Source organism: Temnothorax nylanderi, unplaced genomic scaffold (assembly GCF_030848795.1).
Source record: "Temnothorax nylanderi isolate EJ_2023f unplaced genomic scaffold, tnyl_v1.0 TNYL_tig0851_pilon, whole genome shotgun sequence".
Classification (NCBI taxonomy): domain Eukaryota; kingdom Metazoa; phylum Arthropoda; class Insecta; order Hymenoptera; family Formicidae; genus Temnothorax; species Temnothorax nylanderi.
The window spans coordinates 1-60,523 of NW_027249913.1; the positions used below are offsets into that span (position 1 = coordinate 1).

The 60,523-nt window shown below is 33.8% G+C and overlaps 5 protein-coding genes and 2 long non-coding RNA genes across 21 annotated transcripts; 4 read left to right on the forward strand and 3 right to left on the reverse strand.

Annotated features, from left to right (window-relative positions):
* Window positions 1-10,622: 10,622 nt before the first annotated feature.
* Window positions 10,623-14,834, forward strand: Hlc (putative ATP-dependent RNA helicase DDX56). Of its 4 annotated transcripts, none has more exons than XM_071724811.1 (7): window positions 10,623-10,955; window positions 11,335-11,458; window positions 12,369-12,812; window positions 12,903-13,162; window positions 13,288-13,480; window positions 13,548-13,852; window positions 14,036-14,834. In XM_071724811.1, the coding sequence occupies exons 3-7, from the start codon at window positions 12,375-12,377 to the stop codon at window positions 14,394-14,396; spliced, it is 1,557 nt and encodes a 518-aa protein (XP_071580912.1). In that variant the 5' UTR covers window positions 10,623-10,955; window positions 11,335-11,458; window positions 12,369-12,374; the 3' UTR covers window positions 14,397-14,834. The 4 variants fall into 4 exon arrangements, with proteins under 4 accessions (XP_071580912.1, XP_071580909.1, XP_071580911.1 ...); XM_071724810.1 differs by having other exon boundaries at window positions 10,624-10,955; window positions 12,180-12,812; XM_071724808.1 differs by lacking the exon at window positions 11,335-11,458.
* Window positions 14,835-15,036: 202 nt separating this feature from the next.
* LOC139785633 (pyruvate dehydrogenase phosphatase regulatory subunit, mitochondrial-like) lies at window positions 15,037-22,270 on the reverse strand. Of its 3 annotated transcripts, XR_011722015.1 has the most exons (13): window positions 21,969-22,270; window positions 20,810-21,041; window positions 20,271-20,534; window positions 20,024-20,186; window positions 19,609-19,893; window positions 19,211-19,513; window positions 18,982-19,121; window positions 18,508-18,713; window positions 18,101-18,242; window positions 17,743-18,012; window positions 17,318-17,490; window positions 15,561-17,207; window positions 15,037-15,500 (listed from the first exon to the last, which is right to left on the reverse strand). XR_011722015.1 is itself a non-coding variant. In XM_071724806.1 (12 exons), the coding sequence occupies exons 1-12, from the start codon at window positions 22,268-22,270 to the stop codon at window positions 16,955-16,957; spliced, it is 2,733 nt and encodes a 910-aa protein (XP_071580907.1). In that variant the 3' UTR covers window positions 15,037-16,954. The 3 variants fall into 3 exon arrangements, 2 of the variants coding, with proteins under 2 accessions (XP_071580907.1, XP_071580908.1); XM_071724806.1 differs by having other exon boundaries at window positions 15,037-17,207; XM_071724807.1 differs by lacking the exon at window positions 20,810-21,041 and having other exon boundaries at window positions 15,037-17,207; window positions 21,969-22,146.
* A 47-nt stretch (window positions 22,271-22,317) lies between these two features.
* Window positions 22,318-26,661, forward strand: LOC139785637 (probable ATP-dependent RNA helicase DHX37). Of its 6 annotated transcripts, none has more exons than XR_011722020.1 (8): window positions 22,318-22,445; window positions 23,415-23,671; window positions 23,856-24,794; window positions 24,845-24,960; window positions 25,037-25,239; window positions 25,335-25,546; window positions 25,790-25,890; window positions 26,424-26,661. XR_011722020.1 is itself a non-coding variant. In XM_071724815.1 (6 exons), the coding sequence occupies exons 4-6, from the start codon at window positions 25,395-25,397 to the stop codon at window positions 26,498-26,500; spliced, it is 318 nt and encodes a 105-aa protein (XP_071580916.1). In that variant the 5' UTR covers window positions 24,401-24,790; window positions 24,845-24,960; window positions 25,037-25,239; window positions 25,335-25,394; the 3' UTR covers window positions 26,501-26,661. The 6 variants fall into 6 exon arrangements, 2 of the variants coding, with proteins under 2 accessions (XP_071580916.1, XP_071580915.1); XR_011722018.1 differs by having other exon boundaries at window positions 23,856-24,790; window positions 24,845-24,965; XR_011722019.1 differs by having other exon boundaries at window positions 23,856-24,790; window positions 24,845-24,955.
* Window positions 26,662-26,879: 218 nt separating this feature from the next.
* Window positions 26,880-29,028, forward strand: LOC139785638 (uncharacterized). The gene is made up of 2 exons (XR_011722021.1): window positions 26,880-27,871; window positions 27,969-29,028. It is a non-coding gene; the product is annotated as an uncharacterized lncRNA (long non-coding RNA).
* A 3,472-nt stretch (window positions 29,029-32,500) lies between these two features.
* LOC139785632 (uncharacterized) lies at window positions 32,501-37,470 on the reverse strand. 4 transcript variants are annotated; one of them, XM_071724803.1, is made up of 7 exons: window positions 36,682-37,319; window positions 36,390-36,595; window positions 36,107-36,227; window positions 35,893-36,031; window positions 35,326-35,664; window positions 34,836-35,016; window positions 32,501-34,190 (listed from the first exon to the last, which is right to left on the reverse strand). In XM_071724803.1, exons 3-7 carry the CDS (start codon window positions 36,145-36,147, stop codon window positions 32,764-32,766), a joined length of 2,127 nt encoding a protein of 708 aa, XP_071580904.1. In that variant the 5' UTR covers window positions 36,148-36,227; window positions 36,390-36,595; window positions 36,682-37,319; the 3' UTR covers window positions 32,501-32,763. The 4 variants fall into 4 exon arrangements, with proteins under 4 accessions (XP_071580904.1, XP_071580905.1, XP_071580903.1 ...); XM_071724804.1 differs by having other exon boundaries at window positions 32,501-34,091; window positions 36,682-37,316; XM_071724805.1 differs by lacking the exon at window positions 32,501-34,190 and adding an exon at window positions 34,605-34,735 and having other exon boundaries at window positions 36,682-37,321.
* Window positions 37,471-43,532: 6,062 nt separating this feature from the next.
* LOC139785639 (uncharacterized) lies at window positions 43,533-46,345 on the reverse strand. Its single transcript, XR_011722022.1, has 2 exons — window positions 46,133-46,345; window positions 43,533-43,939 (listed from the first exon to the last, which is right to left on the reverse strand). It is a non-coding gene; the product is annotated as an uncharacterized lncRNA (long non-coding RNA).
* A 190-nt stretch (window positions 46,346-46,535) lies between these two features.
* On the forward strand, window positions 46,536-50,805 carry LOC139785636 (uncharacterized). Of its 2 annotated transcripts, XR_011722016.1 has the most exons (10): window positions 46,536-47,465; window positions 47,552-47,759; window positions 47,922-48,046; window positions 48,122-48,328; window positions 48,415-48,619; window positions 48,690-48,818; window positions 48,889-48,972; window positions 49,274-49,391; window positions 49,635-49,848; window positions 50,156-50,805. XR_011722016.1 is itself a non-coding variant. In XM_071724813.1 (9 exons), the coding sequence occupies exons 2-8, from the start codon at window positions 47,555-47,557 to the stop codon at window positions 49,348-49,350; spliced, it is 1,032 nt and encodes a 343-aa protein (XP_071580914.1). In that variant the 5' UTR covers window positions 46,536-47,465; window positions 47,552-47,554; the 3' UTR covers window positions 49,351-49,391; window positions 50,156-50,805. The 2 variants fall into 2 exon arrangements, 1 of the variants encoding a protein (XP_071580914.1); XM_071724813.1 differs by lacking the exon at window positions 49,635-49,848.
* The last annotated feature ends 9,718 nt before the right edge of the window (window positions 50,806-60,523 follow it).

The following is a 60,523-nucleotide window of genomic DNA, read 5'->3' on the forward strand; positions in this document are numbered from 1 at the left end:
AATATATTCTACTACTAAGCTACTTATCATATTAGAGGTATCTGGTATATTCTAATTCATTAGAATTTTTATTATACCACCTATTAGAGGGAATCCTCTCACCTTTAGGATATTGTACTTGGCGCTTATTTTAGTGGGAAATACTCTGTAGTTTATCGATTATTCTATAATGGAGAATATGATTTTTTCGGTGTGAATATTTACGAGATTTAAAAATAGCGTGTGCATTGACATTGATTCTACAATCAGGGAATGGAATCTTCTTCACAGCGCAAATGTTGAAAACCAATGTAGAGCACCGAAAGCTATTGGGCCGAGGTGTATGAAAATCAGAAATGCCAGTGGAGAGAGGCGGTTTGGAAATATTTCCGAACTCGTTCTTGCTTTATTAAGTTTACCATTTTCAAATGCCTCGGTCGAACGGTCTTTTTCTATATTAAATAGGTTAAGGATAAATTACGCAAACAAAATATCAATTGCAATGTTTCGGCGATAATGCACATTCGACTCACGCTTGGCGTTGATTGGTTCCAATTTCAAACCTACAGCTTGTATGTTGAAACGGTTTAACTCCGAAAATATTTATAATAATGTCAATGATAACGACGTTGAAACCCTCGATAGTTTTCCTGACAATTAGGAGGAGCGACTATAAAGTAAAAAGTAATTAATATCGTCAGGGTGCGATTGAAACGGGAGCAGCGTCGACATGAAACGTCATAATTTAGGAACAAAACATTCGATAAGATCGCTAACATGGTTGCATGATGATTAAAATATTTATGACATTTCAAAATGTCGAGTGCCGTGAAAGTTTCACCCGTGAGAATTTGCTGATGAGGAATTAGAAAAGAATCTAACCCCAGTGAGAAATACCTCATCAAAACGATATCAAATTGACGTCAAATAGATGAAAAGCCCGTATGATTTTAAGTCTACGAATTGATTGCTCTTTTCGACAATTGAGATAGTACAGCATTTAAATTCATCGCGGCACTCGGTGTATTATTTTGCGAAAATCATAATTCAATTTTTTTTAAATTTAATTATTATTTAAATAGTACAGTTACATTGTTAGTACGAACGCTTTTTATACGAATTTTAGTTTTTTAAACGTCGATCTTACGATCGTCAAAATCTGCGAGTTTATTATATTCATTATTGCAATTATTGAAGCCAAAGAACCAATTAAACTTATAGTATAATTGCCTAATAAGAGAGTACAAAATACGGACGGGGACGGAAATGCCTTTACACATGAGTTGGTCGCATTCAGAGTTTATCCTTCTCCTTTTACTGCCTTTCATATTAAAAAGAAAGAGATAAACTCTGAAGCGGCCAACTTCATGGGTAAAAGCATTTTTGTTCCTATAATCTGTACATATATTATACTGCAGGTTGTATTTGCATTTATTTTCAGATGTATCTCCTCAAATATATAAAATCGTTTAAATTGCCTATTTTGGTTTCTTTGTAAAATCATCGTCACGGTGTACCAGTCATATCCGTAATTGATCACCTTTATGATTACCTGTTCAAAATCGCGGTAATTTAAACCGTTTTTTAAGCATATTTTGCATAATTTGTAACTCAAGCATAAATCATAAATTCATAATTCTATTTGATCTAAGTTAAACTCAATGTCCCGCGGAAAACAGTTAAATATGAACTTTATATGGACCTTAATAAAATCTCCATTTAAATTTATTTGATTTAAATTAATGCTGAATAACTGCATTAATATGGCTCTATATTTGTTCTATATATAAAACTTAATAAGAATATAAGAAGAATGCCGATATACATTTCGATTAAAAATCTCGAACATATGAATACATGTCGTATATTCTTATCGATGTGTATACTCGTACGTATGTTTCGTAGTATACAAAGTATATAACGTACTTCTTACAGTATCATTTCATCATCAAAATATTCGTATTTAATTTGGCTTAATAAGGATTTATTAGCTAATATATTCAATTTAAATATTAATCTTATTGAAACCATATATGAAATTATAAGTTGTACATTTTATTCAAATTTCATTAAATTCAAATAAAACTTTTATATGTTCTTAATATGTTGAATTCAAATAAGACCTTATATATTCTAATAAGTTCTAAATCTAATTTAAATTAATTAAATTCAATAAGACCTTATACGTTCTTAATGAGGCTTTTAAGGCACAGCGCGCGCGCACCTGGGGCTGGATCCTTGAATTTATTCGCAAGAAAAACGTATGCGGAAATTCTGCTCTTATAAAAAGTTGCAAATTGATTAACTAAAAGCCATGCGATCAACTTGCAACTTTTCTGTAAGAGTAGAATTTGCGCATACCTTTCTCTTGCAAATAAATTCAAAAATCCAGCCCCTGTTGTAGCTTGCCGAAATTTGCGGTTCAATCAACAGGCAATGTTTTTCAAACGTTTGTAATATGTGTTTAAAACTGATTTTTCAAATATTTTTCAAACGTTTAAAAAACATTGTCTGCTAATTAGGATAATAATGGGATTAGAGAATATGGTATCAACAGAGAATGAGTTACAAGATAAAAAAAACGTTTATAAATTACAATTATTGTGTTTATATTGGTTTGCTTTAAATCCAGTGGTACAAAAAGAAGATAAGTAAACTTCTGATAAAATTAACGAAATGCGCAACACTTGCGCAGTAATCGAATACATAAAAACAAATATTAATCGCTAGCAACAAAAGATTGATGCAGTTGCACAAAATATTAATCACCATAAAAACCAAGAACACAATTTGCTAGCTCAAAGAATAAAATAGAGACATTTTTTATATACTTAATCAAACTGAACCCTTATGGAAAAACACTCAACTTTTGGTGTTACCCGTTAAAAAACACCATAGAAAAACTATTACAGTGGGTGTGATTTCGGACCAATTGAAGGTTAACCATCATTTGAAGGTTAATCTTCAATTGGCGGTCCGAAATCACACCCAACTTTAAGAGTTTTTCTTCGGATGATGGTTAACCTTCAAGTGATAGTTAACCTTCAATTAATGATTAATCCTTAAAAAATGACGATAAACCCTAAAAAAAATATGAACCCTCAAATGAAAAGTAAATATGGCGTTCCCATGAGAATCTCTTAAGGAGGGTGGTTAGTCAAATCAATTTGATAAGAATTAGTTCAATGGAGAATATTCGTCTATGGGAATCTGTCGTCCATATATGCCAAAGTTGAAGATAATCGTCTGCATGGTTGTCGAGTAATTAATTATTGAAGTTATACTCTTGTCTCTCTCTTATACACGGGCGACACAGCAAAATGTTACCTAACCACACAGAACACAACCTCCAATGGACGTCCAATGAACATCCATAGCTCTACCAGACATCTCCTCCATGGTGGATATAATATGGACGTCCATTAGACGTCTTTTATAAACATATAATGGAGCTCTTCGATGGACACTTTTTGGAGCTTATATGGATGTTTCTTGGAATTTTTGTGGACATTACATGGAGTTTTTTATGACTGTACACTAGAAGTCTATTTAAGATGTCCAGTGGACGTCCATGCTGGATGTTATATGTAGTGGAGGTAAATTAGGTTTTTATCTCGGAACCGGTTTAAACTATTCGGATTTGAACGTTTTTTTAAATGTAGGTAATTAAAAACACTACAATGTTTATGGGTTAAAAATTGACGCTTCTTTTATAATTAAAATAAACCTGAAAATTTATTAAATAAACAATTAGCGTCAATTTTTAACCCATAAACATTGTAGTGTTTCCAATTACCTACATTTAAAAAAAAACGTTCAAATCCGAGTAGTTTTAACCGGTTCCGAGATAACGCACTTTTTTGGTCTAATTAGTGGAGGCAAATTAGGTTTTTATCTCGGAACCGGTTAAAACTACTCGGATTTAAACGTTTTTTTTTTAAATGTAGGTAATTAAAAACACTACAATGTTTATGGGTTAAAATTTACGCTAATTGTTTATTTAATAAATTTTCAGGTTTATTTTAATTAAAAAAAAGCGTCAATTTTTAACCCATAACATTGTAGTGTTTTTAAATACCTACATTTAAAAAAAAAATATAGAACAGATCCAGAATTACCTGCACTATATTGGCTGAAACCGGAACAAACTTCCGATGGAAAACATCCCCTAATAATAGCTAACAGCAAGCTTACATATGCCAGAGGTATATTTCCATGTCAAGATACACCATCAAATAGAATCACAAATGGATCTCTCACCTGGAGATCCACATTCTCACTCGAGACTAGACCTTGCTGTGACTCATACTCGCTTAGAATTATCCGTGGATTTTACGTCATGTTCTTGAGGGCAAGGCAATATTAACAATAAGAAGAAAATGCCGACGTGTAACGAATTAGTTTTAGATAATTATAAACTTAAAATAGATAGTGTAAGAGACTTAGCTACCAAAAAGAATTAACTAAAACTATTGTAAATCATGATAATATTTTTGGTAGTAAATTCGCCATTACTCTACCAAACGTTGATCATAAAATAAATGAATATAAAATTTAAATTAAATATAGAACAGATCCAGAATCACCTGCACTATATTGGCTGAAACCGGAACAAACTTCCGATGGAAAACATCCCCTAATAATAGCTAACAGCAAGCTTACATATGCCAGAAGTATATTTCCATGTCAAGATACACCATCAAATAGAATCACTAGTGGAGGCAAATTAGGTTTTTATCTCGGAACCGGTTAAAACTACTCGGATTTGAACGTTTTTTTTAAATGTAGGTAATTAAAAACACTACAATGTTTATGGGTTAAAAATTTACGCTAATTGTTTATTTAATAAATTTTCAGGTTTATTTTAATTATAAAAAAAAGCGTCAATTTTTAACCCATAAAACATTGTAGTGGTTTTTAATTACCTACATTAAAAAAAAAACGTTTAAATCCGAGTAGTTTTAACCGGTTCCGAGATAACGCACTTTTTTGGTCTAATTTGCCTCTATTAATGGATGGATATAATATGGACGTCCATTAGACGTCCTTTTATAAACATACTAGCTGGTTACCCGGGCTTCGCCCCGGAGGACATATGTAATAAGACACGCAAATAGTCTCTCTCTCTCTCTCTCTCTCTCTCTCTCTCTCTCTCTCTCTCTCTCTCTCGATTATTCCATATAATGGAGCTCTTCGATGGACACTTTTTGGAGCTCATATGGATGTTTCTTGGAATTTTTGTGGACATTACATGGAGTTTTTATGACTGTACACTAGAAGTCTATTTAAGATGTCCAGTGGACGTCCATGCTGGATGTTATATGGATAGATATAATATGGACGTCCATTAGACGTCTTTTATAAACATATAACCGCGAGCGTTAGTAACCCGCACTGCCGCGACGCGGCTACCATGCGCGAGTACTTTCTCGTAATAAAAAACATCACGCGCTAGTATAAGAGGCGAGCCTGTGAGAGGCCTGACTGCGATAATTCTTTGCTGCAGATCATCTGAAGTGATATCTCTGGTATCATATAACAGGGGTCTTCGAAGCAATTTTTGATAATTTGTTGGATACAACTTATAAATAATTATCTAATTTGTTGTAAGCTTTATAAGCAAGGTGGTATATCCATAAAGAATCTATAAAACGTTTAGTTAACATATTTTAATTATCATCGAAGCTCCATGAAACATCTATGGTTGATCTATATGACGTCTAAAAAGATCTATCAATACGTCTAATGGAGATCTAATGGAGGTACTACAAGCGGACATTTCGAGTATTAGTGGAAATTGTGTGGATGTTACATGGACGTCCATTAAAGGTTTTGAATCTCCATGATGGATGTCTAATGGACGTCTAATGGATGTTTTGCTCCGTGTGGGATCTAACCATCCTGAGTTCAAATTTATTTGTATTTGAAACAAATAAAATTTTAATTAACACCCAAATTAAATTTTTATTTAATTGAAAGTGTTCCCATTGACCCATCATATATTCATATTTAATCAAAAATTGTGATTCATAAGATTTTAATAAACCTGCGAGTTATGTTAGTCTTGCGTTGTAGTCTGTTAGGTTATAGGTTTATTATTGAATTTTGTCATTATCAACCACAAATCTGCATGTTTAATTATGTTAATTATTTTATACTGTCTACATCGTACATATATTTTATAATTTCAGTTTTAGTTATGTATAAGGTCATTGGCTTCCCACATAGCATGCATATCAAAAAGACGTCCAGAAGATATCCCGAAGATATATTTAGGAGATAGGATATCTTCTCGGGATATCTTCGGGACGTCTTTTTGATATGCATGCTATGTGGGTTTTTAATCATTTTAAATATATATGTATCGAAAAACAGGCAAATTATGTATTTTCTGTTAAGACATGGATATTTCATCATTTCGATATCGATTCAAAGCTATTTTGATTTGCCTGTCAAATATATAATAACATTGCCATTATATAGAATGCAATATGAATAAAAAATTATATTGTATTGGCAGACATGGATAATGTAAATATTTTATAATTTGAGCATTATAATAATTGCGTTACAATATTAATTTTTTTAGGCTTCCATTTCCATTAAATAGTTACTTTATAACTGTAAAAGTCACAACAAAATTCCTGTTTGTAATTTGACAATTTTGAAAATTAAAATATTATATAATAGGTACATTTTCAGTACTACATCCGCTCATTTATTAAACAAGAAGTTAAATTAAGCAACTAATTAAATTATTAATATTAAATATTAATACAATAAGATATTTGTATTTACATTTATCAAAATAAAAAATAAGTTCAATTATGAAAATAAATATTAATAATTGGACTTATTAAAAATTAAATAATTTGTTCAGATATTGCGCTCGAATTCTTTTCGCGTTTTACAACGCCCGATCGTTTCACATTAGATGGCGCGACGCGCGAGTCGCCACTCTCAAAGAGCCCCCGCCTCCTTCCTCACTCGTTAGGTATCATGGCCGCACTTGCTTGCGTTTCTTCGAACGTGTCGGAGTCCGTTATTTCTTTCTTGACGGATTGATCGTTGCGGCGCGTGTTCTGGAGACTAACCGAGCGAGAGTCGGATCACCAGGGAGAGCTCACCGCCAGGAAAGGGAGAGCTGTGGCAGCTAGCGTCCGAGAGGGAGGATCGAGGCGAGGAATCCGGTTCAGCGAGCGGAGTCCTTAAGGAGGTTGGTTAGTTCTCGGTGCGAGGCAGGCGGCGCGGTAGAGGGAAAGCATATAGGTTAGATTTTCGTCGCGTGAAATAAACGAATTTTAGCAAATAAATATGTGGAATGCATTTAATTGCTGTTTCTTAAGGTTTAAAAAGAGTTGTTTGTACAATTGAAACCCAAATACGTTATTATCCACATTGAAATGTGGAAATAATAAATGTGGTCCTGTTTTTTTTATTTTTACAATTTCTTGATAACTATAAAGACGAATCATTTCAGTCTTCGCGAAAGTTTTTTCTAAATATGTAAAGAGTTATTTGCACCTATTTTCACTAAATTATTATCATTTTTAATGTGCTTTCGAGAGTTACATTACAGGTTCCCACACGGAGCAAACATCCATTAGACGTCCATTAGACATCCATCATGGAGATTCAAAACCTTTAATGGACGTCCATGTAACATCCACACAATTTCCACTAATACTCGAAATGTCCGCTTGTAGTACCTCCATTAGATCTCCATTAGACGTATTGATAGATCTTTTTTAGACGTCATATAGATCAACCATAGATGTTTCATGGAGCTTCGATGGATAATTAAAATATGTTAACTAAACGTTTTATAGATTCTTTATGGATATACCACCTTGCTTATAAAGCTTACAACAAATTAGATAATTATTTATAAGTTGTATCCAACAAATTATCAAAAATTGCTTCGAAGACCCCTGTTATATGATACCAGAGATATCACTTCAGATGATCTGCAGCAAAGAATTATCGCAGTCAGGCCTCTCACAGGCTCGCCTCTTATACTAGCGCGTGATGTTTTTTTATTACGAGAAAGTACTCGCGCATGGTAGCCGCGTCGCGGCAGTGCGGGTTACTAACGCTCGCGGTTATATGTTTATAAAAGACGTCTAATGGACGTCCATATTATATCTATCCATATAACATCCAGCATGGACGTCCACTGGACATCTTAAATAGACTTCTAGTGTACAGTCATAAAAACTCCATGTAATGTCCACAAAAATTCCAAGAAACATCCATATGAGCTCCAAAAAGTGTCCATCGAAGAGCTCCATTATATGGAATAATCGAGAGAGAGAGAGAGAGAGAGAGAGAGAGAGAGAGAGAGAGACTATTTGCGTGTCTTATTACATATGTCCTCCGGGGCGAAGCCCGGGTAACCAGCTAGTATGTTTATAAAAGACGTCTAATGGACGTCCATATTATATCCATCCATTAATAGAGGCAAATTAGACCAAAAAAGTGCGTTATCTCGGAACCGGTTAAAACTACTCGGATTTAAACGTTTTTTTTTAATGTAGGTAATTAAAAACACTACAATGTTTATGGGTTAAAAATTGACGCTTTTTTTTATAATTAAAATAAACCTGAAAATTTATTAAATAAACAATTAGCGTAAATTTTAACCCATAAACATTGTAGTGTTTTTAATTACCTACATTTAAAAAAAACGTTCAAATCCGAGTAGTTTTAACCGGTTTCCGAGATAAAAACCTAATTTGCCTCCACTAGTGATTCTATTTGATGGTGTATCTTGACATGGAAATATACTTCTGGCATATGTAAGCTTGCTGTTAGCTATTATTAGGGGATGTTTTCCATCGGAAGTTTGTTCCGGTTTCAGCCAATATAGTGCAGGTGATTCTGGATCTGTTCTATATTTAATTTAAATTTTATATTCATTTATTTTATGATCAACGTTTGGTAGAGTAATGGCGAATTTACTACCAAAAATATTATCATGATTTACAATAGTTTTAGTTAATTCTTTTCTGGTAGCTAAGTCTCTTACACTATCTATTTTAAGTTTATAATTATCTAAAACTAATTCGTTACACGTCGGCATTTTCTTCTCTATTGTTAATATTGCCTTGCCCTCAAGAACATGACGTTTAAAATCCACGGATAATTCTAAGCGAGTATGAGTCACAGCAACGTGGTCTAGTCTCGAGTGAGAATGTGGATCTCCAGGTGAGAGATCCATTTGTGATTCTATTTGATGGTGTATCTTGACATGGAAATATACCTCTGGCATATGTAAGCTTGCTGTTAGCTATTATTAGGGGATGTTTTCCATCGGAAGTTTGTTCCGGTTTCAGCCAATATAGTGCAGGTAATTCTGGATCTGTTCTATATTTTTTTTTTAAATGTAGGTATTTAAAAACACTACAATGTTTATGGGTTAAAAATTGACGCTTTTTTTATAATTAAAATAAACCTGAAAATTTATTAAATAAACAATTAGCGTAAATTTTTAACCCATAAACATTGTAGTGTTTTTAATTACCTACATTTAAAAAAAAACGTTTAAATCCGAGTAGTTTTAACCGGTTCCGAGATAAAAACCTAATTTGCCTCCACTAATTAGACCAAAAAAGTGCGTTATCTCGGAACCGGTTAAAACTACTCGGATTTGAACGTTTTTTTTTTTAAATGTAGGTAATTGGAAACACTACAATGTTTATGGGTTAAAAATTGACGCTAATTGTTTATTTAATAAATTTTCAGGTTTATTTTAATTATAAAAGAAGCGTCAATTTTTAACCCATAAACATTGTAGTGTTTTTAATTACCTACATTTAAAAAAAAAACGTTCAAATCCGAATAGTTTTAACCGGTTCCGAGATAAAAACCTAATTTACCTCCACTACATATAACATCCAGCATGGACGTCCACTGGACATCTTAAATAGACTTCTAGTGTACAGTCATAAAAACTCCATGTAATGTCCACAAAAATTCCAAGAAACATCCATATAAGCTCCAAAAAGTGTCCATCGAAGAGCTCCATTATATGTTTATAAAAGACGTCTAATGGACGTCCATATTATATCCACCATGGAGGTAGATGTCTGGTAGAGCTATGGATGTTCATTGGACGTCCATTGGAGGTTGTGTTCTGTGTGGGATGCTTATTAAATATTAATATGATCCATATATGCGCCTGGACAAGTTGAATCCAATAGCAAGATCTTATTTAAATTTAATTTCGATCCAAATTTGGAACATATTTAAATTTAATTACTTTTATATTCAATATTTGGTTTTTATTTGAGTTTAATTTCGTTCATATAAATGACTAATATAAACCATATTTAAAACATATTTAACTCTTTTCCGCGGGACGTGTTTAGTATGTATAGTAGTAAGTTCTAATTATTAGAGAATGACTCAATTAATTTTATTTGGTATAAACTATAAACTTTGGTAAAGCCTTGTGTACACGATACTAGAAATCGGTCCGAGTTTCGGTTTAAGCCAATGAAACTGCTGCTTTTCTGTAAGAGCTGCAAATTGATTGGCTTAAACCGAAACTTGGACCGATTTCTAGTATCGTGTACACAAGGCTTAACATCGATCGACTGATTACATGAGTTAGGGGATTTTTAGGGGGAATCAGAAATTGTCTAGGGAAAGGCTGCAAGAATCATCTGGTAACACTGGTCTATGGCTGCTGCTGCATTTCACAGCCCATGGCCCATGAAAACCTAACTTTATACTGTGCTGTGACTGTTTGCGCACGTGTTACGTGTTAAGAATTGATAAACTGTACGTTTAATAAAGTAATAAGGTTTAAAGTTTGAGAATAAAATGTAATTATGCCTACAAACAGGATGGAATTAAATGAAAAAACTAAACCAAAATCGAAAATGTCTACAAGCAAGATGGAATTAAATGAAGAAATTGAACCAAAGTCGAAAAATTTTCACGAATTAGAACTAGACGACAGAATACTAAAGGTAAAATCGATTTGATAGATTATAATGAAGCATGATGTCTTATGTATCTAGTTTAGACGTATTTTATTACGCAATATTATTTTCTTGAACAATAAGAAAGTTTAATCAGGTGCATTCAAGCCGGCAAAGGAGCTAGCTTGCTTACCAAGCAAATGCAACTAACAAAGTAGTACTATTTTATAACTTTTAATAGTTTTAATGACAGTGTCGGTATTATTATATTGTGGTTGCGCGCAGAGTATAATATATGGTAAAAAAGCTGTGGGACAACAATATAACAATAATGATACTGTCCTTAAGAATTATAGAATAGGATTATCATTTGTACATCATTAAGCACATATTCTTTTATAATAACAAACTATAATTTTTGTTGTAGAGATTATATGTTAGAAATTATTATTACTATACTAAAAAGTAATCAGTACGTTCTCATTAACCACATGGATCTTTCCATCTTCTAATAACATCATATTTTGTACTTTTGAAGATATTACCGTTATGTAAGTGAAAACTAGTAAAATGTAAGCAATATTATTAAATTTATAGCATAAATTAATCAATAGAGAACATAATATGCTATATAGCTAAGTTGCTGCAATAAAGTAGCTAGCAATTTTTCAATACATTTGTTCTAGCTGCTTTACTTGCTGGCTTGAACATGCCTAATAAAACATTTTTTTCCTACTACAAGTATATATGTATAATTATTTTTGAGTGCTAAGAAGTGCAATCATGTTTCTCCTGTTTTATATCAGCAAATTGCACTCCTTTTCCATATTAAAGAATTGTCAATTCTGTTGTTTTCTTCTATTATTATTGTTGGATATTGTTACTTTATATTGCAGAATAGTTAGATTTAGTAATGATTAATTGAATTTTGACAATAACTATAGAAATTGAGTGTACTGAGAAAATGAATCTATTATGGGGCTTGCTTGGTATTTTTTGCACAAATTCTCTCATCAATCACTTTTGACACTCAAATGGTTAATCCTTGCCACCCATCTCTAGGATTTCATATAATCTACCTGAGTTGTTTTTAACTTTAACTTATAATTATTCATTTTATATTGAAAAAAGTTTTTAACATACAAATAAAAAATTTTTCATATATAAACATTTTTATTATAATTAAAAGTAAAAGAAAGTATAAATATTGCTATAAAAATAACTATTCAAAATCATTATCTTCAGTAAAACAGAAAATATCGCTATTTTTAGGTGCATGGGGTCTAAAAAGACCTCAAGTGGGTGGTGAGGGTTAAGCAATGACAAAGATAAGTTTATAGTTGTCAAATGGAAACATTGAGATAACATAATAGCATTATTTCGTAAATATTACTTCTAAAATGTGCAAGGCGATAAGTATAAGAATAATCTGAAAAATATATTAAAAAATAAATGTTATAGGCTATCATGAAACTAGGCTGGATGGAGCCTACATTAATACAAGAAAAAGCGATACCTCTGTTATTGGAAGGGAAGGATCTCTTAATTAGGGCTCGTACAGGTTCAGGCAAAACTGCTGCCTTTGCAGTACCGCTTATTCAGAAAATATTAGTAAAAAAACGAACACAAGAGAGACAGGAGATTAAAGGTCTGATCGTTGCACCTAGCAAGGAATTATGCAAGCAAATTCATGATGTTATCATGAACCTAACGATAAAGTGCTGTAGGGAAGTCAGAGTGATTGATCTTAGTCTACAAATGGATTTGAATTCGCAAAAACTTTTACTAAGCGAAATGCCAGATATTGTTGTGGTTACCCCAGGTCGATTATTGCAGCATTTAAAAGCAAAAAATTTGATGCTGAAACATAGTCTTGATACATTAATAATCGACGAAGCTGATTTAGTATGTACTTATGTCATAGAGTTTGTAAGCATTGCAAAGTGAATTTAATCAGATCATACCATTTAATATATAATTATATTATTGATACAGCTATTTTCATTTGGATATGAAAAGGACATAAAAGCTGTGTTAGCTTACTTACCAACGGCATATCAAGCAGTTTTGGCGTCTGCCACATTGTCTGAGGATGTTCAAACTTTGAAGAAATTAATTCTGCACAACCCTGCAATTTTAAAACTAGAAGAGCCACCGTTAGCTCCTCCTACACAATTGGCTCATTATACGTTGGCTGCAGAGGAAAATGATAAAGCTGCCATTTTATATGCCTTATTAAAATTATATTTAATTAGGTAATTTTACACACACACACATGCACACGCACACGCACGTTTAGTAGAGTATATAATATCTTCTAATAGAAAATTATTTTTGCCAATTACTGCAAATATATTATGCTCTTTTAATTTTTTATTAGGGGAAAATCTATAATCTTTGTACACACTGTAGATAGATGCTACAAGTTGAAGCTATTCTTAGAGCAGTTTGGTATTCCAACGTGTGTTTTAAATTCCGAGTTACCAGCAACCTCAAGATGTAGAGCGGTTTCGCAATTCAACAATGGCGCTTACGACATTATAATAGCATCGGATGAGAAAGTCTTAGAAGAGGTAGAAATATGCACATAATAAGGAATTGTACTTTATATCATTTTGTTCATATACATATCTCTTGTAGCCACACGTGATAAAACCGAAAAGAAGCAAACGAAAGAAAGACAAGGAATCAGGTGTAGCACGCGGTATCGATTTCCAATTCGTGTCCAATGTAATCAACTTTGACTTCCCATTGGATTTGAATTCTTACATACACAGAGCGGGACGTACCGCACGCGGGAAGAATCAGGGAACTGCTCTTAGCTTTGTAGCTATTAGAGAGAGACCATTGATGGAAGAAGTTGAACAGGAATTGAAGCACACTTACAACTGTGAAAGTCTATTTAAAACCTATCAGTTTAAATTGGAAGAAGTAGAGGGTTTTCGGTACGACTCAATTTTTCTGATTTTATTGTAACATATAATAAAATTTTGAAATTATAGTTAGATTTTTGTAGAAGAATATAGGTACCTTCTTTATCTTTTTTTAGTTATATTTTCTTTTTAATTTTGTATAGAATTATTTTCGACGCTGATCTGTTTTATTTTGCGAAATTATGATAATTTCAGATATCGTGCGAAAGATGCTTGGAAAGCTGTTACAAGGATTGCCGTTCGAGAAGCGCGATTGAAAGAAATTAAACAGGAAGTTATGAATTGTGAGAAACTAAAAAGTTACTTCGAGGATAACCCGCGAGACTTGAAGTCATTGCGCCAGGACAAGACGTTGCATACTGTGAAATTGCAACCGCATTTAAAAGATGTGCCTGAATATATAGTACCACCCACTTTGAAGAAAGTCATGGGAATGGGAAGAAGGAAAAGAAAATTTGACAGGGATGCTGCATCATCGGGAGCAACGAGTGCTAAGTCGAGACATCTAGCTCGCACTTCAAATCCACTGATAAGTTTACAGATACCAAATAAATAAATCTTTGTAGATTAATTTAATTCATGAGACCGTCAAGATTATAGTATGTGATCAATTGTACAATCACACATACCTATATGCAAAAATTCCACTAAAAGGAATTTGTTTTTTCATTTTTAATTCTGACTTCTACTACGCATATTTATAGAATTAAAATAATTAGTAAACATATAAACAAATATCTGTACATGATTGTATGCATACAAATTTCTTGCGCATCGACATTTTCTGTGCATTTGCCATTGAAATGCCATTGACTGGAGTATAGAGATAAGAAAATTAATGGAGAGTATAAGATCCCATTTTAGGAAAAAAGACCTTATTCGCAATTGGAAATAATGGCTATATAATGATCAGTTACGTTGAAATTAATTTTTCAAGTAAACCACGATTTGTTTTCATTGTTGGAATATTTTTAAATAAAATATTTATATATTACATTGCTTTTTGATTCTTCATATCAGAAGAACTGCAACAAAAGATTTTAAATCATAGATTATATGATAATAGATATGATCCTTATGTAAATATTTCCTATTAAGTTTGTTCAAGATAGTTTGTGTGGATTTTTTCTAGTTATTTCTTATCTATATATAAAAAAAGCAAGATGGAATATAAATAAATGTGTGAGAAGCAAATATTAAAATAATTAATTTTTTTTACTAGATAGAAGTTTATTATTTTTCTAAGAGTTATACAAACACCACTTACAGTTTTTTAAATTATCTAAAAGATATTCTAAACTTGATTTAATCTAATTTAATTTAATTTTTTTTACAACGAACGAGTGACTGCACTACTGAAGCCTCGAAACTTTTTGCATTACTTCAGGATTATAATTATCCAGTCTTATTACGAGCCCAGTCCGGTGGAGATTGAAGCCTTACCATCCTTTACAATTTCCTCTTTTTTGAACGAATTTAGAGGAGTTCATGGAGCTGCAAGTATTATGTTTGTGACATTTTTGGGCTCATCATCCTTTTTCGCGCGCACGCGCCCTCACTCTTCATCTCGCGAGTATCGCATTTTCGTCCAGTCTGCGATCCTGCCGGAACAAAACTCTGTATCCAAGAATTCAAATCCGATGTGTCTTCTCTTTTGTGTCTAAAATTGTTCCATTTTATACATTCTAGTTTTCTCCCAGTTCTCTTTATAATGCGTTACCTTCTTAATAAAGGTGATCACATTCTACTTGATGTCACTGTTCAACATTAGAAGAATAGTGGCATTATGTTTTCGGCAATTATCCAATTCTACTGATGTTATGACCTGCTCCCATGTGATACAATGAAATAAAATGTTATTCCATCTTCGCGTTGTTCTTCGTGAGGCAGAAGACACGTCTCTTGCTGACCATCTTACTAATCCTTTTGAGGTATGCCATCAAGCAATAACTATTATATGATAGACTATTATCGGGCACAGTTATTTCTCTATTTATTTCTCCATATTCGTAAGAATTCAGAGATTTCGGAAGATTATAGATCGTATTGTTCCTTAGGAACATTTCAATGATGTATCGACACTTAGTAAATAGTATATTCGTCGTATTTTTTGCATTTAATATTAAAAAAGTCGTAATTGAAGCTATTTTTATGGTAAAGGAATTGAGTAGAAATGAAAATAAATGATTTGAGAAGGGTGATTTTGACTTAAGTTCAACAATCAAGAAGATATTACTGTGCATCTAGTGGGACATGAAAGAAATTATGTGTTATGAGTTACTAAATCCAGGAAAAATAGTAATTGCTAAGCGCTACCAACTTGTCGAAATGCCATTTACTGATGAGCAATCGTAAGGTCATTTTGCTCCATGACTTCACACGCAGTAAAAACGACAAAAAGTGTCATCTTGGGCTGGAAGTTCTCTCTTACGTAGTTTTTATTTGCCAGACAATGGCTCCTTCAGATTACCACTTGTTTAAGTCATAATGTCATTTGGCAAATACATATTTCACGACAGATGACAATGTCCGAAAATGTCTCGATATTCTATCGCCTCAAAGCCGTCAAGTTCCTATCACAATGGTATAAAATCATCTCGATAATAATCGAGAATATTTCGACAATTGAGCCTTTTTTAGTCTTTTTTAAATAAAATTTTGATTTTACCCAAAAACTGGAAGAAATTTATCTCTACAACCAATATTATAAATATAACGAAAATGTTACATTCAACATTATGAATAATCTATCAATACAGATTTGCAGCAATTTACACTGTAAAATAAGAGTCATTTCAGAAGATTATATATATTGCTTAATAAATAAAACATTTTATTAAAGTTATTAATAAATAAAATTAATATTAATTAATAATATTAAAATTAAATTTAATTATATATTAAATTTAATAATTAATAATATTAAAATTAAATTTAATTATATAATAATATTAAATTTAATAATATTAAAAGAAAGTTACTAATAAATTATTTTTATAACATATATTTTACGCGCGCGATAACATATAAGTTATAAATTATTATGCAGAACTACGAATAATATATTACTCATTAAATTCCGAGTTGATAATAAAAATGATTAAAATATTTTTTTTAACATGAGACGTCACTTTGGTATGAGATAACCGGAGTAGGAATATATTTTTTGTTTAATTTACTGCTTATTGGTATGGGCAATGGATGGATATGTGGTTTAGCAGGAAATTTAGTCCCAGCGATATCAATTTCATAACATGTCGTTGGATCCATTATAAAGTCTGTTGTAACTGTGTTTGTCTGTTGTCTTTCTGCTCTAGGAAGACTAATAAATCCAAGACAAACGAGTTTCTCTGTTACAAAACCATAGCTAAAAAAGTGATTATAATATAATAATGCTAATGATGATGCTATATACATATAATACAGATAAATAACAACATATAAAATGTATGTTCAATAAATGCAACACATATTTACCCGGCCGATGTAACAGTACCAACAAATTCACCATTCCGATATAACGGTTCACCACCCCACGCCCACACATCCTTGTTCAAGTCCATGCCGTCAAGAACAAATAGAACCAATCTTCTTGTCACTCCTTGCATCTTCTGCTGTTGTAAAGCAGATTTGCCAATAAAATAGCCCTTCTGTAATAAAATTATAAAATATTTATTAAATTACATCGGATCTGACCCATTTTTGACTGTATATGTGTTTGTAACTGCTCTTAACATTTTTAAATCTTTCAATTTTATTTTTTAATAAATTTGCAAAACACAAACGATAACACAAAAAGTTCTATACTTTATTAAAAAAAAAAAAAAAAAAAAAAAAAAATTTAAATGTAGAAACATGTGTGCAGAATACAAATAGAATAGGATTAATGCGGCGATATTAACATCTAACTTTACGCTGTAGCCGCTTCCAGCTTCGTACGGCGTGACATACGGTGTCAATTCTTCAGCCCAAAACGGAATAAATCTTTCTATTCTCATGAAACGTTGTGTGAGTACACCAACATCTCGTGCACCGTAGTCTTTGCCTACAGCCATTAATGTTGAATAAACGTGCAGCGCATATTCCGAAGGTATGTAGAGACAATAACCAGATTCACCCGTATGTGTGAATGCCATCACCATAACGTCCGAAGCATATGCAACGTTTACCGTCTACCATTTTGAATAAAGGATCAATTTGAGATATCTGTACTAAAATAAAAGAAATGATCAATGTGACGATTACGAAAAGTACTCTGACCTTATAAGTGAAGGGTGAAAGATTGATGTCAGAGTTGGATAACTCGGAAAGCAGATCAGTAGCTTTCGGACCTACTACATTGATCACTGTATATTTTGAAGTCACGTCATTAAGACCTACCGAATGGTCTGTCGGCAAATGTCTATTTTGTTAAATAAGGAAAAATTTATAAAAATTATATTAATAATAGTAATAATGCTTATATATTAACAGAAAGTAAAGAATAATTTATAATAGTAGCTTTGGAATTCAAATGAGAAAATCAATTCTTAGTAAAAGAATTTCTTTTTAAGAATAAAAAATATCTAATACATTTATTATTGTATTTTTTAATTTAAAATTGAATTTCTCTTTGATTCCAAACTAATATCTGTTTGTTTTATTATAACCTGTAGAATAGCACTTACCTAGACATCCACTGATAAATACGTGTCTGCTGTGACGTAGGCGAGACCATAAAATAGCTGTTTTGTCCTTGTCGTACCAACATACAGTCATTTTCATAACCACCTTTCTCATTTTGCATTCCTGTATGAACTATTCCGCCAACTGATATATTAGCATCATTAGAACACAACTGTTGCAGGTAGTCTACTACCTCTCCATGACTAGACTACAAGAAAATTAATTATTAAAAAGATAAGATAATAAAACAGGGATATAATTAAATCTGTAACATTAGAAACCGTATGTTTGATCAAATTTTGATTAATTGGACTTATGTTATTATTGCATACTTTTAATATACCTCAAAAAGTAAATTTTGATCATAAATAAATTTTAAAAAAGATTTTGATTTTTGCAGAAAAGAGAGCGAGGAAAGGAGGAAAATATTTAACATATATTTCGCATTCATTGATTTCGTTATATTAATCACTTACTTTGATTTCGATTTTCGAAAATGAGCTCATATCTATTATTCCGACACCTTCTCTGCACGCTTGAAATTCATCCTTTATGAAATCAAAGAATTTTGGTTTATAAAAGCTACCTTTGGGCATAGTCGGCTTTTTCTGTCCTCCTATCAAATATAAATAAAAATAACATAAGTTTTATAATATTTCAACGATATGCTTTGTTTCAGAAGATTTAATATTTTAAGGAACCCACGTCTATAAGTAGGGTCAAAGTAAAGTGGACGTTCGTAGGCCATTTTTACACCAAAAATTGCACCGCGTTCTTCCAGAACGGAATATAAGGGTGAACAACGCAATTTACGAGCGTATTTATATTCAGATTGATGAGGATATAATATAGCATAATTTCGGCCAACTACTTCCTTCATTCGCTGCTGCAGGTATTGTTTATTGTTGTGTAAATCTAGAAATCTTTGCACATTAAACGGGAGCACCTCCTGCGTCGATTCACCATTTATTAAAGATTCAGCGATTTCTTTACCAATTCCACCAGCACCTTTTAAAAAAATATATAGTGATATCTCAAATTTATTCATATGAGAAGTGAGAATGGATCAAGGAACTAAGAGACGTTTTCAAAATCTTGCTTACCTTGCAATGAATTGCCATTCATCCCAACGGCAACAAAATAGTTCTTTACTTCAGGACTTTCTCCTAATATCCATCTACCATCTGGTGTAAAATTGTCAGGGCAATTATATATATTTGGATGTTTTATTTCTTTTAAGATCGGTAATCTATGTATAACTTTTTCCCATAATGGCTGCCAATGAGCTAGATCACTTTTTACGTGTTTTGTCCAATCTTTTGAAGGAACTCGACCGCTGCCAAACGCTGGTTTTGCATCAGGCTCAAACCAGCCAAGTAAAAATCCACCTGCGGAATTATCAATTGCAGTTTTATTATTATAAATAACGTATGTGCATCATAAATATAACATATACCTTCATATCTTTAATTCATCAAAAACATTTAATACTATATAGAAAATATGGAAAAGACATACCTTCCCATTCTCTCATATATGAGTATGAGTCAAAATCTCGTATATATGGCAAAGATGTACTGATTTCTGACGACAAAGGAGATACGATTGCATATAAATGTTCCGCAGGATATGCAGGAATTCGAACAGGTGGTGTACATTTTAATCCTAACTCACGGGCCCACTATGGAGTTAACGAACAAATATATTAGATTAATCATATTGTAAATGCTATAATTGCATTTAGGATTTTTGCAAATATACCTACCATCCCAGCACAATTAATGAAATACTGGCAGAAAACAGTACCATATTCAGTCTTGACACTTTTAACAGCACCTTTTTCAGTCTTTACTTCTTCTACACGACAATGCTCGACATATCGTGCTCCTCCTTGCTTCGCTAATTTTGCTAAGACTTCACAAATTGCAGTTAGATTAGCAACAGCATCTTCTGGTACCCAAATTGCTCCTTCTATATCCTCAACGTGTAAGTAAGGATGTAATCTTTTCAGTTCTTCTTTACCCAAGATCTATAATGTATTAATATAATTTTATAACTAGGTAATTCTCAACAATTACTACATGCTATATGTTATGCTTTACATTATAATTTAGAATATTACAAAGTATAAATAATATTATACAGTAGAAAGTGTTTACTAATTTCATAAAATTGATTTTTTCTCGCAATATTGTCTTTTCATAGAGATTCATACAATTTGTAGTCAATTTATTCAAGCGTGAAGTTAAATTATATTAAATTAGTATCAAATCAATTGTGATCAATAATAAAAAAAATATTTACTTCACAATGCAATCCAGTTGGTACATTATAAGCCATTCTCCTTTTAAGGGCTACCATTCTATCCTTAGACTGAGCCAAATTTATACTGCCATATTGCCTCAATCCTATGTCATAGCCCATTTCCTGTAGCTGCTGATATAACTTGATGCTGTATGCAATTAAGTTCCTGCGAGAAATTGGCTTGAAGAGCCCAAGTGTACCAGAGCCAAAGTGTGAGGATCCACTGCCAATTCTATAATCAAGTGATTGTCTTATCATTTAATGGCTATAACTCAGATAGCTAATTTGCTAGCTATTTCTGACAGAATTTGCTGCCAGTACTGCTGCTGACATACTGTGGACAGCTTGCTTATTGGGTTTGCAACCATTTAAATGATTACAAAGCAGCAGAGTCTGTAAGTTCTGTTAGCAAAACTCAGATAGCCAAATTTGTCAAAAACAGATTTTGAAAGTGTCTACTATAAGCTTTGTTGAGATTGCCAGCAACAGAATCTGCTAACAGAATATAATGACAGATTGATTACAGAAATTGAGCACAATATGCTGTTTTATAATCATTTAATTAATGTATTTTATTTAAATGTTTATAAAATAATAGATAAAATAGATTCTATTTAATTTATGCCAACAATCTACTGTCAGATTATGTCGGCAGGCTCTATGGATAAAACATGAATTTAATACTGATACCATCGACATATAGTATGGACTACGCAATCCCTATATGAAAGCCTTCAAAAAGTGTTCGGTAGAGTTGACCTCTACCTCGTACCCTCTTCATCTGTACGCACTGGATAGAAAAAGACAGCTTGACCTCTACCAGTCGCTATCTCTTTTTTTCCACTGGTGTGAGTCACCGGTCATATTTTTCTATACCTAGGCACAGTCCATACTATATGTCGATGACTGATACAGATGATACCGGATCTGTAATAACTGAGCAAAATCTAGGTATTGCAAATCTGTTGTCATACTATAGTCAATTTGCTTATTGAGTTAATGTGGACACAGTTGATATCAATTTAACATAATATTCTGCTCGAATCTATTGGCAATCTGCTGATATATCATTAATATTTTTTAGTTTACTAGAAAAGTAATTTTGCGAGTTACGATTTAAATTCCAAACATATAAACTACAAATTAGGCATAGATTTACGTGTTTTGCTCCAAGACGAGGACATCGTTCCATCCGTTCAGTACTAAATGATAGGCGACCGAATTAGCGACAGTTCCAGCACCGGCGATGACGATTTGCGATTGCGATGGTAGGTATGGTGGATCTTCAGACGAGTGACCTTTCTCACTGGACAATGAATTACGACTGGCGTCCGTCGATTGGCATCGCAGGCAACTCTCATCGTTGTAGGTTATGTAACGCACACTGATTACCGAGCTCTTCGCTCTTAAACTATTTTTTCCGAACAAACACGCGCGTCTCGAACAGAGTAGCCTCAACATTAAACGCCGCTGAGCGATTCGATAGCAGCGCGAAACACGCGTGATTCGTTTATAACTTGTGAGTTCAAAGTTATCAGTCCGATTGATGTTTCCCGTTGAAAAGAAAATCGACTCAGACTACTCCGAGTAGTCCGAGTCTGAGCCGAATCGATTGGATAAAGTTAAACGAAAGATGGTATGTATACATGCGACAAACTTTGGAAAGGACTCCTGCATTTTATGCCTCGTGATTAAGACTTTAAATTATAGAATACACATTAATAAGATTTTAAAAACACGAGACTTTAGTTTGCTTTAGTTTAGTTGTCTATTTATTTTTATCGTATTTTGAATATATGTATATATAAACACTATGGCTGCATTCCGATATTCACTGTCAGCAACTTTCAGTACTGAAAATCTATAGTATACGTGACGTAAAATATAGACGTTCACTATAATACTGACAGTGAATATCGGAATGCAGCCTATATATAGGGGCTGCGCGCGCACAATGAAAGGAATAGAGAACAGGGAATAGGGAACAGTTCAATATTAATATATGAAATTTATTAATATATCCTATGTACTTTATTATCACAGAATAGACGAAGGAATAGCGCTAAGGAACAGTGATGAAATTTTATTCTATATTCTGCCATGTGCACAATGCATATGTTAAATATTAAACTGTTCTCTATTCTGTTTCCTGTTCGTTATTCCATTCATTGTGCGTAGCCCCTAAAGGACCAACGTACAGTTGGCAAACTATAATTAAAAATTATTTATAATTATCTTTTCCAATTGTTTGGAAATTATTGGCAGAATTTTAGAAAAAGCTCCAGAATCATTTGGATAAAGTGTCAAAATATATTTTATTATTTATTATACTATACTCGATTGCAAACGATTGCTACAAACGATTGCTCCTTAATTGCTCCTTCAGAATCAAGAATTGCTCCCCTTTTAAAATTAATATATTTTTTAAATATTTACAAAAAACGTAAAATTTATTATTATCACTTAAAAACATATTTCTAATAACTTTGTGCAACTAAATCCAGCATAAAATGATTGCTCCTTGATTGCTCTTTATTGCTCCATTATTACTTTAATAATTTATTGCATTTTTATTGAAAAATTAACAAATTAATTATTTCACAAGTGAGGACGCAGCCACTATCAGCTGCCTATTGTGGCTGTGTTCCGAAATTCACTGTCAGTACCTAAAATCTATAATGTGCGTGACATAAACTATAGATTTGCAGTACTGGCAGTGAATATCGGAACACAGCCTGTATTAACTATATATGGCTCGGCAGCCAACGGCGGAAATATTCGAACGTAATATAACAACTCTATGGTCGGTATTCATATAGCCGCTGTGAGTTTGCTGTCATGTTGCCAACAATCGTTGATGCGGTAATTATGCATATTAAGACCCCACTCGCCAATAACCTTGACCTTGAAAAAAGTGGCGGTCACGATCCGTTCAAAAGTTACGAAGCATTAAAGTTTTTGCTTTACAAAATTAGTTGTATATCGCCACAAATATTCACACAGATGATCGACTAACTTATCTTGTTTAATACCACTTCTACTTAAGGAGGTTCGATGGCTTCATCGGGGGGAGTAGTGGGACGCGGGGGTTCTGGTAACAGCGCACTAGCGTTTGAAGTAGTGGGAGTGAAGGGGATTGCTCTGATTGGTCGCCGCGTGTATAGTGCGTGTTGCTGTTCACGTCGTTCACGACCGTGGCAGTCTAGCAGACGAAAAATCAAGCAATGTATGCTTTAATAATTAATTTTTCTACGAAATGTGCGGTAACCTTCCCCTTTCTTTCGCTCATTTATTTGTAAATTATTAAGTTACATATGCATATTTTTTTTCCTTATTATTTGCATTTTTTCTTGCACTTATTTCATTCTGAAGGTATGCAATATGTCATTACCCATAAGAACCTATGTTAAAAATACAGCCAGTTTCATGTTTTAATATGTTGTTCTGGAATGCAAAATAGAATTATGTGAATTTTTTGGGAATTTTTCACCGTCCCGTTTTGAAAAAAATCTACTCCAAAAATTGTACTTTTTAAACCAAATTTTAAACCAAATCAAATCCCTAAGAGCACAGTTGACGGAAAGTCGACGGCAAGTCGACTTTTATAAGTCGACTTCTAGTCGACTTCTAAAAATGGCGGAAAGTCGACTAAAAGTCGACTTCTAAATAGTCGACTTATAAAAATGGCGGAAAGTCGACTAAAAGTCGACTTCTAAATAGTCGACTTATAAAAAGACGGAAAACAGTCAAGCGGCGCGTCTTGCATCATCAATATGGCGGCGAATCTCGAGGAGGCTGGAGCAGCAGAGCTTACGCGAGTGCGAGGAATACGTGCCGCGAGACAGGACACGATAAGACGTCGTAAAGCGCCGCGCTATCAACCACCGCCACGAAACGTCGTCGTCGTCGTCATTCACAGTCCTCGTCATCATTGTCTTCCCGTTGACTTCCTCGATTAGATCAGAATACTGGAATTTGACTGTATGTACGTTGCAATATGTTTGAGATGGTTATCTACAACAAAAATTGTTACAGAATGCCGTTACCAACCGACATGGAAGCGAAATTGCTGCGCCAGATAGTTCTTGCAGGTATGGCGGATCTAAAAGAGGATCAGGATAAGGCCAAGTGGAAACATGCTTACAGGTTAGGTATGGTGTGTTATTAATTATCATCGATAATTAAGACCTATTGAATGCGACCTCTCCATTCTGAACCATCTTTCAGAACACCAGAAATGGAGGAACTTGTGTTCATGCATTCTTTGTGTGTTCTACGGAAAATCAGTCCGGAATAGGTAGTTTATAAAGAGGTGTACGAAACGAATAAGATGTACATGCGAGGTGTCACGGCGATAGAACCCGAATGATTGCCGAAATTCGCTCCCATGCTATGCATCTTAGTGAACCATTGGTTGATCCACCGCCAAGGTATTTTTATCACAATTGTTGCTTTATAATGTTTTTCCTACTTATTTATAAAGATATTAATCTTTATTATAATCGAATATTATTCTCATTTATAGATATAATCAAGGAACCGGGAAGATTATTTGCCGCGTGTCTGGTACATTCGGAAAGGCCGGATGGGCACTACCATCGATGGATATAGAGCATCCGTGGACGGTGTCAAGTGGTTCGCGTATTTCTTCTTGGAGGGTCAAGTGTGCCCTAAGCTGAAACGATTTGTCCCGTCGCTGCTGACGACACCTGGGAGCATCACCAAGTCATGGGCCAGGTAAATCGTTAAGGCTCAGACACAATGACAAAAATAAGGAATAAGATAAAGGAATAAGGAATAAGGGAATGTCGCATCTCACTTCAGTACACGTACATTAAAGTGAGATGCAACATGCCTTATTCCTTATTCCTTTATCTTATTCCTTATTCCACTCATTGTGACTGAGCCTTTATTCTATCTCCTTTCGATTTCACGTTGATTCATCGAATAGATTACATCAATTCAATACGATTTTTTCAGGTTGATACCACGCACTCAAGCAATAGTAGTACAAACGCTGCAGTCGCAGGGAGTCGTGTCCAAAGACAAACTGCTAGAAATCTGGGGTTCGGATAAAAAATGTGAGATTTTAATTTATAAAATAATATTTAGATATTATCATAGACTTCTATACAATACTAGACCGCTGACAGGCATCTCGGCCGTGATGCTTGCCGCCATGTTGATTTTAGTCAAGATATGCTATAGGTACTACAGATTCTATACAAGTGGTTTTATACAAGATTTCTATACAATAGTCTGGCATATACAGATAGTCCAAAAGAAAGGGTTTAATACTACAGGAGTAGTGGTTCGATTTCGGCATCCAAGTACGCTACTCGTCGAAGACATGACTTACAAACTTATTGATAACATGTACCAATATTTAACACAAAAACATTCGCCTGCTTCGTTATGTACTGTAATAACGAATGCAGATAAACGCACATCATGAGCAACTGAACATCCGATAGTGACTTATTGTTAATTCAATATGGCCGCACCCTTCACTAACACTTGCACCTCGCACTCGCATCAGCTTTTCGGCAGTGCGTCCATAGATGTTAGTGGTCTAGTATAAAAGTCTGTGGATGTTATATATTTATAATTTTAGTTCTGTTGTCAGCTTACCAGAAGTGGCTGCCGGAATCCGCGCACGCAGAAGTGGCACAGATATGGCCGCCTTTGTAATTAAGAATAAAACATTAGGATTGTAATTATACAGTTTTTTAGATAATTAAATTATTTTATATATGAAAAAAATCGAAATGCATCAGTTTTAGCCCTCCAGCAAGGGGTCGATTGTGTATCTTGAAATAATGAGGTAAAAATTACAAAAGTGAAAAAATTCATTAGCGTATCTACGATTTTATTTATCAAAATCTAATAAAATCTGTTAACTTTTGTCATTTTCACCTCGTTTCAAGGTACACAACCGACCTCCAGACGTACGCGGCGGCTTATTTTATCGACTTTAAAAGTTGGCGGGAAGTCGACTTTTCGTCATGACGGGAAGTCGACTTTTCATCATGACGGGAAGTCGACTTTAATTCGGTGGTTTTTGCGACATTCGCCGACTTCAAGTCGACTTCAAGTCGACTTTCGTCCTTAAAAAAGTCGACTTCTCTGCCAAGTCAGTTTCGGTAGAAGTCGACTTCAAGTCGACTTAAAGTCGACTTTTTGCTCTTAGGGAAGTTAAAAGACGATTAAGAATCAAATTTAAAAAAGAAACATAAACCTAAAGAAATCTTTCTCTCTGTGTATGTAATGCAAATATAGGGGAGACCGGGGCACCATGAGCCACGGGGTACCATGGGTCATTGGCCTAGTTTACATCGATCACTTGATACGCGTATTAAATAGTAAATAACTAGTAAATTAGTTTAATTATTGGCTGATCAGTTCAAATATACTATTTGATACGCGTATCAAGAGATCGGTGTAAACTAGGCCATTGACTGTTTAGGTTAATCTAGAATGTTTAGGTTGGTATAACTAGTATCATGTGACAGTTAAGCCCCTTGCACAATGCCAGGCAACAGGCAATAGGAACGGAATAGAAATCAGAAATCATGTATAAATGCAGAATAAACAGTGACACAGGCAATAGACACAGAGTTTCCATCACGTTGGAAATTCTGTGCCTATTGCCTGTTGCCAACCAATCATAGTATTCGAATTTTTTAGGTTGTAATTAACGATTTTTTGGTTATTTCCTGTTCCTATTGCCTGTTGCCTGGCATTGTGCAAGGGGCTTTACTTCATTGCCCATACTTCGTATCTATCGGTGGTAGTGATCAAAGGCCTAGTTTACACCGATCTCTTGATACGCGTATCAAATAGTATATTTGAGCTAATTAGCCAATAATCAAACTAATTTACTAGTTATTTACTATTTAATACGCGTATCAAGTGATTGGTGTAAACTAGGCCAAAGTCCGTTGTCTCGAGACGCACGTGACATAAATGATTTTCGTGATACGTATAAGTAACCTTTTAACTGATTAAAAAAGTTTTAATATTGGTTTTGTAGTAGAATTATATACATGTACTGAAACTCAGGTACAACTTTCTAGCTTTCTTTTGTGATTTTATAACACTATAGATAATCATGTATCATTAATTTTTTTAATTACGTTTTACCGTTTTCTATATTAAGTGCATTCGGGGCACCATGGGTCACACATTAACTTATGCACGCCATCGAGGATATTGATAGATAAAGATTTACAGTCAACGGTACAGGAAAAAGAAGTAGCTGATGAGGTCCCAAGCCAGTTTAAAAGTCCCGCAGAAATTAGAGGTTATCCAAAGGCAATACATCAGAGTATGGAACTAGAAAACGTAGACAGCAGGGTAGCAGCAAAATTTTGACTGATTCTCCGGAGAAAAAAAGTTTAGTAGAAAAAAAGAAAAAACAAGAAGAAAAGGAAAATAAGACACGAAAGAAAAAACCAAAAAAGTAAAAAGACATCCTTACAGTTATTAATAAAGAGAGTTATTAATGAATTAGATAAAGAAAAGAGTATAAACGTTTATGTTTTTTGTTTGTAAAAGAGTATGAACATTTGTTTTGTTTGTAAAAAAATGAACATTTATGTCTTTTGTTTGTAAAATGTTATTTTTGAACAAAGAAAACATGTCAGAAATAAATTTTTCTTCCAGAAAATAATATTTCAATAGTGGGTAGTTCGGATATCTTGTCTGTCCTGTAAAATCCTAAACAGTGTGATAAAAAATGTATAAAATAAAATATATTTTTAACTTTTGTAACATTTCGTTACTTCTTGAATGAATAAATCTAGTTTTCGTGTGTGACCCATAGTGCCCCAGTGACAGACTCATGGTGCCCCGGGTATGGGGCACCTTGGGTCATTTCTCAAAAAATGTGTTTTAATTTTTTTCTCAAAAACTAATCAATATTTATCAAATATGCTAAATAAACTTTAAAATATACATTGTGCTTTAACTATTAAAAAAAATGAGACAAAAAATCTTATATTTAAGGGTACTTTTCAGAGTTTGAATTTTTGTGACTCATGGTGCCCCGGTCTCCCCTAGATGGCTTAATGTCTGTTTAATAGCATGCAACTTTTGTTTGAAATAATTTTTCATAAAACAAACAGTTTACAGTAATTTGGAGCGATCAAGTTAAATGATTTACCCTATAAATAATATTGTATATATGTATGATTATTAAATTTTTATATTATTATATATATGACTAACTTTTCCTCATTTCATAAAACTTTACTTTTTAAATAAAAAAGGCAATATCAAAATTATCCTTTCAATTATTTTTTAATTCTTTTTATTATTTTTTCTGCATATATATATATATATAATCTCTATTATATAATTTCTATATAAAATAGAATGTATGTATGTCTGTTCTTTATACACTCTTAAACTATTCGACTGAATTTTTATCAAAAGTATATAAAATAGGAGTAGAATTTTCCGGGGAGTGCTATAGAGTGTATAGTTTTTCGTTACCGATATTTTTGGGAACCGGTATTCGAAATTTTTCCAATTTTTCGGGAAATAATTGACCGAATTTTAAAGAATTGTATATAAAACAGGGGTAGAATTTCCTGGGGAGTGCCATAAAGTGTATAATTTTTCGTTACCGATCTTTTTGGAAATCGGTTACAAAATTTTTCCAATTTTTAAGCAAATAATTGAGTGAATTTCAAAGAATTGTATACGACGGAATTGAACTTCAGTCGATAAAAAAGTGATATTTTTCAATTTATATAGCATTTTTGTGGATTGGTGTGTATGTATGTTTGTTTAACTACTTATTCGTTAGTGGACCAAATTTTAAAGTGGTATATATAAAATAGGGGTAGAACTTTCCGGGGAGTGCCATCATGTGTATAGTTTTTTGTTACCGATTTTCTGGAAACCGATTTTTCTAATTTTTCTAATTTTTCGGGAAATAATTGACCGAATCTTAAAGAATTATATATGAAACAAGGGTAGAATTTTCCGGGGAATGCTTTTACATTAATCTACCGATTTATCGATTTAGTTAAAACCGATTCATTAATTTTTCGAGGATGGGTTTAATTGCCACGATGTGTATTATTTTTTGATAACAATTTATTTTTTTATGTAGGATAAGTTGCTGGTTTCACATATTATATGTCAACAGTTACTTCAATTCGTGTCTGTCGTGAGCGATTATATGTCAATTTGAAAATCAGTCAACAGGAGTAGAACGTTATAAATATATACAAGAACGAAATGGACAGAATGGATGAAATGGAAGAAGTTAGAAATAGTAATTAAAAACATTACTTAATTATTAGATTTATAAATAAATTTTTTGATTTAATTTATGATTAGTATTATAATTACAAAATTTTAGTGTTAGAAGACGGGTTTGATGAATGATTAATAAATGCGGTATTAGAATTTGAAAGAATGCAAGAGGAAAATGAAGGGCGTAACTGTGATGTCGTGGAGTTATTAAAAATAGTAAAAAGGATGATAAACAAGAAAATTGTAATGTGGTTGTGGAGGCTAATAATAAATTAAAGCGTAGAAAGGATGAAAATCATGACGAGAATAAAAAGAAGAATAAGATGAATAAATTGTAAAAAAGAAAAAATGTAAAGAAAATTGTAAAGTTAAATGTCTATTATTAATAATTTTTATTTTATAATAATTGTACAATTATTTAATATAATTATATTGAATAAAAAATATATTGTGCAATTTTAAATAGGGGAGACCGGGGTCTAACCGTCGCCGGGGTTGAACCGTCAAATCAAATATCTCGGAACCTGTATATTGTGCGAACTCGCTATTAACATTGTAAACGCTGCTTATGGTACCCATGTGACCAACGGAGTTTCGGCAGGTTACCTGCCGTGTTATGATTTTTACGAGGGCAAACGTGTTTTCGGAAGGTGAAAGTAACATTTTCTGCGCGTGGAAATTTTGTAATATCTGCAATAATATTTGCTCTCCAAATCTCGAGGTACGTGATTATAAAGAGTAATGCATGCTGAACACGAATCCAGTGTAGTTTTTTCATTATCGTTGATGTCTAATATTTCGTGGGCGATCAAACCTGAAACTTGTGTTTGGGGTTAATCCGTCAGTAAGCAATCCGGGTGCATTTCCAATGCATTTCCGGGCATTTCCAGGCTCACTGCATATGGAATATGGATGAGACGGGAATTACAACCGTTCAGACACCGAATAGAGTCATCGGACGTCGAGGAGTGAAACAAGTCGGGCGAGTGACTTCTGCGGAAAGAGGAACCCTCGTAACTATTTTTTAATAATGTTTCGCATAAAAATTTTAAATAAATTTTTATATTTTTCTCTTAAAAAACAATTATTAAGATGTATCATATCATTTTTCAGGATTAGATGTACGTATATGTATTGAAAATGCAGTGTGACGGTTAAACCCCGGCATTTTTGAGATTTCAATTTTTCCACCGTTGTCGTTTTTGCTCTATACCGGTTAAACAAAGCGACGTAGATAAAAATTTCCTATATAAATTTTGTAGCTAAAGGTTCACTCTTTACAGTGGTATACCACATTTAACTAAAATTATTTATTTTCTTGTTAAAAATCGGCACCGAAAAAAAACTGACGGTTAGGCCCCGGTCTCCCCTATTATAATTTAATTAATAATAAATAAATATAATAAAAGGTAATTCTTCAGTTTAGCTACCTCAGCACAGAAATCGATGAAATTAGGCTTATTCGATCAGAATAGGAAGAAGAATACAGTATCCTAAATGGCATCTTAGTATGTCAAATATTTCCAATAGTTTGAATAATGAAACCACACAATCGAACAACGAAATATTTTGTTGTGTCGCAACTGATAAAGATTTTTCTAATGTTCAATCAGCATATAATTCCGAGCGTTCTAAAAATGCAATAAATTCGTCTTGTGATCATTCTGAATCATTCAATTGTACGACTCAATACAATAGTACAAATAAACAAATAGAGAAATTTGTTTCTTTTAAACCGGGCAAGTATTGGGCTAGATCTTTGTCAATATTAAACAATATAAACAATGGATCCGATTTAGACAAGTTAAGTATTGGAAAAGGGAAAAAATGGAGGCACAGCGTTAGAAATATATTGGATATGCAGAAACGAGGAATTTTCCAAAGTTGCTTGAAAAAAGGCAAAAACACTTAAATACTTTTAAAGCGCGTCACTAACCTACATAGGTTAGTTGACGCGCTTTATACACATGTGTATAATAGTACACGTGTATAAACAGTACATAAATAGGCGGGGGAGGGGCTCCGCCGCAGCATATAATAAAACTAAACAAAACTCTCAGCGTGATACCTAACTGCTTGAATGAAGACGCTTGATTATTCTGCATGATTGACCAGTCATCCCTACTAAAAATTATCGCGGGAGAATACGTATGACAACATATATGTGATCCTGCATGTAATCTCATATGAATGCTCTGATGAATTCGCGCACAGTTTCATGTATGCGATCTCACATGACATTTCGTACCAAAATCTCATTTCAACTTCACATGATATCTTTTATGAGACCTCATATATATATGACCCTCATATGAGATCTCTTATGTGATCTCATTAATCATTTTATATAAAAAAAAATTTTATTTTATTCAATTAATGAAAACATTGCCAAGTGTAATTATATTAAATTAGAGAATACTTAAATTTTTTTAAAAAGTTAATTTTTTATTAAAGGAAAAACATAAAAATTACAATTTATATTTAAATCATAATATATAATACAATTCTTATAATATAATACAATATAATACCTAATGGGAAACAAAACCATTTTTAAAGTAGAAACTAGCCAGTGTAGTATAAATAGGTAGATAATTGCTAGTTTCCAGCGATAAAATGGCTATATTTGACCTCAAACTATTAAAAATGGTTTAATTTTTACAAGAAAAAGAAAATATAAAAAGAACTTAATAATGATAAATATTAGGCAGCGTTGCTATATAACATTCTTCAAGTATTTCAATAAAAACACAAACTTGTACAATTTGTTTAGTTTGTATAGCTATGGTTTCATTTCCAATATTACGTACCATACTTAGAAAGTTACAGATTCTATTTGAAGTATTAACAATATTACAGAGTGTGATTTCTTTATTATTTTCATTGTCAACTAAAAAATCAAGTATGCGAATAAAGGTATTATCAGTTAATATTGCAAAGCTGTTGTCAGAGCGCTTATTGTTTTGTTTCGATGACACAAGACAACCATCTATAATAGCTCTCTGATAAGCTAATGTACATTTTGCAGACATTCCAAAATTTTGTGCAATATTTTCATCTATAAATTTTCCACCTCCCAGGTAAGTTATGGATGATACTTTACAACTTTTCTTAATTCTTTTCACTGTTAGCTGTTCACAATAATTTATCACTAACGGAGATGCATGTGGATATATGCGATGACGCAAAGTGTGTAAAGTTTGTTGCATATGGACATAGCGAACAATCTGTAGATTTACACCTTTTGCACAATGGATAGCTTGTAGTATATCCTTATTCGCGGATTCGAATGGAAAAGTTGAATGAGACCAAAGTGGCCCCCAATTTAATACGCTTTCAGAAATGTGAATAAGCTGATGTATATTGAACGTCATAGCTTTCTTTGAAAATAATTCTTGTGTTAAAAATACGAACTTGTGTAAGTCTTCATCTGCTTTATTAAGTTCATCAAGACTTATGTCACATTTCAAAAGCGTGTACAAGCTTTCAACAAATAAACTCCAGTACTTCACAAAGCGTTGCGGTAAAGCGTATCGGAATAAAGGCAAACTGTAATATAAAATAAAGTTCTCCCACTCTTTAGCTTTCCAGTCACTGATATCGGCAAAGGATCTACTTAATCGGCCTAGTTGGTGAGGAACCTTTACATTTAGTAAAATTTTATTTAGTTCTTCTATTTTTGATGTTGGCAACAATTCTAAAAATTTATTTGTTATCTGCTTTCCAACACCAGCAAGACAGCAGTGCATATAATCTGGCACGAATCCTTTACAAACATCAAAATAAGGTAAGTTTATGAGAGGAGAAATAGACTTTAATCCATATACATCGGCACATTCTTTATCAGCAATTTCCATCATAAATTTTATCATATTCTTCATATTTCTCTCTTCTACAGTATGTTCAAGAATAGGATACCTATTACTTCCTTCGTACCACTCGCCTGGGTGTAAGCACCAGTTGCAACCGTACTTCCCATTGAATAATGTAACTCCTTGCATGGGAGCCCTTGCAACTGAATCCACACAACAAATTAGAGAGTATACTTTAATCAAACGTTCTTCATTGTTTATTCTACATGTTATGCCTTGATTTGCTAATTTAGTCATCATTTCTGTAAATGGATGTAAAAAAGCGGTCATTTCGGGTTTATTTCGTCCGAACCATATACCACAGGTGATTATCCTATTCAATTTTGTTTGAATAGGTATTTCATTTAGCTGTAAATATATGGGCCAAATCGAGTAATTCGAACTCTCAAATCTCGGTGCCCCGTCGGTATTAAATATGGTTGTGACGTAATTATGTTTATCACTTTCAGGTAATTTTTTTATAAATGACTTGTACATATTTCCATCAAAAATGTTTCTTATTTTTCCATTGAATGTCCTTAATTTAATAACGTTGTCATAATATTCAGCGTTTTCTTCCAATAGAATTTTAATATTTTCCGTAGGATCAATCATTACAAAAATATTTGATGACGATGGATTTTCTAAATTAATGGTTTCGGAACATACATCACAAATTACGCAAGAATCTACATCATTTATTTTGCCAATATATTTACAGCAGTTGGGACAAATTCCATGAAATTCTATTTTATCTTTCGGATTTAAAATATTATCGACTATCCATCGTGCATCGGGTAATATTAATCTTGAAAAGATAAGATTGATCTGTTGCAGCATACTTATAATTTCATTTAATGATAATTTATATTTTAAACTGTATTCGATAATCATTAAAAATATTTCACCTCGTGATTTGTTTACAGGTATTTCAATATCACTCAGAAATTCTTCATGTGACATAAACTCTTGTAAAGTGCGTGTTCGACATATATCATGTTGATGGTCATTTTTGTCGTCTGTTAAATCATTAAATATAACCAATAAATCCGAATCCCATTCTGAAACTTGATCTCCTGTATAAATCATCTGCAATATTTAATGGAAAAGTTAATAAATTATTTCACAAATTATAATGTAAAATAACATGCACAAATGAATGTAATATATATTAAATTAAGTACCATCGGTACTTAATCCTTATATAAATATTTTAAAACATTATTATCTTGGTATATATTATCAAAAAGTATTAGTAGCATTAAGCAAAATTAATATGTCCAAAATGAACATAAAATAAATAAATCTAACAATTATCAGTTTAATAAAATACAAAACTGAAGGATAGTAAACACTTTATGAGTATTTATCGGCGACTATTTGGAACTGCAATATTACCTTGTTCTCAGGATCGCTGGCGACGTTTATATCATTCCCCTTTATATTTTCTACGTTTAACACGTCATCGAAATCAATTGCGTCCTGCTGTATATTATTTGTATCCTCTGTTATTAATTTTTCGCAAATTTTGAATGCTTCAGCTTCTATTGTTCCAGCACCTCTTTCCGTGCAAACATTTTGCGCTTCATTAACGTCGATTGAAGTATCCGCTATTTCATTCATGTTTTCCATAATAGCCTCTTGCATTGTAACAGTATCTTCATGTGATTTGTTAATGTTACCCATATCCATATTTTCAGCAACGTATTGAACGTCCTCGATACTATCTTTACAAGTCTAAAAAATATAAGAATAGTGTATACATAAACACACTTACAGATCCAATCACATTATTATTATTTATCTAACCTATATTAATTTTCATTATCAAATATTTATTGTAAGTTTATATTTAAAAAAAAATGATTAAAAGTGACTTGTCTTACAATGTATAGTCCAAATATTGCATAAACTGCATGCATAAATTATTTGAAATAAAAATTCTTTAAAATATAAGATACTTACAAGTCTATTTGGCCGTACTTTAGGTTTAAAATTCAATCTTCTCATGATTCTGGGACTTACATCTTCAACTCTGCACGACCGCAAATAATATTTATAACTTCGTGGAAATCTTTTTGCCATTGTGCGATTTCTTTGTAATCTGTAAAATATTACGTGTGAGAATACAACATATGTAATATTTTTAATACATCCAATTTGCACTATACACTTTTACCTTGGTTTTTCGTTTTGGTGTTCCATTTCTATTTGCTTCATTTGCAACTGTTGCAATGCATCACTGCGACGAATTTTCAAAAATTTGTAGCGTCCTTCTTTATTTAATAAATCTTCTTTACCTTAAAAAAGTAAATGTTTACTACTAATTAATCAAAATACATTGTTAGTAATTTTTTTGCTTTGTTAAAGTATATCAAAAATATCTTTCTGAAATGTTCAAATTTTAAGTTGTATAATTACTTAACATATTTTATCAATAGTAAATAAATGCGAATACTTACTTCCAACACATAAGACTTCACCTGGTGATAAGGGGGAATTATGTTCATCGTCATTACTGTGTTTATGTATTATATGGTTGGTTGGTACAGTTTTCACAATCAAAATGTTCAATGTCACTAATAGGCACAATTAATACTTTTCTCCTTTCATCAGAATAGAAACGTACCGCAGCATGGAGCGTTTCAATTGTATTTGAAGACACAATCTGTTAATGAAAAATGTTAGCATTTTTTTTTAAATTTCTATAGCACACAATATGCAAAAACCCTATAGGTTAGGTTATATACTTACGGATTTAATGTATTTTCTGAATTTTCGTTCCGAACTATCGGCGCGCGATCGGCGCGAAGTTGTCGCCGCGGGCGGTGCACTCGCGCCAAAATTCGAGGTCGCCAGGTGTCCCGGGGAACTCGGGACACACACACGCACAGGAGGGGGCGGAGGGGACGCGCGAATCACGACGCGGCCTATCTCTTCGCCGGCTTCCCTCGCGAGGACGATTCTCCGCTCCTCGTGGAATATCTGTCGCGCCGCGAGCCCGCGGACCGTCGTTCGAAATTGAGGATCGCGGGGGGCAGCGGGCGGGCGTCGGCGACGACAACGACGACGACGTTGGTGCGCGCCAACGGCGTGACGGGCGGCCCCGGGTACACTCCCGACACGGCCGACGATGACCCAAATGAGACACTACACACTCGCGGAGACGACGGCGATGACCGTGGAGACGTCGCGCGTTGCGTGCGCCGCCGTTCACCACCGTTCGCTTACGCAATTAAGGCCAGAACACGCAAGAGTGTGAGGACTGATGCGCGTGACTGCGCGAGAATACGCCCGCACTGAGCAACCGGCACTGACCAGCACCAGCCGGGATGCGCCGCCGGCAAGGCTGCGCAGCCGCAAGGGCTTAAGCTGGCCACACACACTTTTTCGTAACAGTTAACAGTAGGATTTCGACCAATTGCGTTGCTCGATTTGGGAACGTACGGCCGTACGTGCCACGTGGCATTAGTGTGCGTGGCTATGGCCCCGGACACACACTTTTTCGTAACAGTAACAGTAGGATTTCGACCAATTGCGTTGCTTGATTCGGGAACGTACGGCCGTACGTTCCCAAATCGAGCGACGCAATTGGTCGAAATCCTACTGTTAACTGTTACGAAAAAGTGTGTGTGGCCAGCTTAAGCCCTTGCGGCTGCGCAGCCTTGCCGGCGGCGCATCCCGGCTGGTGCTGGTCAGCAGTGATGTGATACCGGCCCGGTTTTTGGCGCATGCGCCCCCCTCCACTACGCACACAGAGTGACGCTCGGTCTATCGGTGTGTCGGCAGCGCTCGGCAGTGCCGAGCGAGAGGGAGAATATTACTCCCTCCTTGTCGCTCTCACTTAGCTCGCGCGCTCGACTGTCTACAATACGACCGTTGGGCGCAAAAGTCTCGGGTCTTGGCGCGAAAGTGACGGGTTCGTCGAAGGAGGTTAGAGACCAACAATACCTACACAAGGTAAGTTAATAAGTATAACACTTATTTATATATTTGTGCAAGCTGCATGATGGATTCTGTTAGTCAAGGAGCTATTAAGAAACGTAGAAGTAGAGAATTTCAAAATGCCTGGCTAGATGAAGATATCTTTAAAGGATGGTTAGCTCCTCATCCTGCAGAAAATAAAGCATTTTGTATTGCATGCAATAAAACTATCAGATGTTGCAGAACAAATTTAGTTGAACATTCACAAACGGTCAGACATATCGATAACATAAAATCTTGTAATTATAAGACTGCTGATAATATTGATACCGAAAATAGTTTGTCACATAAAGATAACGTTAAACGCACAGAAATTAAATTATCAACTTTTTTTGCCGAGCATAATATAGCCTTTCAACTCGCGGATCATTTATCACCTTTGATAAAAGATACTTGTAAAGATCCCAAAGTTGTGCAAGATTTTTCACTAGGTCGAAATAAGTGCGCAAGTATTGTTAAAAATGTCACTGCAAAACGGGAAATTGAGACAATAGTAAAATATTTAAAAACTTGTAAATTTTCTATTCTAATAGATGAGAGTACGGATATCTCAGATACTAAATTAATGTGCCTTCTTGTTAGATATGTATCACCTTCGAATAAAAAAATTACAACTCAATTATTAGAATTATTATCTTTAGATGCAAGAGATTGTTCCGCGAATAAAATTTTTGAAATATTTAAAAATGCTTAGAAGAAAAACATATTCCTATAAAAAATATTGTTGGAATGGCATCCGATAATGCGTCAGTTATGATTGGACGTAAAAATTCTTTTATGAGTCGTCTTAAAGTAGAAGTTCCAAATTTAGTAACACTGAATTGTATTTGCCATTCATCCGCGATTGTAGCCAGTAAAGCTTGCAAAAAGTTACCTTCTTCTTGCGAAGATTTGATTAGAGGAGTTGCCACTTACATTTCGGGCAGTGCGAAGAGATGTGCAATATTGGGTGAATTCCAAGATTTTTTTGAAATTGAACGAAAAAAAATATTAAAATTGTCAGAAACTAGATGGCTTTGTTTACAAAAGTGCGTTGTTAGACTCTTAGAAAATTGGGAAGTCTTGAAAAATTATTTTTTGTTAGCAACAGTAGAAGATAAATTAAAATCCGCGGAAAATATATTACAATATTTAAATGATAATTCCATTAAAGCATATTTGTTGTTTCTCAAATACGCATTAAATTATTTTAATAATTTTAACGCACTATTTCAATCGCGTAACATTTTAATCCATAAATTATACGAAAGCAGTCAACAAGTAATTCGTCAATTAGCCGACAATTTTTTAAAGTACGATAATGTCGAAAATATTTCAATTTCAGAGTTAGATAATAATGTACAACATATAGATAACATACGTATAGGACCGGAATGTGACAGTTTTTTAGAAACATTATCTTTGGAATGCGCGCAAGAAATTAAATTGAAATGTTTGGACTTCTATGTTACGGCAGTTCGAGAAATGTTAAAGCGTCTACCTTATAACGATGAATTTTTTAAACAGTTAAGTTTTCTAGATCCTAAAATTGCTCTTTATAAAGAAGGTAGAAATAAAATTAAATATCTAACTCATATTGCTAAGCAAGTAGAACATGTTAACATATCAGATTTAGCTTTCGAGTGGGACATATTACCATCAAGTTTTGACGAACAACAAAAAATACAGTTAGCTTCTTTACAAATAGATGAAATGTGGAATAATATATTACAATGTAAAAATTTTGACGGGAAAAAGTTGTTTCCAAATTTAGAATTATTAATTGAAGTAGTCCTTTGTTATCCTCATTCCAATGCCGAGGCTGAAAGAATATTTTCTATCGTTACAGATGTAAAAAGTAAGAAAAGAAATCGATTGTGTAATAATACTCTTTCTTCAATTTGTGTAATTCGATCAAGTTTTCAAGCTAATAACTTTAATTGTATTAACTTTCAACCTGACGCGAGGCATTTTGAACTGCATAATGCGCAAAATTTATATAACAATCAATGCACATCTGATAATGCTTAATATTTTTTGTATTATTTTGCATAATACTTTTGAATTTTTACATCTAGCCCATCTAGCCTATATTTTCTTTCTGCATGCTGCACATTATTATTAATTTTTATTTTATTTTTCAGCGTTTAATTACTATATACATATTAAATGTTTATTTTGTTTTTCAGAGTTTATTTTTCATATATTATCTATATATTTTTAATAAAATATGTGATAAAAATGTGATATAAAATAGTAATAAGTATGTGATTAAAAGCCAAAGATGCAATATTGTGTTTTGTAAATTATTCTTTATTTCTGTTATTAAACATGTTTTAAAAATTTATTGTAACATGTTGATTACAAATAATTTTTATTTTATTACTAAATGTGCTATTTCTCTGTATTAATTTGCAAATTTTTCTACTTATATTAATTTATGACAATATTTATAAAATATGTTTATTTTGTACTTTAAAAATGTATTTTTTTTTTAATGAAAACTGGTAAGGTTTTTGGCAGTTTTCCTTACCCTTGCAACGAATGTTGGTTTTCTTTAATAATTCTGCCAAATAAAATATCCTATTTTGAGTCATTATTTGTTTTCTTTAAATTATTTCAGCTCCCTTTCCCTTCCTTCAGCGTATCTTTAAGTCTATTATTATTCAATATACATTATAATTTATAATAAAATATAAGTTGCAAATATATTAAACTTTTTGCTTTCGTGAAAAAAATTTGTTTTCAGGTATCTTTGGCAAAGTGTTTAGAATGTTCTAATCTAAAACGTCGAAAAATCACTTATGTACAAAATGTTCGTGTGTATGTATGTGTGTGTGTGTGTGTGTGTGTGTGTGTGTGTGTGTGTGTGTGTGTGACGCTTTTGTTGTCCGTTTAGGCTCTAACTTTCGTAATTTTTTAGATATCGGGATGCATTTTTTTTAATCGATAGAGTATCATGTAAGGAAGGTTGGGATTGAATTTGGCGATGATTGGTAAAACTTTTCTTTTCTAATAAAATTTAGAATTTTTGTTGAAATGTTTGTGGTTGCTCTAACTTCCGCAAATTTTAAGATATTGGGCTGTTTCTAATTTTATTATATTCTTCAGTCTTTTCTACCTCTATTTTATATACAATTTAAGATTTATATCAATTAGAAACAAAGCCATGCGATCCAAGCCTAGGTTTTTTTGGCAGCCTTATATTAGTTTGTGTATACATATATACTATATACTATATATATATACACATAAATTTTCCAAACTACTGCGCGCCGATTAAATTTTTGGACTTAAAACACAGTAATTGTTAGAATTAAAAACCCTTCCCATATAAAATTAAATATTTGCAAGATATTAATTAACTTAAAAGTAACAGTTACCGACAAATGCAATTACTAGACTCTAGTAAGTACCCACATATAAAAATAAGTGAATGTGTTAACAAATAACGATCATTATAAATTCAAATCAAAACTTAAGCAACGATTTTTTCTGCAAGCACCTTACATTGTAAACTAAACAGTCTTGGTAACTCTTAACACACAGTTATCGTTATACCTATTGTCTATGAATTACAAAAACAACTTTAAAATTTTATCAGTCTCCAAAATTCAATCAGTTTCAAAATTTCAACTTTGGGCGCGAAATTATCAAACTCAATCATTTCACTTTACAACCTTAAAATATATAGAAAAGAAACGTGTGTTTCTAAAATCATTTTGCAATCTAATTTTATAGTGTTTTAGCCTATCAAATGCGTCAAATTTAATTATGTAATGTAAATATTATATTACTCACCTCTTATCGAAACTACCAGCAAAATTACAGTGAATAAGCAGAAAATCTTGCAGAGCGCAGTGTCTTCACATGGATGGCCGGAACGAACTAACAGCGCATTCGCGGGGGGTATTTCTAATTTTATTATATTCTTCAGTCTTTTTTACCCCTATTTCATATATAATTCCTTAAGATTTGGTTGATTAGAAATAATTGCAAAAAATTCGTCAAATTTGGTTTATTCCGGAATAAAATTAATATAAACGAAAAAATATAATTAAAAAAAGTTAAGGAAGGACAGGGGCAGATAGACTTACAGGAAGACAGCAAGAAGAAGATGCAGCCTGTAAACTTTATGAAAAACTTTAAAAAAGAAATTGTGCAAATTAGAAATTTGCACTTTGCTTCCTCAACAAATTGAGGTGTGCGATTTGGAAATTTGCACATAGCAAAGTCACAATTTTGAAGTGAGAGAGTAGGAAATTAGCAAATTGAATCCACAACGTATTGTTACGCGCAAAAAGGTTCCTCTATGAGGAAGCCAAACTAAAAATTATGCATCTAATAAAATACAAGGTTCCTCAGAAAGAAGCTTTAAACGCGTAACAATACATTGAATTCAATTTGCTAATTTCCTATTCTCTCACTTCAAAATTGTGACTTTGCTATGTGCAAATTTCCAAATCGCACACTTCAATTTGTTGAAGAAGCAAAGTGCAAATTTCTAATTAGCACAATTTCTTTTTCATTTTAAATTTAACCTTTTTATGAATTGAAAAAAGGTCAGCTTAGTAGCACAAGTGGAATTTAACAATTGACGCAATGTTAAATCGATATTAACTTTGGGAGTTCAGGATACATGGTCCATATATGGACTTTTGCATATGGACCTTTTTGATCGCGTATAAAACTGAATCTAATCAACTAAATCTTAAATTATAATAAGAAAAATAGGATCTTAACGATAATATCAATTAGAAATAAAGCCATGCGATCCAAGCCTAGGTCTTTTTGGCAGCCTTATATTAGTTTGTGAATACATATAGACTATATATATACACATATAAATTTTCCAAACTACTGCGCGCCGATTAATTAAATCGAGTCGATTTAATTCCGGGGAGGGAAGGGTTTTTAATTCTAACAATTACTGTGTTTTAAGTCCAAAAATTTAATCGGCGCGCAGTAGTTTGGAAAATTTATGTGTATATATATATAGTATATAGTATATATGTATACACAAACTAATATAAGGCTGCCAAAAAAACCTAGGCTTGGATCGCATGGCTTTGTTTCTAATTGATATAAATCTTAAATTGTATATAAAATAGAGGTAGAAAAGACTGAAGAATATAATAAAATTAGAAACAGCCCAATATCTTAAAATTTGCGGAAGTTAGAGCAACCACAAACATTTCAACAAAAATTCTAAATTTTATTAGAAAAGAAAAGTTTTACCAATCATCGCCAAATTCAATCCCAACCTTCCTTACATGATACTCTATCGATTAAAAAAAATGCATCCCGATATCTAAAAAATTACGAAAGTTAGAGCCTAAACGGACAACAAAAGCGTCACACACACACACACACACACACACACACACACACACACACACACACACACATACATACACACGAACATTTTGTACATAAGTGATTTTTCGACGTTTTAGATTAGAACATTCTAAACACTTTGCCAAAGATACCTGAAAACAAATTTTTTTCACGAAAGCAAAAAGTTTAATATATTTGCAACTTATATTTTATTATAAATTATAATGTATATTGAATAATAATAGACTTAAAGATACGCTGAAGGAAGGGAAAGGGAGCTGAAATAATTTAAAGAAAACAAATAATGACTCAAAATAGGATATTTTATTTGGCAGAATTATTAAAGAAAACCAACATTCGTTGCAAGGGTAAGGAAAACTGCCAAAAACCTTACCAGTTTTCATTAAAAAAAAAATACATTTTTAAAGTACAAAATAAACATATTTTATAAATATTGTCATAAATTAATATAAGTAGAAAAATTTGCAAATTAATACAGAGAAATAGCACATTTAGTAATAAAATAAAAATTATTTGTAATCAACATGTTACAATAAATTTTTAAAACATGTTTAATAACAGAAATAAAGAATAATTTACAAAACACAATATTGCATCTTTGGCTTTTAATCACATACTTATTACTATTTTATATCACATTTTTATCACATATTTTATTAAAAATATATAGATAATATATGAAAAATAAACTCTGAAAAACAAAATAAACATTTAATATGTATATAGTAATTAAACGCTGAAAAATAAAATAAAAATTAATAATAATGTGCAGCATGCAGAAAGAAAATATAGGCTAGATGGGCTAGATGTAAAAATTCAAAAGTATTATGCAAAATAATACAAAAAATATTAAGCATTATCAGATGTGCATTGATTGTTATATAAATTTTGCGCATTATGCAGTTCAAAATGCCTCGCGTCAGGTTGAAAGTTAATACAATTAAAGTTATTAGCTTGAAAACTTGATCGAATTACACAAATTGAAGAAAGAGTATTATTACACAATCGATTTCTTTTCTTACTTTTTACATCTGTAACGATAGAAAATATTCTTTCAGCCTCGGCATTGGAATGAGGATAACAAAGGACTACTTCAATTAATAATTCTAAATTTGGAAACAACTTTTTCCCGTCAAAATTTTTACATTGTAATATATTATTCCACATTTCATCTATTTGTAAAGAAGCTAACTGTATTTTTTGTTGTTCGTCAAAACTTGATGGTAATATGTCCCACTCGAAAGCTAAATCTGATATGTTAACATGTTCTACTTGCTTAGCAATATGAGTTAGATATTTAATTTTATTTCTACCTTCTTTATAAAGAGCAATTTTAGGATCTAGAAAACTTAACTGTTTAAAAAATTCATCGTTATAAGGTAGACGCTTTAGCATTTCTCGAACTGCCGTAACATAGAAGTCCAAACATTTCAATTTAATTTCTTGCGCGCATTCCAAAGATAATGTTTCTAAAAAACTGTCACATTCCGGTCCTATACGTATGTTATCTATATGTTGTACATTATTATCTAACTCTGAAATTGAAATATTTTCGACATTATCGTACTTTAAAAAATTGTCGGCTAATTGACGAATTACTTGTTGACTGCTTTCGTATAATTTATGGATTAAAATGTTACGCGATTGAAATAGTGCGTTAAAATTATTAAAATAATTTAATGCGTATTTGAGAAACAACAAATATGCTTTAATGGAATTATCATTTAAATATTGTAATATATTTTCCGCGGATTTTAATTTATCTTCTACTGTTGCTAACAAAAAATAATTTTTCAAGACTTCCCAATTTTCTAAGAGTCTAACAACGCACTTTTGTAAACAAAGCCATCTAGTTTCTGACAATTTTAATATTTTTTTTCGTTCAATTTCAAAAAAATCTTGGAATTCACCCAATATTGCACATCTCTTCGCACTGCCCGAAATGTAAGTGGCAACTCCTCTAATCAAATCTTCGCAAGAAGAAGGTAACTTTTTGCAAGCTTTACTGGCTACAATCGCGGATGAATGGCAAATACAATTCAGTGTTACTAAATTTGGAACTTCTACTTTAAGACGACTCATAAAAGAATTTTTACGTCCAATCATAACTGACGCATTATCGGATGCCATTCCAACAATATTTTTTATAGGAATATGTTTTTCTTCTAAGCATTTTTTAAATATTTCAAAAATTTTATTCGCGGAACAATCTCTTGCATCTAAAGATAATAATTCTAATAATTGAGTTGTAATTTTTTTATTCGAAGGTGATACATATCTAACAAGAAGGCACATTAATTTAGTATCTGAGATATCCGTACTCTCATCTATTAGAATAGAAAATTTACAAGTTTTTAAATATTTTACTATTGTCTCAATTTCCCGTTTTGCAGTGACATTTTTAACAATACTTGCGCACTTATTTCGACCTAGTGAAAAATCTTGCACAACTTTGGGATCTTTACAAGTATCTTTTATCAAAGGTGATAAATGATCCGCGAGTTGAAAGGCTATATTATGCTCGGCAAAAAAAGTTGATAATTTAATTTCTGTGCGTTTAACGTTATCTTTATGTGACAAACTATTTTCGGTATCAATATTATCAGCAGTCTTATAATTACAAGATTTTATGTTATCGATATGTCTGACCGTTTGTGAATGTTCAACTAAATTTGTTCTGCAACATCTGATAGTTTTATTGCATGCAATACAAAATGCTTTATTTTCTGCAGGATGAGGAGCTAACCATCCTTTAAAGATATCTTCATCTAGCCAGGCATTTTGAAATTCTCTACTTCTACGTTTCTTAATAGCTCCTTGACTAACAGAATCCATCATGCAGCTTGCACAAATATATAAATAAGTGTTATACTTATTAACTTACCTTGTGTAGGTATTGTTGGTCTCTAACCTCCTTCGACGAACCCGTCACTTTCGCGCCAAGACCCGAGACTTTTGCGCCCAACGGTCGCATTGTAGACAGTCGAGCGCGCGAGCTAAGTGAGAGCGACAAGGAGGGAGTAATATTCTCCCTCTCGCTCGGCACTGCCGAGCGCTGCCGACACACCGATAGACCGAGCGTCACTCTGTGTGCGTAGTGGAGGGGGGCGCATGCGCCAAAAACCGGGCCGGTATCACATCACCGGGTCAGTGCCGGTTGCTCAGTGCGGGCGTATTCTCGCGCAGTCACGCGCATCAGTTCTCACACTCTTGCGTGTTCTGGCCTTAATTGCGTAAGCGAACGGTGGTGAACGGCGGCGCACGCAGCGCGCGACGTCTCCACGGTCATCGCCGTCGTCTCCGCGAGTGTGTAGTGTCTCATTTGGGTCATCGTCGGCCGTGTCGGGAGTGTACCCGGGGCCGCCCGTCACGCCGTTGGCGCGCACCAACGTCGTCGTCGTTGTCGTCGCCGACGCCCGCCCGCTGCCCCCCGCGATCCTCAATTTCGAACGACGGTCCGCGGGCTCGCGGCGCGACAGATATTCCACAAGGAGCGGAGAATCGTCCTCGCGAGGGAAGCCGGCGAAGAGATAGGCCGCGTCGTGATTCGCGCGTCCCCTCCGTCCCCTCCTGTGCGTGTGCGTGGCTATGCCCTTGCGGCTGCCCAGCCTTGCCGGCGGCGCATCCCGGCTGGTGCTGGTCAGTGCCGGTTGCTCAGTGCCGGTTGCTCAGTGCGGGCGTACTCTCGCGCAGTCACGCGCATCAGTCTTCACACTCTTGCGTGTTCTGGCCTTAATTGCGTAAGTGAACGGTGGTGAACGGCGGCGCACGCAACGCGCGACGTCTCCACGGTCATCGCCGTCGTCTCCGCGAGTGTGTAGTGTCTCATTTGGGTCATCGTCGGCCGTGTCGGGAGTGTACCCGGGGCCGCCCGTCACGCCGTTGGCGCGCACCAACGTCGTCGTCGTTGTCGTCGCCGACGCCCGCCCGCTGCCCCCCGCGATCCTCAATTTCGAACGACGGTCCGCGGGCTCGCGGCGCGACAGATATTCCACGAGGAGCGGAGAATCGTCCTCGCGAGGGAAGCCGGCGAAGAGATAGGCCGCGTCGTGATTCGCGCGTCCCCTCCGCCCCCTCCTGTGCGTGTGTGTGTCCCGAGTTTCCCGGGACACCCGGCGACCTCGAATTTTGGCGCGAGTGCACCGCCCGTGGCGACAACTTCGCGCCGATCGCGCGCCGATAGTTCGGAACGAAAATTCAGAAAATACATTAAATCCGTAAGTATATAACCTAACCTATAGGGTTTTTGCATATTGTGTGCTATAGAAATTTTTTTAAAAAAGCTAACATTTTTCATTAACAGATTATGTCTTCAAATACAATGGAAACACTCCATGCTGCGGTACGTTTTTATTCCGATGAAAGGAGAAAGGTATTAATTGTGCCTATTAGTGACATTAAAGATTTTGATCATGAAAACTGTACCAACCAACCCTATTACATAAAGCGGCACAATAATGACGATGAACATAATTCCTTCTTGTCACCAGGTGAAGTCTTATGTGTTGGAAGTAAGTATTCGCATTTATTTATTATTAATAGAATATGTTAAGTAATTATACAACGTAAAATTTGAACATTTAAAAAAGATATTTTTGATATATTTTAACAAATTAAGGAAATTAATAACAATATATTTGGAATAATTAGTAGTAAACATAAACTTTTTCAAGGTAAAGAAGATTTATTAAATAAAGAAAGACGCTTCAAATTTTCAAAAAAGCGTCGCAGTGATGCATTGCAACAGTTGCAAATGAAGCAAATAGAAAGGGATGGAACACCAAAACGAAAAACCAAGGTAAAAGTTTATAGTACAAATTTGAGGTATTAAAAATATTACATATTTTGCATTCTCATACGTAATATATTACAGATCACGAAGAAAACTCTGCAAAAATTGGGAAAAATGAAAAATGGGCAAAATGAATTGAAGAAGTTTCTCAAAAACAGAAAATACTTATGTACAAAAAATAACAATAACAAAGATACGGATCTCTCCAATCTATCCTCATCCGAGCCCAATACATCGTACAGTACGCATAGTACGTCGGACACCGATTCAGAAGTAGACATGTCACCAGTAATTTGATCAAGCTTCATTACCATCATTATTATACTTTGTATTTTGTATAATAATTATACATATTTTGTAAAAATTTTTTACAGATTACAAAAGAAAAGTTGCGGCAATCGAGAAAAATATATTCATCTCCTGGCAGCAAACAGGAAGATCCTGACAAAAATGAGGTAGCTTGCACTCGGCAATCATCTCAATTAACAGGCACACCAGAAGAACTTCAACCGCCTGAAGACAGAAATGAAACTCGCGGCAACCAAAATCGGTCATTAAGAGCATCACCAAATAGACCAAGTAATTATGTCAATAGCAAATATATTGATTCGTAATTGTAATAAAAAACTAAAATAATATTTTTGTACAGAGAGTGGTTGCACTCGGCAGTCATCTCAATTAGCAGGCACACCAGAAGATCTTCAACCGCCTGAAGACAGAAATGAAACTCGCGGCAACCAAAATCAGTCATCATTAAGAGCATCACCAAATAGACCAAGTAATTATGTCAATAGCAAATATATTGATTCGTAATTGTAATAAAAAACTAAAATAATATTTCTGTACAGAGAGGACAGAGAATGTTAATGGTAACACTCCAAAGCGCACAACCAGCATAAGAAGAAAAACACTGTATCGCCTAAAAAATAGAGGTATAATTTATATTCTAAAATTAATTTTTAATTTTAAATACTAATTTATATGTTTTTATTAGTATTAAATGCGCGCTTTAATAACACGTAAATTTAAAATGATATAACAAAATATAAGTAAATGTAAGTAGTGTTTGTTGGTTTTAAAGTATAATTGTTGCAAAACATTTTTCTCATATTTTCTCATTATTATTATTTAACGTTGAATTTTTTTTCATTCTTGACAATTTACAACACTTAGTTCATTTTCATTTTATTGCTTTATCTGAAAACTATCTATTTAGTAATATTATTTCTTTAGATGAACCAAGTGACTCTGATGAAGAAATGCGGATGTGTATAACAATAGACTTCAACCCGAAACAAGAGAATCAGTAGATAATGAGGGAAGAGAATTATATGACATCGAAGGCGATGAGGTATAGTTATTTCAACTTTTTTCATATAAGTATTAACGTCAATAAGTAGTATATATTTTACAGTATTGTACATTGAGTAATTATCCTTAAAGTATTAAAAGAAAAAAATAAATTAATTTAAAAATAAATAATATAGAAAATATTTTTTGATATTTACTTGACTTGAGAAATATGTATTTAATCTGGTCTTTAAAAACTCAGTACAAAAAATTTTTTTTATGAATTATTGTATTAAATTTTCAGATATATATCGGCTATGGACGAACAATTCAATTAGCATTCTGGGAATACATGAGGCATCGTGGTCATTGGAAATTCCTGAGAGAATTATTGGAAATTTTCTGGACGAAAGAAAATTTAGTAAATCGGTGCTTCAAAAAATCAAGGATAACTACTGCGATAGAAAATAGATCTCCTAGAAAACGTTTCACGCCGACGAAATATAAACTTTTACGTCGTACGTATGCTATAATTGTTTATAATTGAAACAAGAAACTAATTATTGACCATTTAAAGACCAGATTAAATACATATTTCTAGTCAAATAAATATTAAAAAATATTTTTTATATTATTTATTTTTAATTTATTTTAAATAATTCATTTTTTAATATTAAATCATATTTAAAAAAAAGATAAATTAATTTATTTTAAATTAATTTATTTTTTTTCTTTTAATAGTTTTTAGAGTAATTACTGGATGTATCATGTTGTAAAATATATACTACTTATTGACGTTATTAACACTGTTTTTCTTTTATATAGGAATATTCAAAGACTATCTCAATGAGATGTATGGAAATGCTTCCAAAAAGAAGAAAATTCTACAAAATATGAACAAGCACATCGGTTACAAAATTCGAGATCTACGCAAACTGAACTATGAAAAAGTTAAAAATATTTAATATTATGTATTCATTCCAACTTATTAATATATTTAAATGCGCGTCAGTAGTACAATTCATCACCAAAGATATATAATTATTCATATCCAAATATATTCTAGTATTAAAAGTTAATAATTGAGTAGGCGATATTTCAAGTAGAGTGTTTTGTAAGATTTACATTTTTTTATTTTTTATTGGAATCTGGACATGACCATGACTATTTTTTTTATATTAAACATCAGGGTACTCCGATGATTTGAATTCTATTGTAAAGTTAATAATTTAGAGATTTATTAGGATTAAGAAATTAACTAGAATTAAGAAAAAAATATAGGCGCGTCACTATCGTTTTGTGACGAAAACACTGTGATGAACTTGTAGATTGTAATTGTATACGGGAATATACAGAGAGAGATATACATATATACATACGCGCGCAAATATGTAAAATGTATTACATAAGAATTTAAATATAAATTGTAATTTCTGTTTTACCTTGAATAAAATATTAACTTTTTTAAAATTTAAGTATTCTCTAATTTAATATAATTACACTTGGCAATGTTTTTATTAATTGTAATTAAAATAAATTTTTTTTAATATAAAATAGTTAATGAGATCACATATGAGATCTCATATGAGGGTCATATATATATGAGGTCTCGTAAAAGATATCATGTGGAGTTAAAATGAGATTTTGGTACGAAATGTCATGTGAGATCGCATACACGAAACTGTGCACGAATTCATCAGAGCATTCATATGAGATTACATGCAGGATCACATATATGTTGTCATACGTATTCTCCCGCGATATTTTTTAGCAGGGATCATATTTAAAATTGGCGCACTTTTGTATACGCATGTGGCCGCGGGGCATGTCCGTAGTCGCTACATCTCGTCGGTATGACAGGAATCATAACCTGATTCATGTCAACTTTAACGATTAATATCTCGCTTCGCGGGGCAGAGCGACACTTTTTTCTGCCAGATTCTTTCGTTTTGTGCAAAAACGCGTCGAATAAGCCTAATTTCATCGATTTCTGTGCTGAGGTAGCTAAACTGAAGAATTACCGGATATTGAAACACAAATGAAGTCGTTTGAAGAAAAACGACTCCCGGGCGAAGCCCGGGTAACCAGCTAGTATATATATATGTATCACTAGGGTAGATAAGAAAAAGAAAACATATATGAACATATTTTATATATAATAAATATGTATATTTTTATATAAAAGAACTTTTTACTTGGTAACAAGCTCGAATGCTAGATCAATCAATTAATTAGATTAATTAAATGCAAAAAAGGAACAATTCTTTGGACCTCATCGCTAAAAATTATATTTAAGGTAGTAGGTACGTTCGTAAACTCATTTTCTTAGGAATCTTGTAAAATTTGGACAGCATATTAATCTAAACACGCTCTACACACATGTGCAATTAGAAAAAGATTGACTGTACCGAAATTGAAATGAAAGTCAAAATTAGCACTTTTTGCTTTCTCATAGAGGAAGCTTTGTTTTCGTAAACCTCGCATATGGACCTTTGATCGCGTATAAAGCTAAGTCTACTCAACCAAATGTTAAAGAATTATATATGAAATAGAGGTAGAAAAGGCTGAGGAAAAAAATGTTTTTTAGTTTTTGATGCCAATGTGTTCGGAATGTCTTAAAACGTCGAAAAATCGCATTAAAAAAAATGTCCGGAAGTCTGTGTGTGTATGTGTACGGATCTGTACACGCATCTACTTCTACAATTTTTTAAATACCGGGCTGAAATTTTGCACACAAATAGAGTATCATAGAAAGTATGTTCTCCTCTAATTTTCTTAAAATCCGTCAAACGGTATGGATTTTAGGGGGGTTTTCATTTTTCAGAAAAATGTGTTTTATGCTGTAACTTTCTTAATATTTGAGATATCGGTCTATTTTTAATTCTATTATATTCTTCAGTCTTTTCTACCCCTATTTCATATTAAGTTTTTAAGATTTGGTTGATTAGACCCAGCTTTATAAGGCTCTTATATTTGTACGGATTCCCCAAAATTTCAAACGTCTGTATTTCAAGAACTAATCAACCAAATCTTAAAGAACAATATAATAGAATTATTAAAAAATTGTTAATATAATAAAAAAGTGTGCAAACTTGCACACTTTTGAAACTTGCACATTTTGCTTCCTATGTACGGATTCTTCGTAATTTCAAACGGTTATAGCTCAAGAACTAATCAACCAAATCTTAAAGAGTTATATATGAAATAGGGGTAGAAAAGACTGAAGAATATAATAGAATTAAAAAAATTGCCAATATTATAAAACTTTAACCCTTAAAGACTGTATCTCAAGTTTCAACCACTTGACTTTTTAAAAATCGATGTTTTTGAACAATTTAGTATTAATTATTGGCAACTTTTTTTAATTCTGTTATATTCTTCAGTTTTTTCTACCCCTATTTCATATATAATTTTTTAAAATTTGATTGATTAGACCAAACTTTATAAGGCTTCTAAAATCAAAAACAATGTATAAATTTTTATCAAAATGAGAGTAAATAAAAGGATTGTACTACCTGACTTGAGTGCCAAAATGCAACGCGATACAGAATTAGAAAAAAATATCCGCAAATAATAGAGATTATTTTATTAAAAATATTAATTATTTAATTGATTTTTGTAATAGTGTAACAGATATTAGTTGTAATAAAGTTTATCAGAATAAAAAAAGTGTACAAGTAGAAACTTGCACATTGCTTCCTCATAGTTTTTAAGTGTGCAAGTAGAAACTTGAACATTGCTTCCTCATAGTTTTTAAGTGTGCAAATTATAAATTTGAACATTATTTCCTCACAATTTTTAAGTATGCAAATTATAAATTTGCACGTTGCTTAAGCAACATTTTATTTCGCTCATAAAGCTTCCTCTATGAGGAAGCAATGTGCAAGTTTCTACTTGCACACTTTTACATATATCATATGATGAAAACGGCTTCCAATATCACGTTTCTGATTGTAGAGATCAAACTACGATTTTAATGAAAAACAAGAAGATGATAAAAGAGACTTGCAAGAATATTCTTACAAAAATATAAGACCTTTGACCGTCTTTAGAGTCCCTCTAATCAGAGTCTGGCCATACAGTAGCAACTTTTGATTGGTTCGCCATTTCTTGGTAAAAGCAAGAGAAACAGAAAGAGAAAGAGATATAAGAGAGAAAAAGAAAGCGATAAATGTATAGTGAATGTATATCGCTTTCTCTTTCTCTCTTATATTCTTCTCTCTCGCAGAATTTTGCCAGAATTGCAAGTTGGCCAGACTCTGATTAGAGGGACTCTAACCATCTTGTTTCGAAGCAATCGATACACAATTTCTGATAGCGGTGGACACATATGACAACTAACCTTTGAAGATCTAATAGCACATTAGTATCTATATATCTGTACATATATGAGATTCTACACACACATGCATAACGCGGACGATCTCAGCCAAATACTATATGTCATTTGTCTATTATTAACTTTTTGACAATATTATCACGGACGAACTACCTTAACAAAATTTTACAATATCTTCGTAATCGTGATTTTAGATTATAATTGTATTAATTAAATGTGAAATTATATATTGAAATATAAATAAGAGTATGGCATTGTCGTCTATTTTCTTTTCTCAAATTTAACCCTTAAAGTGTATACGTTTTTTCAGTACCTTCTAAGTGCATACGTATAGATCTGTCACATTCAACGCTATTTTTCCCTACCTTAAAGTATTTTAAAAATTTAAAAAAATTCATGAAATATCTGTCTACATTGTAGTTGATGATTTTATAGTCATTTTGATAAACATCGTTTATTTAATATCTTCTAACAGGCTTGCAAGTTTACAGTTACGAGCAGATATCACTATGGCTCGGACGCCGTAGACCCACGTATATACGTTAAGGGTTAATTTGCTATAATTTTTTTAAAATTATTAATTACTTGGATATTATACTTTTCTATACCATTTTTATTGAGAAAAATCGAACACATGGCAGTCAAAGAGTTTATAGTAAAAAGAACATCTGACGCATTGGGATTACCCTTGTTGGGATATTATCTGATAGGGAAATTAAACAAGGCCGATTTGTAATATAATTTAAGCTTTGCGAAAATTTTGTGCCCCGCTCCTTTTTGTTCTCGCGCACTTTCTTATAATTCCGTATGATGGGATGGGAATCTCTTCAGCACCGCGTAATAAAGATTATAGAAGGCGTAGAAGCTAACAAGTAGAATCCCCATAAGAGCCAATCCGAACATCCAGGACAGGAGATTGTCATCTATCATGTTAGAAGTTTCTTTCCTTTTTCGGGCACTGATCTCTCCCAGCGTTGTGCCTCTTCGCTCTTTCATAAGTTTTTTCATATTGGCAAGCTTCTCCCGTAACTCATCTACAGATTCGGCGATTTCCTCGATTGATTCTCCAGCAGGTAGATCTGCAATTTATGTGAGTACGATAGTATTGCGTAACAATGAAACATTTTTGCTTAATGAAATACATATAAAATATAATAATCATTAATTAAAACCTTTTAATTCAAAATTTAGTTAAATAATTTTCAAGGAAGATATATACATATATATACCTATAGACGAGTGATTTATTTTAAATTTTTATTTTTAATATTTCAAAAACAATGCATGTATAGTGAAAAAATGTTAAACTAAAGTTGCCTGTAAATATTCTTATTATGCTATTTATTACAAATATTATGATCATTGAAAAGAGAATGCTTTACAAACTATTTCACGTTTTACGTCAAATATATTATGATAAAATGAAATATATAAAGATAAGGACGGAGGATAAGATAAGGAAGGAATGATCCGAAGGACATTCATAAGACGCCCTTTAAGGATATTGACGATATCCATAGGCCATTCGTTTTACATCCTTCAGACATTCTATGGACGTCCACGGTATATCTGTTTATGAAATTGGTGGATATGCTTTAATCCCTAAACGTGTCCACGGGATATCCGATGGACGTCCTATGGACGTGATAAAAGGGAACATCCCGAATTGTAATTTATATTAAAAGGATGAAAACAGAATAAAATATATAAATATTTTAAAAATAATAGTATATTTATTTTAAAAATTATATAAAATATATACATATCTACATATGTATGTATATGTATGTATCCACATACACACACACACACACACACACACACACACACACATTGTTTATGTATTGAACACGTATTGCAAATTAATTAAACAGCAATTCATTTAAAATAGTTCGTACAAAAACTAATGTGGAAACTTCAATAGGGTTTACTCCCCGATATAGGAAAATTGTGCAAATATTGTACAATAATTGCATCATTCAATTAAGAGGAATTTCACAATTATTGTGCTAAGATGATTTCTCATAGCTCAGCGTTTTTGCCGGCATAAAATTTCTGAATAATATTTGCACAAAAATTAAGAAATTCAATTTAGATTCAATTTTGCACAATTATTTCGACATTTAGAAGCAAATCACTCCAGCACACTTCAGCAAACATTGATATATATAACAGTTACATATATACCATCGTTCATTAAATTTTACGTACGAGAAAGTATGCCATCTATCGGTGACCCAGCAAGCACAGAATATGCTACGAATGACACATGATAAGACTTAAATATATTTCTCAATTATTTCGCAATTTCTTTCCAATTTAATTTTGCAAATATTCCGCTAAGATAGTTCCTCATATCGCTGTTGTCTTGCTGAAATACTATTTAGAAATAAATTATGCAAATATTTATTAATATTTGCACAAAGGTCTAATTTCTATTAGTGTTGCTGCAAATATTGAGACATATTGCAGCATTTCCAATTTTATCCCGATTTCGTCACATAATGTTATGAATCTTTTCTTATCGGAGCTCAAATTTGTAAAAAAATTCCCGGATTTTCTAAAAATTTTACTCAAAATTCCAGGTAAGATTAGAGAATCTCTTAAAGCTCGTATCAGACTACGGATTGGGATTAAGATTGAATTGAAATTTGACCAATCAAAGCAAAGTTCACTAAACTTGATATCAGTTTTCTTATTCTGATTGATTAAATTTCCTATCTCAATCTCAATCCGTAGTTTAATATGGACGTAGTTTTGTACGTATTTGACAACTTAAAACGTATTATGTTCGTTAAATAACCGAATTTAAGCTCAAAAGTTGTAATGCCCATAACTCGATAGGAGATCATTTGCGGATCTATGTTGATAGGAACTTTTTCATTATTTTAATTTAATTTTAATGTGTAAGGGAGACCGGGGCAAACTTGACACTAGGTTTTTTGCCAATTTAAATCTATTGTAGAAACTTGCCTTTCCTACTGTAAATGCGTCTTTATACAGGGTGTTTCTAAAAAAGGGGGGCCAAAATTTAGGGAGATATTCCTCACACCTAAAGGATGAAAAAATGTTATATGAACATGGGTGCGGAAACGCTTATTCAGGAGTTGTGTTGAAATACTGTTGACTTACACAATTACTTACACAAGAAACAATTTAAGATTAATCATTGTGGACGACAATCGTTTAATCAGTAGGTTTATTTACATTTGTTTTTAAAGTGACCTTGAGTACGGTTACAACAAATGTTGAAAATGTCCACCATTCGCCTGTCAACACAACTCCTGAATAAAGCGTTTCCGCACCCATGTTCATATAACATTTTTTCATCCTTTAGGTGTGAGGAATATCTCCCTAAATTTTGGCCCCCCTTTTTAGAACACCCTGTATATGTGCCAGTATTATCAACGGAATTTGGTGACATTCTGAGTTATGGTGTAATTTTTAGCGCGACATAAACGTTTTTGAAAAGTAATTTTTCTGATCTCTCGAAAATTTCTACTCTTTCATCGAGCTTTACTCTTGCAAACCTATATGTAAGTGATTTTGATGTGAAATTTGATGCTCTATTGGGATCTGGAAATTGCCGAAGAACAGTGTGGTTTCATTCCGGGGAAGGGCACGAGGGAGCAAATTCTGAATGTTCGCCAAATAGTAGAAAAGGCCAGGGAATTCAACGTCAGGGTCTTTATATGCTTTGTCGACTACACCAAGGCGTTTGACTCAGTGAAATGGACACCCCTCTGGACCATTCTGATGGAAATGGGAGTACCGCGGCACCTGGTGGCACTTGTGCGGAGCCTCTATGAGAACACACAGCGGCTGTTCGGGTCAACCGAACGACATCCAGCAACTTCCAAACAAAGGCGGGCACAAGGCAGGGCTGTATTCTATCACCCATACTCTTCAACATTTACACAGAGTACATAATGCGGCAGGTGCTTGAGGATTGGAAAGGAGGAGTTTCCGTCGGGGGAGGAGAGTCAGCAACCTGAGGTATGCCGACGACACGACGATTCTGGCTACGACCGCGCAAGAGATGGAAGCTATCATGGAAAGACTCGCGTTGATCAGCAGGGAGTATGGCCTAGAAATTAACCGAGATAAGACGAAGATCATGATCATCGACAGACAGATGAATAACCAGCCCAATGTGAAGGAAGTGGCTGGATTTGAAGTCGTTGAGAAAATGGTCTATTTGAGCTCCATGATAACTAACAAAGGAGGATGCTCAGAGGAGATCAGGAGGAGAACGGCCATGGCCAGGGCAGCCACCATAAAACTGAGTAAAATATGGAAAGATAGAACCATCACAAAGAATACCAAACTGCAACTAGTGCACTCCCTCATCTTTCCCATCGCAACCTATGCAGCCGAGACATGGACCATCAAGCAGGCGGACAGGAGGAGGATAGAGGGGTTTGAGATGTGGGTGTTCCGGTGTATCCTCCGGATCCCTTGGACTGTACACCGGACCAATATATCGGTGCTAGAAGAACTGGGCATCAGAACAAGACTTCTCAAGCGAATTAATCAGCTTACCTCCGCTACTTTGGACACATCGCCAGACGAGGAGGACACAATGGAGAAGCTTGTGGTGGAGGGAAAAGTTAATGGAACGAGACCAAGAGGAAGATCACCAACAGATGGATAGACCAGCTGCGGCCCTGGTGGGGAGTTCTATTCACGGGGCGACTCACTTGGCGCTGGATCGGGGGGCTTGGAGAGACAAGTTAAAAGTGTGATCACTGTAGCGTCACCATGAAGCGCCACCACGCCCTGTCAAGGGCAAAAAGGGTTGAGGAGGAGGAGGATTGGGATCTGAGATGGAGGCGGGACTTAACCAATATGGCGTCCATGGGCTCCAGTTTCGCACGTCAAGCCTATACATGCCACGAGATCTGTATACCCCTCAGTGGGTTCACTTTCGACCACCAGATGTCATGGCGACGAATGTCAGATCCCATACGAATCCGATAATAGTTTTTTGCATATTTCAAAATTTTTATGTTTTTGGAGTGACAAAAGTAAAAAACGAGGTTTGGGCAAAGTCGACACCACGCCGTTTCATCGGCTCCCAATAACAAACAATGCTTGTCATACAGCCATATGGCTCATGACAAATGTGTGCGCACGTCGATTGCGAATTTACTTGCATAAATTGTTTTTCAGACATGAGTTTAGATGAAAATAATTGAAAGTTCAACAATTTTTGTTTCTCATTATTTCCAATGATTATTTTACTTAATTCCGAATTTTGTACTTTCTAAATACACGATAAACAATGTATTTTCAGTTTCAGACAATAAAAAATAAGTTCCAGATCAAATTGTGTCGATCAGGCAAAGTGTCGAGCTGCCCCGGCATTTTCAATTTGAAAATTTGTCTTCGCGTCACTTTTCTTTCCTGCAGGGGGCAAAACTAAGCGACGTACAGTAAAACTTCCTTAAGCAATTTTGTACCTGAAGGAACACTCTTTAAATGTGTACCATGAATTTGCTTGAAAATTTTAATTAATTGTTAAAAATTGCTTTGAAAAAATGCCCCGGTCTCCCTTACTATTTATCCTTAAAGTAGCGGACAACCTTTTGTTACACCCTGTATATACATATAAACAGGTGACTTCTTGAATAACGCGGTACTGAATTGCATGGAGTCTTGAATAGTAGGGGAGACCGGGGCTAAAAGGTCAACGGGGTTGAAGCGTCAAATGAAATATCTCGGAACCTGTATATTGTGCGAACTCGCTATTAACATTGTAAACGCTGCTTATGGTACCCATGTGACCAACGGAGTTTCGGCAGGTTACCTGCCGTGTTATGATTTTACGAGGGCAAACGTGTTTTCGGAAGGTGAAAGTTACATTTTCTGCGCGTGGAAATTTTGTAATATCTGCAATAATATTTGCTCTCCAAATCTCGAGGTACGTGATTATAAAGAGTAATGCATGCTGAACACGAAACCAGTGTAGTTTTTTCATTATCGTTGATGTCTAATATTTCGTGGGCGATCAAACCTGAAACATGTGTTTGGGGCTAATCAGTCAGTAGCACCCGGGGCTGGTCAGTCACTGTGGCGCGCCGGGCGCACGACTTCAGCTCACGGCGATTTCAGGTTAGGTTTCCCTCGAGCGTGATCTGTCTTCCTTGCACGTGCGTCAGTTTGTATAGGAGGGAAATGGTACGCACGTATCGTCGCAAAACGGTGTTTTGGCCGACCGAAAAGATGGCGGACCGTTGTTTTCGAGATCGCTCGCGCTCACGGCACGTCGGCGAGGCACGGCACGGCTCTGAGATCCCGCGATTTCCGCGCGAGAGTTGACATGCCGCGCGCGCGGTAGATCGTCGTTGTTGGTCGTTGTGTCAGTGACAGTCGCGCGTGCGACCGCATCGTCCAGGGTTCGCCGCATCGTCTCGGCGTCATTGTCGCCGCCGTTGTAGTGGTGGTGGTGTCGGTGGTGGTCATCGTCGTCGTCGTCGTCGTCGTGGTGGTGGTCGTGGCCGTCGTCGTCGTCGTCGTCGCGCGTCGAGGAATCGGCGCGAGGACGCCGTCGAGTCGGTAAATGGTCGCGCTCCACCGCGAGCTTTTCTAAACACCCCTGTCGCTATTTATCGCTCCCCCGCGAGAAACGCGGTTTGGTTAGGTTTGCTCGAGGGTCCGCGCTGATCCTATGGCACCGGAACGCCGTCACGCGTGTTCCCCGTGGTTGCCCGCGTTGACAATATGACGTGCCGTTGGGGAGTTTACGATTTGGTTAACCTCTGTATTACGTGTCTAAATTGTTTTATGGAATAGGTAACACAATTATTTTTTAATAATGTTTCGCATAAAAATTTAAATAAATTTTATATTTT

What these genes read in the sequence shown, in the direction of transcription:
- Hlc (XM_071724808.1), top strand. Translation starts at nt 10,815, where the DNA reads ATGCCTACAAACAGGATGGAATTAAATGAAAAAACTAAACCAAAATCG. An exon ending in TTAAAATTATATTTAATTAG is followed by an intron (nt 13,163 to 13,287) that starts GTAATTTTACAC and finishes ATTTTTTATTAG; the next exon opens with GGGAAAATCTATAATCTTTG. An exon ending in GAAGAAGTAGAGGGTTTTCG is followed by an intron (nt 13,853 to 14,035) that starts GTACGACTCAAT and finishes TGATAATTTCAG; the next exon opens with ATATCGTGCGAAAGATGCTT.
- LOC139785633 (XM_071724806.1), bottom strand. Translation starts at nt 22,270, where the DNA reads ATGTTGAGGCTACTCTGTTCGAGACGCGCGTGTTTGTTCGGAAAAAAT. An exon ending in TTTCGAAAATCGAAATCAAA is followed by an intron (nt 18,714 to 18,981) that starts GTAAGTGATTAA and finishes ATTTTCTTGTAG; the next exon opens with TCTAGTCATGGAGAGGTAGT. An exon ending in GCTACAGCGTAAAGTTAGAT is followed by an intron (nt 17,491 to 17,742) that starts GTTAATATCGCC and finishes ATTTTATTACAG; the next exon opens with AAGGGCTATTTTATTGGCAA.
- LOC139785637 (XM_071724814.1), top strand. Translation starts at nt 25,395, where the DNA reads ATGGGCACTACCATCGATGGATATAGAGCATCCGTGGACGGTGTCAAG. An exon ending in ATCACCAAGTCATGGGCCAG is followed by an intron (nt 25,547 to 25,789) that starts GTAAATCGTTAA and finishes CGATTTTTTCAG; the next exon opens with GTTGATACCACGCACTCAAG. An exon ending in CTGGGGTTCGGATAAAAAAT is followed by an intron (nt 25,891 to 26,423) that starts GTGAGATTTTAA and finishes TTATAATTTTAG; the next exon opens with TTCTGTTGTCAGCTTACCAG.
- LOC139785632 (XM_071724802.1), bottom strand. Translation starts at nt 36,147, where the DNA reads ATGAAGCAAATAGAAATGGAACACCAAAACGAAAAACCAAG. An exon ending in CACCAAAACGAAAAACCAAG is followed by an intron (nt 36,032 to 36,106) that starts GTAAAAGTGTAT and finishes AATATTTTACAG; the next exon opens with ATTACAAAGAAATCGCACAA. An exon ending in CCAGCGATCCTGAGAACAAG is followed by an intron (nt 35,017 to 35,325) that starts GTAATATTGCAG and finishes TAAATATTGCAG; the next exon opens with ATGATTTATACAGGAGATCA.
- LOC139785636 (XM_071724813.1), top strand. Translation starts at nt 47,555, where the DNA reads ATGTCTTCAAATACAATGGAAACACTCCATGCTGCGGTACGTTTTTAT. An exon ending in AGCATCACCAAATAGACCAA is followed by an intron (nt 48,620 to 48,689) that starts GTAATTATGTCA and finishes ATTTTTGTACAG; the next exon opens with AGAGTGGTTGCACTCGGCAG. An exon ending in AGCATCACCAAATAGACCAA is followed by an intron (nt 48,819 to 48,888) that starts GTAATTATGTCA and finishes ATTTCTGTACAG; the next exon opens with AGAGGACAGAGAATGTTAAT.